This window comes from Glycine soja, chromosome 1 (genome assembly GCF_004193775.1).
Source record: "Glycine soja cultivar W05 chromosome 1, ASM419377v2, whole genome shotgun sequence".
Taxonomy (NCBI): domain Eukaryota; kingdom Viridiplantae; phylum Streptophyta; class Magnoliopsida; order Fabales; family Fabaceae; genus Glycine; species Glycine soja.
In genome coordinates, this window is record NC_041002.1 from 31265253 (window position 1) to 31337341 (window position 72089).

The window sequence follows — 72089 nt, forward strand, 5'->3', positions numbered from 1 at the left end:
GTGATGTTTAGTATGTGAACTATGGCACCCTCTATAATAGTCGCTAAGTTCTTCACTTAAACTCTTGAGAGAGTCATGACTACTATAGGAGGCATGTTTTTCTCTTTTCATTTCTTTCATTATTTTTCTTCTTTCTTCCTCTCTTATTTTCTCTCTTTCATCTTGACTTATTTCTTCCACTCTTTTTTTACCCTTTTTCTTTTCTCTCTTGTTTTTCTTTCCACAGCTTAAGGGATCTCAACTCATCTAATATCTTATACAAGGGGTCCTTAGGAGTAGAACCCTCACCATTAACACTAGATGAAGAATGAAGACTCATGTTGGTTCCTAAGTTATGGTTCTTTCTTGTTGGGGGTTTGAAAACAAAAGGTAAAAGAAACTATGGTTGAAACTAGCCAAAATAAACACTAAAAGAGGTGTGAAAGATAAAGTAAAAACTAATTGGTAAAAGGCAAGCTATCTAGGCGGTTTGACAATGGAGGGTAAAGGAAATAAGCTATGAAAGTAAGCAAGAAATTAAAGTGCAAGAAATGCAAACTAGGCGGATCCTAAGAGTGTTTGGAAGACCTCATTTAAGGTTCCCAACAAAACACTCACTATCCTAAGGGAAAATTGCCTAAAATTATTACACACAAATGGAAGTAGGGTGACCTATTGGAGGCTCCCAACTTACTTCCAATGAAAGGCCTTTTTGTTACAAAGTTTGAAAGCAAAGAAAATTGCCAATTACAAATTACAAAAAAAGAAGTCCTCAATTTTGGTGGCTATTCTCTCTTTTGTGTTTCACTCAATTTGGAGTGCTTCTTATTCCAATAGCTCTTAAGGCGGTTGGTCCCTTGCTTCTTGACTCAAATTCTTCAAGGGATGACACCAATCCTCCTTTCCAATTCCCTATATGGCAACTCACAAACAAGGAAACAAAGAGACAAGCAATAACCAATGACCAAAAAATGAGATGAAAGCTAAACCAAAAGAGTTTTAACAAGACAAATTTTCAAGGATGATTCAACAATTAAAGCAATGAAAAGCACATAAAAGCAAGCTAGGACTCAAAGAGAAACTTAGAATGGCTCTAGAGTAGAGTAAAAATAACAAAAAAGAAGACTCAAGAAACCTCTAGTTTTGGCACTTATTTTCACACTAATTTTCAATTGAAATTTCAGAACTATGATTGGTATAAAATAGGTTCAGTAAAAAATTCAGATGACTATGTTCTTTTTATATAATTTTTTTTATATAATTTTTTTTCAGATGTCTAGAAAATTCAGTAAAAATTTCAGCTCAAAACACAAAGTGACCAATTCCCAGTAATTTATACAAGTTCGTATGTTCAAGCTGCCAGCACCAATGATTTCAACATAGAAATCAAGAGTAGTGTTTATGTTGCTTAAGGCTTGGATAGTTACAATTTGTGTTTGCTTATGCTCAATTATCTTGAATAACACAATTCAAGAGAGCTTAAGACTCATTTTGATTCACAAATCCAGCCACAACTCAGCACCACAACTCAACTTCATCATAGGCATCATGTAGGAAACTTAGAAAATAAAAAAAATAATAAAAAAAAGAGTTCAACAACAAGACTACTTCTAGGAATTGATTTAGAACATGTTATGAACTAAATAACATGCATGAATTAGACTCAAAATTCAAATGATAGGCTAATAATGACAAGAATTCATGAACAAATGTATCTAGAATTCAATCAACAAAATAAAAATTCAACACAAACTTAGAACATAATGTGACAATTACTATGACTAAACATGACTCTAAGACAACATGGATTAAGTGATTTACACTTAGATTTTTGTGTTTTTTTTTCTAATCAATATTTTGGAAGAAAATTTAGATCTAAGGTTCAGCACAAGAATATTATGAATGAAAAATGATAGAACCTAAAATCAACACAAAAATATGATTCAAGAGTAGATCTACAAAATTTGAACCATAGAAATGCAAGAACAAGTGTAGATCTAAGATTTAATCGGTTTATTTTTTTGAATCTACTCTAAACAGCACCAAACCACAAGATAATAGAGGATATACATGGAAAATAAGATGAAGAACAAGGAATTAAAGAGAATTCACCAAACAAAAATATAGAGGAAGCAAAAGAACATCACCTAGATGAAGATGCTCTTGATACCACATGATGTAAGCTCCATTGGAGCTTGTAGGCCTAGGATCTTCTTCATCAATGGATTCCTTTGCTTCTTGGAAGATGAATGGCAACGGAATGGAGATGGAAGAGAGAGAGGAGACACCACTTCAAGGATAAGATGAGTCTAGAAGAAGCTCACCACCATAGGAGGCCATGGATAAGAGCTTGGAGGAAGAAGGAGATGAATGAAGGGAGAGGAAGAGAAGAGCACGAAATTTTGTGCTCTAAAAGAGCTTTGAAATCTGAAGTTTAATTTTCAAATGATCAAAGTTGGAAAAAAAATCACACACATGACCTCTATTTATAGCCTAAGTGTCACAAAATTGGAGGGAAATTTGAAATTCTATTCAAATTTAACTTGAATTTGAAATTGAATTTATGGAGCCAAATTTTGGAGCCAAAATTTCACTAATTGTGATTAGTGAATTTTAGCTATGGTTCAGCCCACTAATCCAAGATCAAGTCCAAGATTCTCCACTAAGTGTGCTTAGGTGTCATGAGGCATGTAAAGCATGAAGGACATTCACAAAGTGTGACTATATGATGTGGCAATGGGGTGTAGCAAGCAAATGCTCACCTCCCCCTCTAAAATTTAATTGGATTGGGCTTCTCCCAATTCAATTAAATTTATTTCTCAACACAAACATCAAATATTCACTTAATGCATGTGAAATTACAAAACTACCCCTAATACAAAAACTAGTCTAGGTGCCCTAAAATACAAGGACTGAAAAATCCTACATTTCTAGGGTACCTTGCCTACATTATGGAGCCCTAAATACAAGACCCAAAAAATAATGTAATCCTAATCTAATATGTACAAAGATAAGTGGGCTCATACTTAGCACATGGGCCCAAAATCTACCCTAATGCTCATGAGAACCTCAGCGCCTTCTCTTGCATCTCTGGCTCAATCTTCTTGGAGTCTTCTATCCAATGCCCTTGGGGGGTAGGATTACATCAACAACCTTTAAGTGACTAGTTTTCAAAACAGTCACAACTTTTAAAGTGACTAGTTTTCAAAAGAGTCACAACTTTTAAAAAGTGACTAGTTTTGAAGAAATTGCCAAGAGTCACAACTTTTAACTTGTTTTTTCAAGAGCCATCAAATGGCTATAAATATGTGACCATGGCACGAATTTTTAAAAGAGAGAACTTTTAGATTTCTTTTGCTCATTCAAAGCATTCTTCTAAGATTTTTTGTTCAAAACTTTCTTTATTCAAGAAAAGTTCATTGTCCAAAAACTTGTGCTATGGAGAGACAGGGAGATCGAAGGGTGGAGAGCCAACAAATGAGCAATTTGAGGACTTTTGTGTGTATGGGATTCAGCTGGAAAACGTGGAAGCAATGTCTTCCAAGGTTATTTTGATGATGCCAAAGAATCAAGAGTTAAGCAAAGTTTCAAGCAAAGATTCAAGAATCAAGTTCCAAGATTCAAGATTCAAGATTCAAGAATAATCAAGATCAAGATTCAAGAATCAAGAGAAGACTCAATCAAGATAAGTATTAAAAAGTTTTTCAAAACATTGAGTAGCACATGAAGTTTTCACAAAATCTTTTACCAAAGAGTTTTACTCTCTGGTAATCGATTACCAGAAGGTAGTAATCGATTACCAATAGTCAGCATTGTTTTCAAACTGATTTACAAATCTGTAATCGATTACCATAATCATGTAATCGATTACCAGTGTTTTAAAACGTTAAGATTTTCAAAATTCAAAATGAAGAGTCACATCTGTTGATGTGTAATCGATTACACCTTAATGGTAATCGATTACCAGTGACTATTTTCGAAAAATTCATTTCCAAAAGTCACAATTCTTCAAGTGACTTGTTTCTGAAGACTCTTTCAAAAGTCACAACTTTTCTAAGTGACTAGTTTTAAAAGAAATTACCAAGAGTCACAAACTTTGACTTGAGTCATCAAGAGATTATAAATATGTGACATGGCATGAATTTAAAAATGATCCATCATCTCTTTCAATCATTCTATCTTTCAATCTATCTTTCAACATCTTTTTTCATTTCTTTCATCAGAACTTTCTGGTTTCATTTCTCTTCATCTTTCTAAAAGTTTTTGTTCAAAACTTTCTCTTCCAAGAAAATTTCTTTGTTCAAAAACTTGTGCTATTCATCTTTTTCATTCTCTTCTCCCTTTGCCAAAAGAACGAAGGACTAACCACCTGAATTCTTTTGTGTCTCTCTTCCCCCTTTTCCAAAAGAACGAAGGACTAACCACCTGAATTCTTTTATGTCTCTCTTCTCCCTTTGCCAAAAAGAATTCGCTAAGGACTAACCGCTTGAATTCTTTTTGTGTCTCTCTTCTTCCTTTTCCAAAAGAACGAAGGACTAAGCGCCTGAATTCTTTTGTGTCTCCCTTCTCCCTTGTCAAAGAATTCAAAACGACACAGTCTGAGAATTCTTTTGATTCTTCCCTTTCCCATAAACAAAAGATTTCAAAGGACTAACCGCCTGAGAATTCTTTTGTTTCCCCATTCACAAAGTTTCAAAGGAATAACCGCCTGAGAACTTTGTCTTAACACATTGGAGGGTACATCCTTTGTGGTACAAGTAGAGGGTACATCTACTTGGGTTGTTGTGATTGAGAACAAGAGAGGGTACATCTCTTGTGGATCAATTCTAGTGGAGGGTACATCCACTAGGTTGTTCAAAGAAAACAAGGGTGGGTACATCCCTTGTGGATCTTTGCTTGTAAAGGTTTTTACAAGGTTGAAAGAAATCTCAAGGACCGCAGGTCGCTTGGGGACTGGATGTAGGCACGGGTTGTTGCCGAACCAGTATAAAACTCTTGTGTTTGTCTTCTTCTTCCCTACACTTTTAATTTCCGTTGTGCACTTTAATTATCGCTTTTACTTTTGGTTAAGTTTTTATTACTATTCTTTACTTTCTTAACAACATAGTAAAAGCCTAAGAAGGGTAGATTTTTAATTAGTAAAGGTTCAGTAATAATTAATTCACCCCCCCCCTTCTTAATTATTCCGAGGCCACTTGATCGAACAGAAAATGTTGTTCAAGTTAATGCTTCTTAGGTATGAAGGGAGTGTGTTTGGGTGGTAGGAATCATTACAAAACTTCAAGAGAAACAATACCGATGATATTTAGGGTGTGGTAGAGGCCTTCAATTCTCTTAGAAAGCGAAAATAACATAGAGGAGCCAATGACATGGTTACATAAGGGTTGAAGGTTGAGGAGTTTACTAGTTTCATCATGAATATGTGTTTGAAAGACATTCATATAGTGGGGGGAAATATGCATGGTTTAGGCCTAATGGGAGGGCGAAGAGAAAATTAGATAGGTTCCTTGTATCTAAGGAATGGATCAATAAATGGCCAGCAAGTATACAACCTGTTCTAGATATAAATATTTCCGATCATTGTCCACTCCTATTGAAGACTTTATACTCTAATTAGGGTCCCAACCCTTTTAGAGTGTTTGATTATTGTTTCACACACGATGCTTTCTCAAACTTTATGGATGAAGAATGAGGAAAAACGACAGTTGAAAGTTGGGCCTCCTATGTTCACAAGAAGAAATTGAAGATTCTTAGAGGGAAACTTAAGGAGTGGAATAAGGATGTCTTTGGTAATATTCAATGGCAAAATTTTGAAATCAAGAAAGCAACAAATGAGATTGATAAGAAGGATGAAATGGGGGTGATGAATGAAGAGGATGTTAAGAGTATAAGAGATCTTTTTGTGGACTTCAAGAAGGTGGTAAGAAGGGAGGAGTCCCTCATGTATCGAAATCAAGAAATCAATGGCTTAAGGAGGGGGACACAAATTCTAGATATTTCAAACAATCTTCAATTGGAGAAGGATGGAGAGTTCAATAAATGGTTTATTAGTACATGGTGACTGGGTGGATGATCCAATATTGGTTAAAAAGAATGTGAAAAGCTTTTTTCTGGAAAGATTTCAAGATGGGGAGAGGATGAGACCAAGGCTTGATGGGGTGGCATTTAAACAACTAATTGCTTTGGAGAATCAAATGTTGGTGTGGAGGTTTGAGGATGTAGCATGAGGTAGAGATAGCAATAAAAGCCTGGGCTTGGATGGCTTTAATTTTAAGTCCATTAGAAAAAGTGGCCAATCCTTAAGGAAGATATTTTGAAGGTATTTGCTACTTTTACGATCATGGTGTCATCACAAGGGGAGCTAATCCATCTTTTATTATACTTGATGAATTTAGGCCTATTTGTATCATTGGTTGCCTATATAAGATCTTAGCAAAGGTCTTGTCTAGAAGGATTAGGAGAGTGCTTAGTGGGGCCATTGATGGAAGGCAAGGTACATTTATAGGAGGAAAGAATTTACTTGACGAGGTGGTGGTTGCAAATGAGGTGGTATAGGGGGTGAAGAGGGACAAGAAAGAATGCTTGATTTTCAAATCGAATATGAAAAAACATATGATATGGTCTCCAAGTCTTTCCTATTTTACATGATGCATAGACTTGAATTTTGTGGAAAATGGGTGGGGTGGATGAAGAGTTGTTTGGAGTCAGTTAGTTTCTCTATTCTTCTTAATGGTAGCCCAACTTTGGAGTTTAAGCCACAAAGAGGCCTAAGGGAAGGTGAACGTTTTTCGTCGTTCCTTTTCCTCGTTATAGTTGAAGCCTTAAGTGGGCTTATGAGGAGAGTTATGGAGAAAATATGTTTGAAAGCTATAGGGTGGGAACTTCTAAGGTGGAGATTAATCTCTTGCAGTTTGCAAATGATACTCTTTTTGTGGGAAAGGCTAGTATGTGTTAGTCAGTGAATACGACTAACTTTTGTGTATAAAACTTGTGTAAATTGTATCAAACTCCTCCAATTTATGGGTATTTTGTAGTGTTGTAATTAGTTTTTGCTAAAGATAGGTAATAAATACTTAGTACTTCCATTTTGTGTGTTTAATAATCATTTTTCTCTCAATTTCAGGTTAATTAGGCAAGTTTTGAAGTGCTGATTTTCACCCTCTCGCTAAGCCAATCTTCTGGCTTAGCGAGCCATCCGCTGTGGGCAACACATCTCGGCTGAGCGCGAGGAAGAATCTGGAAGAAGGATGAGTTGTGCATATTCGCTGAGCGAAGGGTCATTCCGCTAAGCACACCTCTTCAGTCCATCCGCTGAGCGAGAAAAGCCGCGCTAAGCCGAAATTCACTAATGCGTGCTAAGCGGTTCAGAATTGCGCTAAGCGCACGGGCACGAACAAAGCCACCTATTTAAGCCTGAAATTAGATTTCTGAGAAGAGTTTGGCCTTTTCTTGAAGCTTCTGCATAATCGAAGAGTTCTAGAGAGAGAAAGGTCCAAGTTCCAGAGAGTTTGAGAGAATATGTTGTGTGAAGATCTGCAGAGATCAGAGCTGGAAGAGGAAGCCGTCCTGAGAGCTTGAGATGAATTTGTGAGTGATTGTGAGGTCCTAGAGGTGGAGGAGACATCCCCACTACTTGTATTTCTGCAATCTTTCATCTTTCTCTTCTCTTAGTTGTAAAGGAAGCTTCCCGGTTATGGAAAGTTAAATCCTCTGTTGAATCTTCTGTGTAGGTACTTGATGTAAATATCTTTTTATCTATTTAATGATGTTTTGTGTGTTCACTGTGCTATCAGAACTTCATTCTACCATGCTTTTGCCTTGATCACGTAGATGCATGTGTTTTTAGGATCATTCAACAGTGGAAACTGGTCTGATTCTTAGAACTTGATAGGACAGGGCTAGTTTGTCGTATTTTCACGAGGAATCGGGGTACGGTAACCTAGTTGTTGTATGTTTGTCTTAATGCGGTCCTGGCCGAGTTTAGTCCAACATGAGGAATCTGTGGATGATGCTTGATCAGGATTAGGCTAGACTATCATGAGGAATCGGGGTTTAGCATTCCAAGATACACCATAGAACGCATGAGCATTGTTAAGTAGAGAATACCCTTCTAACATCAGGCACCTATTAGGAAGACCAACGTGTTGTCTACTTGTTTTTACGCATCATTTCTCACGTGATTTTCCCTTTTAATAGTTAGTTTACACACCTGTTCATAACAAACACATCTCTTTTCACACTAGATACCTATTCACTGAAATAGCTTTACCAGGTAACACAAGTTTCCCGAGAGTTCGATACTCGGTTCTTACCGTTTTATACTACTTGCGCGATCCGGTGCACTTGCTGGAAGCGAATAGTATGCATAATGTCTTTGTGTTGAAAGAAATGCTTTGGTGTTTTGAGCTTGTGTCAGGTTTAAAGGTGAATTGTCCTAAGAGAGTAGGGGGTTGTTGTTGGAAGTGGTACACAATAGAGATATGCATTAGTCTTGCATTGCAAAACTATGAACATACCTTTTAGGATGGAGGTAGGAGGTAATTCAAGGAAAAAAGATATGAGGGAGGGGTTCTTGAAGAAGGTAGGGAGGAAACTAGCTAGCTGAAAAAGTAAAAGCCTATTACTTGGGGGTAGGTCATGCCTTACTAGATCAGTTTTTACATCTATGCATTTATATATGTTGTCTCTTTTTTAAAATGCCTGGGAAGGTGGTGAAGAATTTTAGAAGGCTAGAGAGTCTTTCTTGTGGGGAGGGTTGGATGGTGAGAGCAAGTTTTCATCGGTTAAGTGGAATATCGTGTGTCTTTCAAAGAAAAAAAAGAAAAAGGTCTGAGGGGTAAAGGATATCTCTCTTTTTAACGATGCCAAGCTGGCAAAGTGGAAATGGAGAATGATGAGTGGTGATGGAGGACTATGATGCAATGTAATATCAATAAAGTCAAAATATGGAGGTTGGCAAAATTTGGTTAGGAGAGGTGGGGGACAAAAAGCTTTTGTATGGTGGAAAGGTTTTTTTTCGGCGGTGATGGTGTGGAGGAGGTGTGGTGTGTATGAAGAAAAGGGGTGGTTTGATTCTAATATTGTTTGGTAGCTAGGAGATGGAAGTGAGATAAAGTTTTGGTTAGCCCTAACCATATGGTTGTTTAGGGATTTGGTGATTATATGACATAACATTGTAATTCTCATGGTTCCATCTTGCAACATATTTTGTGTTTGGGCTTGTTCCTTAATAAAGTTTTTCTTTGGTTATTAAAAAAGTAACACACTTTCATAAATCGAGTTGAGCACTTAAAGTTTTGGTTTAGCTTGTGAAAATAATTGATTCCTCAAGTTTGACTCATTTATTTAAATGAGACTAAATAAAAACTTGAACTTGATTAGGTTTGTTTAAATTTTTTATGTACAATTGCGATGAGGTTTGAATCTAAAATCTTATGAAAAATATCCAAATCCTCTTCACCACCGAGATGATCCTAGTGGTTTATTTCAAACACAACTATTTTTGCTTTTATGAAAATGTTAAATAAAATTTTAATTTTATCAATTTATATTTAATTATCATTTTAATAATATATGATAATCTACAAATAAAAACATGTAATTAACATATGACATGTAAAAAATCAAATATTTTACACTACCTCATATGGTGGTAGTAGTAGTGGTGGTGTAGATGGTGGTAGTGAGAGTGACGACGAAGGTGGAGGTTGAATAATATCGACAACGACCATTGAGGTTGTGACAATAACTATGGTAACGATAATAGTGTGGTGATAATGGAGGTGTTGACAATTAGGGAGGTGATGGTGATGGAATGGTGGTATTAGAATGGTTAGAATGGTAACAGTGATGAAAATTTCTTTTAAGACCAAAAAAGAAATTCAAAAAGATTTTTTTTCTTATTGTTAAAAAAGAATTAAATTTATTTTAAAATAAAAATAAAAATCATTTAATGATTCTTTTCTACCTATCGCATTTAATTTTAAAAATTATATTTAAAAGTCATAAGCTCACCACCATCCCGGCATTAATGAATAACTTAACTCGATTACAACCCTCTTAAAAATTAATGTTAACTATCTCATTTCTTCTAGTTATAATACATCTACTGTATCTTGTAAACATAAGAGCACCTTCCAACATTCACATAGTCAAACTATTAAAAGATGAAATATATAATGAGCAACCTGCATGCAGCTATTTCTCAGTTCTCACGCCAGTGAAGACAGTTTTCCAGAGAATCCAATCAGAAACTGCCACGTGTCCCAATGTGCCACCACTTCTCTGTTTCCTTGGCTCAGGTTAAGAATAGAAGGCATCTTTTTACAGCCTCTCCCATTCAGCGATTTAATCGGCGTGTACCTTTCCTGGAAACCTCGCACTTTTCACAGTTTTCACTCAAATGAAACCCAAATACACTCCACATAAATACCAAACCCAAATCCACCCCCACTCACTCAGTCACTAACCTTATCTCTCTCCTCAGATAGATACACACACTCTCTCTTTTCCACTCCCTCTTTCGCCGCCAAAACAAACCAAACCCACACTTCACTCTCACTCTCATCCAATTCCAAATTCTCGTTGTTGGTGCACTGAATGACCGAGTACCGGATGAACCTGTGGACCGACGACAACTCCTCCGTCATGGAGGCCTTCATGAGCTCCTCCGACCTCTCCTCCCTCTGGCTCCCCACGCCGCAATCCGCCGCCTCTACTACCACTCCTGGACTGGAAACCACCCGAGCACCGCCGCCTCAGTCCCACTCCCTCCTCAACCAGGAGACCCTCCAGCAGCGCCTCCAGACACTTATCGAAGGCGCCCGAGAGAGCTGGACCTACGCAATCTTCTGGCAGTCTTCCTACGACTATTCCTCCGGCACCTCCCTTCTCGGCTGGGGAGACGGTTATTACAAGGGTGAGGAGGACAAAGTCAAAGCCAAAGGCAAAACCCCCAAAACGACGTCGTCCGCGGAGCAGGACCACCGCAAAAAAGTCCTCCGCGAACTCAATTCCTTAATCTCTGGCCCCTCCGCTTCCGTTGACGACGTCGACGAAGAAGTCACCGACACCGAGTGGTTCTTCCTCGTGTCGATGACTCAGTCCTTCGTCAACGGAAGCGGCCTCCCGGGTCAGGCTTTTTTTAACTCGAGCCCGGTCTGGGTTGCCGGGCCGGACCGGCTGTCCGAGTCGGTCTGCGAACGGGCCCACCAGGGGCAGATGTTCGGGCTCCAGACTCTGGTCTGCATACCGTCCGCAAATGGCGTCGTTGAGCTCGCCTCCACGGAGGTGATTTTCCAGAACCCTGATCTGATGAACAAGGTGCGCGATTTGTTCAACTTCAACAACAACCCTGAAACTGGTTCCTGGGCGTTGAATTGCGTTGCCACCACCGATCAGGGGGAGAACGACCCTTCCTCACTCTGGCTCAACCCTGAAATCAGAGACTCCTCTACCGTTGCGCCGCCGAATTCAACGGTTAACAAGACTCTGCAGTTCGAAACCCCTGGTTCCAGTACCTTAACCGATACCCCTAGTGCTGCTGCTGTTCATGTACCTAAATCTAATGGCCAGGGTTTCTTCTCGAGGGAATTGAACTTTTCGAATTCATTGAAGCCTGAATCTGGTGAAATTCTGAGCTTTGGAGAGAGCAAGAAGAGCTCTTACAACGGGAGTTTCTTTCCCGGTGTTGTTGCAATTGAGGAGAACAACAAGAAGAGGTCTCCCGTTTCTCGGAGCAGCATTGACGATGGGATGCTGTCCTTCACATCCCTGCCGGCTGCAAATATAAAATCTGGTAGTGGTGGTGCCGGTGCCGGTGGTGGTGATTCGGATCACTCGGATCTGGAAGCTTCCATGGTGAAACAGGCAGACAGCAGAGTGATGGAGCCGGAGAAACGGCCTCGGAAGAGGGGGCGAAAGCCGGCCAACGGCAGAGAGGAGCCGCTGAATCACGTGGAAGCCGAGAGACAAAGGAGAGAAAAGCTGAATCAAAGATTCTATGCTCTACGAGCTGTAGTTCCAAATGTATCCAAGATGGACAAGGCATCGTTGTTAGGTGACGCCATATCGTACATAAATGAGCTGAAATTGAAGCTCAACGGGCTGGATTCAGAGAAAGGGGAATTGGAGAAGCAATTGGATTCAGCCAAGAAGGAACTTGAGCTCGCGACCAAAAACCCTCCTCCTCCTCCACCACCACCACCTGGACTACCTCCATCTAATAACGAAGAAGCAAAGAAGACAACGACCAAGCTCGCTGATTTGGAGATAGAGGTGAAGATAATTGGTTGGGATGCGATGATAAGAATCCAATGCAGCAAGAAGAACCACCCTGCAGCAAGGTTGATGGCAGCATTGAAGGACCTGGACTTGGAAGTGCATCACGCAAGCGTGTCCGTGGTGAATGATTTAATGATCCAACAAGCCACGGTGAACATGGGAAACAAGTTTTACACGCAGGAGCAGCTTCTGTCGGCACTCTCGTCCAAAGTTGGCGATGAACAACGATAGTTCGTTCTGTAGCTGTAGCTGTCTATGTAAAATAGTGTTCTTGTAATTTTGGTTTGTCCTTTTTGGTAGCTTAGAGTAAATTTAAATTTATTGAGGTAATTTGATTTGGGAGGCTGAATGAACCAGGGATGGTATCTCTCCAAATCTGCGGGGAAAGATAGGTAGCAGCAGCTCTGATGAAGTCGAAGTGTATTATTTTTGTGTTAATATTATCTTTTAGATTGTATATACATGTTTATGAATTATCATAAAATCTGAACTGAACTTAGTGAATTTTCTTAAGGTTGTTATTTATTATCATTGATGGCTTTGCTAGTATTGTGAGATCATGTTCTTTATTCATTTATGGTTAATCTCTAGTTTGGTTTTGTGTGTGCTGCTGCTTCTTGTGGTATATCTGGCTTATCTGCTACAGAATGGGGGCATATTTTTGAAGTATAAATCTTGTGATTGAGTTGTCAATAATGTGTATTGGTTTGTCTGATCTATTTATGATGGGAAGGCTTTGATTTTTGTGTGGTGAAATTGAGCCAAAGCAAAAGGACAAAGAAAACGTGCTGGGGAACAGTGGGGTATTTTATCTTCTGTCCTTGTTTACAACGGAATCATGTACCTGCTCGAATGGGTGGCCCATTTTCAACCATGTGAAAAATGCATACCCTTGCAAAATTCTTGGCCACCCTACCTCTTTGTTGGTGGTTAAGTCTCCTTTTGAACATATAAAGTTATGACATTATTATTATTATTATTATTATTATTATTATTATTATTATTATTATTATTATTATTATTATTTATGTTTTTTTCCTTATTTGGTTCATAGTTTAATTACTGTTTAACTATTATTGAACTATTAAACTTAAATTAATGTTTTTACTGATTTAATGATGGATTTAATTGGTTTTAAAAGTATTACTTGAGTGTTTACTTTTACTCATTTATTACGTTGAAGTTTTTGAGTTAATTTATTTTGGTAAATAAGTTTTTGACTTACTAGCACTATTAGATCTCTAGTTTATTTTTCCCACCAGCTAAAGGCAGTTTCCTGTTTTGACACTACCAACTTTAACACTGAAAATATAAATCCTCGACATGCATGGTGGATTAAGGCAAAAAAAAGGTGTTCAATTCTCCTTTGCCCCAAAGAGGGGCTGTGTACTAGGCTCTTGGCATGTGCGTGTTTGTGGAATCAGAATCACTCCAAATGCACCAACATGAATAACTATAGTAAACAAGTCCTCCATTAGAAAAGGAACTAAAAGTGAGGTGCTTTCTCTTAAAGCTATATTGGAAAAACACACGGAATCGGAAGCTGACTTTGAAGTTCACTGTTCACCTATGCGAACCACTTTTGCTATGTATAGTGTGCATAAAAAAAAAAAAAAACAAACAAAAATCTAGCGTTTCTACAATTTTAATCTAAATTGATTTCGGTTAATATTAATTTCAAAGTGAAGGGATTTATGTTTTTAATATTATTATTTTAAAAGTTAGTTAGTAATAATTTTTTTTATTAAATACAAAAAGCAGCTAAAGTTGCTTTAATCAATTTTGAACTCAATTAATTCTTCATTGTAAGACTAAACATATAAATATTCACCTAAAATTATGTTAATTGATATTTTAATGTGATTTTAGATTATTTAATGTGAATTTAAACATGCACTTAATGTTATAATAGGATGAAATCTCACAAAATTAATTTTAAATAAAATTAATTTTAAACTAAGTAATTTATGTTCGGATGTTTTTATTTTAATAACTAGTAAGTAAAAATCGATAGATTTTTTATCTACTTCAAAAATTAATTGAAGTTGTTTTAACTCAATTAATTTTGGAGACATAACTAAACATATAAGAATTTACTTAAAATTAATCTCATTTATTTGATTGTGATTCTGAATAATCTAATACGCAACTAGTGGATGTACTTTCCGAGATAGTTTTCATGCCTTTTGTGGTTACTTCTCAGTTTATACTAGGATTTCTACCGCTTTGCATGCAGAGCTCTTTGCGGTCATGGTAGCTGTGGAACATGCGTCCTTAATTGGATGGACCAAATTATGGTTAGAATGTGATTCAACTTTTTAGCAACTTTTGATAATGTGAATTTGGTCGTCAATGTAGAAGCTGGTGGAAGCAATGTAACAAGTTATGTTCCCAAATGCATTTTCAATGCTATCATTCTTGAAATTTTAAGGGATCCTTATAAAATATCAATAACTACCAGGAACACATTACGTTAGATTATCGAGAAAAATTTTAGGAATATCTGAATCCATAATGATTGATCAAACAAACGCAACAGAATCTGAATCCGTAAGTGATTTATGATATATGCACTCTTCTTATGATCTATTACGGGATGTTATAGAGACAATGGATAACCGGCTAACAGTATAATCGATGACTTCATGATTCTTCCTTGACTGAAGACTCTTTAATCCTCAATAGGACCCTCTTTAATCTTTAGTAGGACCTTCGTAACTCTTCCGATAGGAAGAAGAGAAACTATGTGTGACGGTTGGGGACCATAGTCTTCTTATAGTGTGTTAACCTAATAGGGTTTTCATTATCCCTTAATGAGCCAACACTGACATTTTCTCATTTAAGTTCATATAATCTGATTTGGTTGTCTAACGGATTCACTTAATTTGATCACATAAAATAAAACTCACTAATGATAAATATTTAATATAATTGTCTTATAATATTAGTTCAGATTAATTATTGGAATACAAAATTTCAACACTCATCTCTACAAGAAGGGTGATCAGGGTGCTGATAAATTGACAAATTTTGGAGTAGACCATCAATTAGATATCATTTGGTGGGAGTCTCTCCCATAGTTTATTAGTCGCTATTTTTCTCGCAATTATTGTGTTTTTAATGCGTTTTGGTGTAGTCCCCCATGTTTCCTTGTTCATTCTCTTTTTGCCCTTTTAGCGGGTGCCAACATAGTTTTAATATCCTTGTTTTGTCAAAGTGGTTCATCCTGCAACCTTTACATAAAAAAAATTCTGAATAATCTAATATAAATTCAAAGATGTACTAACTAGAGTTTATCAATTGCACCACTTTACTACTTTGGTAGCTTCATAGTAATTGGACTCATCGCTATTCATATGGATCTGACTTCTAAATAGAGAACTTTGATGCCCTGCATTTTAGGTCATTTATAGGTGTCAATTTATTTAGGAATTTCTTCTTAGTTTGTCATTTAGGACTTAGTCTTTACATTTGTATGTGTCTTTTTTGTATTTAACTAGGTACGCCTTTGGTATTTTTGTGTTATAGGAGGGGATTCTATCATGATTGGAAGCGCTCCATGGATGATTTGATGAATTACGGATCATGTGAGTTGAAGTTGGAAGCTTTAGAGGAAAAAAGAAGCTCATCAGAAGCCCTAGAAGACTTGCTCAATCGTGCAAGAGATTGGCATGGTTGTGCTAGTTTTTTATTCTGAGTTGAATCGGGAGGAAGCAGGGTGCATGATTGTGCGACGGACTTTGCAACGGATTTTTACATTTTTATTTTATTTTATTTGGGCTTGAACCCTTTTTAGCCATGTTCTTTAAATAGGTTTTTAGGCATTGTTCTAGAGTTTTGAACTTTGCACTAATTGGCAACTTACAGCAAGAGCGAGAATATCTGTTTTCCTTTCTCTCTTTTTCGGTTGGATCTTTTTCTTTTCTTATTTCTATTTTTCTATTGGATTTGATGGCTACCTATGAGTAATTCTCTTTTCTTCTAGGAATGGACATTATCTCTATAATTTATTAATGAAGTAGTTTAAATTTATCTTTGTGTGAATGTTTTTGTCGATTTCTTCCTATTGTGTTTATCATGTTAAGCAAATTTGACCTGCATTTGACATTTTTAGGGATTTGGGGAAGTACTGAAAGGAGAACCCAATACATAGGGAAAAATTTAGGTGTAAAACCATGATAGTAGGTTAAACCCTAAGAGGAACAAATGAATTAACAAAGAATTTAAAGGATCTAACTAAATAGAACCACCAGGAAAGTATGAGTGAATTTAATTAGATACACCTTCATAACTTTAGAAAGAATAGGGGTTACCTTTGGTTGATTTGCCTTCAATAGTAATTTGTAAAAGTACATGGATGGTTAAATTATTTTATTGATTTTCATTCTGTGAAATCTGATCTTTGAAGGTTTTAATTATTGGATTTTAGTCATTATAAATTGCCTTCTTGTTTCTACAATTAATTTCCAAATTCCATTTTTATTAAAATAAATTCTCATTATCAAATATTTTTTATTCCATTTTAATTCTATTGAAATTTGTGATTTCACATGGCCAAATACGCGATCCTTGTGGAAAGAACGATATTATTACTTGACGATACCGTGCACTTGCAAATTTTCTACATCAAACTTATACTTGGAAATTAACTTTGGTAATTTATAACAAATAAGAGAGGTAAGAAAAATAGGTAAAAGAAATATGGAACAAGAGGAATTATGTAACCAAGAGAAAAGAAAGAAAGACTAAAATGTTAGAAATAATGGCACATAGAAATACAAACCAAGAGGAGGTGAACTGGTTTCAACTTGATTTTAGACCTAATTGAAAACTTTTCACAATTTGCTTCCTTTAATCTAGTTGAAACAAGAGATTTAGGTGTGTTGCAAATACCCTTTGATTTCTTGATCACAGATAAACAATTACACAATAATACAAAACAAATATCAACACATAAATGTTAAGAAACTTAAGCAAGAAGCAATATAAGAGTTGAAGGGTTAGAGACAAAATGCAAACACAATTTATACTAGTTTGATTTCAAAGAAATCTACATCCAGTTGGTCCATAGTAACTCACTAGGATCTTTCCATTGTAATCTTTGAGTTACAACCAAACTCACAAGCAAATACACTTACAAATGTACTAACCCTTGAAAAACTATCAAGAATTAAAATCCACATGTAGAAAACCCACTACATGAACACAATTGAGTAACCCACTCAATAAAAATGAAAATCAAAACACAAACTAAGGAAATATTTCACCTGATAAGTGAAAGATGTGAAAGTTTGAAAATATTTCCTATGTAGTATCAACTTTTCTTCATGATCTAATGCATACATCCATTGATTCCATGTAAAAATGAGTTTCCAATCAAAGGATCAAAATGGTGATGACACTTAGGAGTTCTAAAGCTCTCTCAATGAAAATCACAATGGCGTCACAATCGAGCTCCTTCGAAAAAATCATTTTTATAGCCTTGGAACATAAATAGTCGACTAAGTCATAGAGATAGTCAACTATATTGTTCTTCCCATCACCTAAGTTTCTTGAAGAACAAATAGTCAATTATATTCTCATATAGTCAACTATTTGCAAAATTAAAAAACTCTTGAGTCTCAATATAGTTGATTAGATCTTTAAGATAGTCGACTATTTCGCACCTATCTCAATTCTAAGATATAGGGTCACGATTTAGTCTACTATGTTAGCATATAATCGATTTTATTGATGTAGAATTGAAACTTAGAGATTTTAAAAACCAATTTATGAAAGTTTCAATTCTCAAAGGCTAACCATCATGGATCAATGCAATGCTAATCAATTACAGCATGTTGAATTACATATCCTAGTCTAGGATGTACATATGCATGACTTTACACACAATCAAACATTAAAGCATTAACAATCATCCTAATCAAGACTAGTGTTTATCAATTACAACTCATCATCAACAACATAAAAGAATATACATAATGACATCTTCATGTTTACATAAAATGCACTTTTGGTCCAAATTGTTTACGCTTATGTAGGCTGCTGGGATGACACTTATGTAACAAGGAGTTAAATAAAGTAAAAAATACAAAATATTTGGATGGGACTTGAATCCCTAACCTTTTAGACAATAACAAAGAAATAAATCATTTTTTCATTTGTTTACTAGGTTGACATTGTAAACAATATTTCTTACTTATGATCACATCACAAGTTATTATCTTTTTTTTTTATCTAATTATAAAAATTTATAAATTAATTTTTTTATTGAATATATATATATTTTTTATTTTTATACAATTTTACATTTTAATTTTTAATAATTTACATATTTTTATTTTAATTATATAAATTTATTTTAATATGAAAACATTGTTCTTATTTTATCCTAGTTATATAAATTAATTAAATTTAATAAATTAATATGCAAATTATTTACATAAATTATTTTATATAATTTATACAAATCATGTAAAGTTATTTTAATATATAAAATATTCTTATTCTAATTATATATAAATCAATATAATTACATGAATAACATGTAAACTATTTGTATACTTTATTTTATTTAATTATTTAATATGTAGATTATTTTTATTCTAATGATAAAAATTAATAAATCTTTAATTTTTAATTTTTTAGAGTACTTACATAATATTTTCACTTTAACTATAAAAATTTATTTAACAAATAAATTTTTTATTCTAATTATATAAATCAATAAAGTTATATAAATTAATATGTTAATTATTTATATAAATTATTTTGTATAATTTATACAAATTACATAAAAAGTTTAATATGTAAATTATTTTAGTGTAATTATTTAAATTCATAAAATTTTAATATTTAATTTTTTAGATAATTTACATGTTAATATAAATTTATGCAATTTGTATAAATTACGTTGACTTAAATATATTTTTAGTCTTTGTAAGTTAATATTTTTTCTTTTTTGGTCCCTATAAATTCAATTTCTAATTTTAGTCTCTATAAGTTTGCACTTTTTTAATTTTGATTCTTGTAAGTCTTTTTGTTCATTTTTAGTCCATTTAAGTTTACATTTTTCAAATTTTGGTCCTTGTAAGTGTAAACTTAATAGGATTATAAATGAGAAAAAAAATAGAATCTTAATGGGACTAAAATTGAAAAAACAAAAATTTAAAAGGATTAAAAATGAAGAAAAAAAGCTTATAGGGACCAAAATTGAAAAAATACAAACTTACGGAAACTAAAATTGAAAAAATGAACTTACATGGACCAAAAATAAAAAATACTAACTTACAGGAACCAAAAACATATTTTAACTAATTACATTAAATAATTTATGTACTAATTAATGTAATTTAATTTTTAATTACTCATAATTTTTTTAATTAGATAAATATGCTAATGATAACTCGTGATGTGATAACACATATGAAATAATGTCTACAATATTAATTAAGGAAGTAAATGATACAATGATTTATTCTTTTCTTATATTGTCTAAAAGGTCTAGGTTCAAGTCTGACTCAAGTAATTTATTTTCACTTTTTTTTAAATTTCTTTTCATATAAGCAACCTACATAAGTGTTGTCACCACTAATATGCTATACCAATCGTCAGTCAACATTTGATCATAAATGATTAACAAATGGAATAACTAAAATTATTAATTTTAAAAAATAAGAAGATTAAATATCTTAATTTAAAAATAAAAGACTAACATTATAAATTAAATATTATAGAGAGATCAAAATTATATTTTAACATAAAAGAAAAAATGAATTGTAAAAAGTATTGAAAGAATGTATTGTATGAATGATATTTGTCTTCTAAATATATCTAAAACATTAGACCATGTATCAACTAAGGTTCCTTTTCAGATCTTTTAGTATTTTCACCTTGTATCATCCACCAGCTGTGTTGCATGTATGGAGCCGTCCAGTTAAATATATAATAATTAGAAGGTATTTATAGGAAAAAAAATATCACATTCCCGGTGTTTGTTAAGGTTTTCCATGTGAATCACGCGGATGATACTGTGTTCGGGGTTCAATAATGCTGATTTGCTGCCATAGGTGTTCAATTTCTATTGGTCTTTCTCTTTGTTGCCGATAAATAGTAAACTTATATTTTAATTTAACTAGCCTTAACCCGTGCCTACTCAACTCACGGGTCGATTTGATGTTAGTTTCGAGGGCAATTTACATAATTTTATAAGTTATTTGTTATGTTTAACATAAATATATATTTTAGTGGAATGAGCAAAAGAATAAGAATGTACATATTTTTTAACAATAATTTTATTATTTATTTTGAATAAGATGTTTTTAATAAAAGAATAGAATTATCTCAAATATAGTTGCATATAAGTTAAAGTTAATTTTTTTTTAAAAAGTGTAGAGTATTAGACACATATGAAATAAAATTTTAGCAAAGTGATCACTGGTAACCTGTGTGTACGTACCGATTGATTCATTACAAGAAAAAGTGACGTATGCTTATAAATACTTTTACCTATAGACATAAATTATTATAGTAAAAGTTAAAAAATATTTATACTTATAACTATATAACTATTTGATGTACATAAAAATTTAAAAGATTTATACCTATTATTATTTGGTATAAGTAAAACTCAAAATGAGTTTTACCTATAAATATTCAATGTTGATAAAGTTTCAAAAATCTTATGGTAAAATCTTATAAAACTTACATTAAAATTGACTGCTGTAGATAAAGTTTAAAAAGTTTCTATATATATATATATATATATTATATATAATATAGGCAAAATTCCCAAAAATAAATACATATTAAAATAATTATTTTTAAAATAGTTCCTCTGAAACTCAACACCACAAGGTCTTCTCACTTTTTTTCTTTGATGCAAGGTTTCCATGTATCCTTCCACTGCAAGAAAATCTTAAGTTTCCTACTATTTTTAGCTATTATTTTAATTAGTAGCAAATTTCAAGGAATTTAACTATATATTAGCTACCAAAAAAAATTTCCTAGCTAAATTTAAAATTAAATATTATATACTAACATCTCAGTCTCACTTCCCAATTTTTTCTGACGGTGAAAACTCAAAAGAAACCACGTCATTCATTCCTCTCTTACGTTCTCTCAGTCTCGCGATTTCTCGTGAGTCCTCTCTCAGTCTAGCGATTCCTTTCTCGTTGTGGCACTTTCACCCTCATGTTCCTTGACATCTCTATCAATTTCTCTTCGTGAGTTTCTCTCAGCTTCTTACTCTCATTGATTCATCAATGCTTTTGATTTCTCTTTTTTATTTCATCAACTCTTTGCAATGCTCTAACCATTCATTTTTTCTCAAATCTTTGTAGGATTTGATGTTGAATTCATCACTCTATCCAATGTGATTGTAGAGTTCAAGTTGAAGACTACTATGCAAAGGTTTTATTTGTGATAGAACTTTTTTTCTTTAATTAATATTTGATTTAATTGCTCTGTAATGGTGAAGTACCTATATGACTAATTCTATTTTTCCTGTTATGAGGAATTGAGCAATTCATCATATACAGACTCATTGTGACAGGGAGTAAACTTAAACCTATGTTTCTGAATCCTGTATTTGATTAATTCTGAATTTTGAATGATTACATTTAAGACTTTGAAGCTTTGTAGCCATAATACCTTTCAAATAGAACTTGTATGTCATTTCCTGATTGGTCTACGCCATTGATTTAATAATGATTTTACTCACAAAAGCAGTACTCTACAACTTAAACAAGCATTAAGATTTCCAATTTATTCTGAATGACTATACTAATAACTATTGATACCAATTATTTTTTATGAATTGGAGCACATATCAATTCTCACAAAGGAAATGTTGATGATTTGTTAATCATGAGATGTGATGGTGATACGATGTTTAAAATGTGTAGTAGTTATTGCCACTGTACCTATTATGTCTAGAACCTGGTTTTGTCTAGCACAATTACTAAGTTGATGTTAAAAGAAATAGAATGGATACTAGGGGATTAGTAGCTCGTACTAGTGATAAGGTAAGATGCAAGGAGAGAGTATCTTAGGTTTTTGAATGGTAAGTTGTAACCAATCACACTCATGGTAGGTGTGTAGGATTAGGAAGGCAAGGGAGGGAATTCGGTGGAATATAATAGGATATGAAACTGGAATTCACTTGTTTTTTTTTATATTGCTACCTATTTCTTATTTCTCACTTAAATTTCACTTTATTTTGGCTTTTGCTCTTTTTTGTTCTTCCAAATTCCAATTGTCATTTCTCATTCAAATTTTAATCATCTTACCATTTCAATTTGTTCTGTTTTATTCTAGGCTTTGTAATCCTTTGAATAATCAAATTATTTGATCATGTGAGTGCCTTGATTGATGTTTTTTTTTATAAAAAAAATGCTATGTTGTTTCCTCTCTGAATGTTAGCTAGCTCATGTAAAAATCTCTTGAGTTAACAGGTGAGAAAATGGAACAAGCGATATTGACCTAGGACCGTACAATAGGGAAAATGGAATACAAGTATGAGTATGCATATTGGTCTCTCTTTGTGATGGGAAATCACTTTGGCTACTAATCTTTGTGTTGTATTTTTGTGCAAGGTCAGATTTAGAGCAGGTTCAAAATGATAAAAACTCTATTACAAGTTCAGAATCCACCTAATTTATATGTGCAACTGTGAAGTTATTCCTTAGCAGTTAAAAGATGATAGAGCTCAAAAGCTTGCTCTACAGCCCTAGCTTGAGGTGGTTAGTCAAACATGATTTCTCTAGTTCTTATTAGTTTTTTAGATTGGTCCACACATCTAAGGCACTTAACAGGACTCAGTTTTTTATTTCTCCAGGACTTTCTTGCAAAAGTCAATTTTAAGGAATGCCTCTTCTGCATTCTATTTTTTTTTATTAACTAACAAAGCACTGAGAAATTGCAAAGTGCATTAGAAGAACTTGTTTCGGTTTTGAAATTTAGTGTATCAAACTCTCTAATAATTACTTAACAACATTGCTACTTGATGATTCTCTCCTATATCATTTTGTTTATCAACCAAATTTTCTTCTAGTGTTCAGTCATATTTTGTTGCATGTAGATAATGATATGGTTAGGTCATTTCACCTGAAAAATTCAAGCTTCATTGACTTGAGAGAACTTGAGCACACAAGAAAGCTAGCTGTGGAACTTGAGCTTACAATCTTTTGCTTTCTAGTGGAGGAACTTTCAGAGGAACTAGTGTGCTAATGTGGGCAAATTTTGAAGCAGCTGAAGAACTTAGTATGAGTTATTATCTTTATTCGTTTGCTTCCTACTTTCATTTAATAATGTTGGAAACAAGCAGATTCAGTGGTAGAATTCTTGGTATATGCCTTGTGGCCCTACCACTCACAGACCAAAATTGGAAGAGAGAGAGAGATTATGTGAGGGATGCGTTCACTCACTAAAATAAGGGACATTTTTTCAAACACCTATTGCATTAAGCATCATGTTTTCTTCAAAGTTAGTTTGATGAAGTGTATTTAATTGCTCTACCAAATACTAGTACTATCATTTAGATTTATATATGTAATTAGAGTTATGGATGTGCATTCTATGACAAACAAATTAAATGTTGGCAATGATTAATTTTGCAGCTATCAGGAAGCAATTGTGGACATTATCAAAAAGAATGGGTGTTGGAATGACAAAATTTATTTGCCAGGTTTGTCACACATGGCTTTTGTTCTGCACCTTTTTTTTTACTAGTTATACTTAATCATTTGGAAGACTGATGCTCGTAATTAGGGGTGGAAATGAGTCGAGCAGCTTGTCGAGGGCCTTCGGCTCGGCCTATGTAAGGCTCGGCTCGGCTTGACTTATTTACTATAAAGGGCAAGCTCAAGCTTTTTAAAAAGTCTTTTTAGATAAAAAGGCCAAGCTCAAATCATAAAAAAAGCTTGTTAAGCTTGACAAGCCGGCTTGTTTAACTAATAATAATAATAATAATAATAATAATAATAATAATAATAATAACTTTATTTTATCAAATCTTATCTTATCCAGATTTTATTCTATCTAGATTTTATTTTATTCAGATTTTATTTCATCCCATCTTATCTTATCTTGTCCAGATTTTATTTTATTTCGTTTATGGGTTTAGACTTAAAATAGATTTGTAAGCTTTGGGGCTGAGGACCTATATAACAGCACCAAGGTTTTAGTTTAGGGAGTTTTTTTTCGGAGAGGAGAATAATTCTAGGATTTTAGAATTTCAGTTTTTATTACTGTTCATGCACACTGTTCACGTAGAATAAAATTCATTTTTTGCAAATCATCTCTAATCCATACATTTTTTAATATTATGCTCTTTTTATTTTCTTTTGATATACTTTGTGCTTTAACGACTTGAATTCAATATGATTTTGTTTATCAATTATTTTTGGATTTGTACATTACTTATACGAAATTTTATAAGTTTCTTTTTTTAGTTAGTATTTCACTAGGTTTTAAAATAATTAATTAATCAAAGACGTCTTTAAATAGACTTTTAAATAGGCTCGTGGGCCAAGCCAGGCTTTTATATAAGCCGAGCCGAGCCTTAAAAAAAAACCTATGACAGGTAATGAGTCAAGCTCAAGCCTTACGTATTCAACTCGGGTCGAGCTCAAGCCTAGTAAGGCTTGGCTTGGCTCATTTCCACCCCTACTCGTAATGATGTGTCTTGCTATATTTCATAGAAGAAAAACTTATAGTGATCCCTAGTAGATTTGAACCCCGTGGTCTAGTTCAGTTGCATGTCATGCCATATGGAACGATATAGACTATGCTTTTTTTTTTTGTCTGTTTCCTTCTCATCTACACCTTGGTGTTCCCTGACAATTTTTTCTACTCTTTAAACATTAAATTTTTTCTACAGGTACCCATAATTTTTTCCACTTGTGGACTTGTTGACACCGTTCAAGAAGGGTATACTGGATTCCACATGGGAGCATTCAACGTAGAAGTAAGTGGAGTAGAAAAATAGTCTTGTATAATTTTGTTAAAGGAGTGAATCTGATAGAAATAGAATATAATTGGGGTCTTGTTTTTTATGCGGTGTGAAGTTGTTGATCCAGCTGATGTGGAAAAGTTAGTAACTACGGATCTTACTACCATCACTCAATTTAATGTTGGTTAGATCTTGTAGTTGTTAACATTTTAGTTTTTATTTGAATGCACACTCTTATTAAAATATGTTTTGGTTGCATTCTTATGTTTTATTTTTTCAGCTCTTGTTGCTAGTTGGTCAATTAAAATAATTTTCCCTTTTCACTGCTTCACCTCTTTATAAATTTTGTTAAATTTTAAATCTTGTAACACCTCCTTTTAAAAAATGTTGTATAAAAAATTAAACATCGTATGCTAAAATTTAAAGATAGGGGGAGGGAGCCTCAGCTATATAAGGTATGTTGTTTAATTAAGAGGTTGTGAAAGTGAAAATTTATGTATCCCTAGAAGCTAAAGCCAGCCTAGGAAAGACAAACATGTAGATACGAGGGATTACAATCTTATCAAATCTGAAACTAAATTATTCATTTTCAAATTGCTGGTATGTACGTATTTCAGCACACAAGGAAACAAATTATTCAGTTATTATCAAGCAAAAGGGACACAGTAGTGCACCTTAGCTCTAAGTAGTCTAATTTAGAAATTAAATATTGAAATCAGATTGGAGTAGTTGTAGCATCTAAGTAGTCTAATTTTTAAGCTTCAAGATAGGCCAAGTTAGTTGATTTGATTCACATACCTATGCAACTATAATTGAAAAGCTATCACATCTATTTGCATAAGATATTCATTTGTATATGTTAATATGTATTCCTTTATGTCATTGTAATGACTTACAACAATGAAGATAACCAAGTAATGGTTTTGAGGTAAAGACATTTTTTTCTTGTATATATGCTTGATCATTTTAAAAATTTGTTGCTAACTTAGTTTATGAATGTGCAGATCAGTGATTACTTGAATGTGACTATTTTGTTGGTTATTGTGAGTGCTGGATATCATCTCAGCTTGGCTAGGTGTTTTGGGACATAAATACTTTAGTTTATTTTTGTGATTATGTGATTTTACTTAGATGTGGTTATTGTAGATGCTAGATATCATCTCATCTTTGTTAGGTGTTTTGGGATACATAAATACTCTTATTTGTTTTTGTGATTAATGTGACTTCCCCGGGAAATGGACCTTTGTCCCCTTCATCCCTCAGAGAAAGAGGAGTTTTATTAGTCCATGTTTGTGAATTTTCAATGTTTGCTTTGACGTTTCAAAACTATTAGAACTTTTTTTAAAGTAAGACAATTACTTTATTGCATAGATTAGTTCCTTGAACTTTTAAAAAGCTTAGACGATTAACTTAGATACAATTGATTTTTGTGACTCCCTCTACTCCACACATATATGTACTAATAATAAAAGGAATAGAAATACAGAATTAAATAAAAGTTTTAAAACACATTTAAATAAAAACATTTCAAAAAGGTAAAAGGTTCACATTTATTTTTCTAACATCATAATAGAATTTGTCCAAATAAATAATAAAATCATCTCGGCTCAAAACAATGTCGTCCATTCTAAATGAAAAGAAGTCAAACTAATAACTAAAAACATAAAACAACTATACTATTCATGGAATTGTAACATATGAAATAAAATCTCATGTCCTGATGTCCCATTTATCAGAGCATTTCCCTGAAAAAGGCTAAGCCTCTCCATCTCCAGCATGTAACTCGTCATTTGTTGACTCACATGAAATAAAATGACATTCAGTCCAAACACAAACACACATAGAGAATGAGTTATCATATTCATATATAATAAAGCACTAGGACATGTTAAACATATAATACTCAAAGCTGAATTTACATAAACAACATCATTCCACAAAATCTCACACATTATTCACACTTATTCAAGTTCACACACTCCAGAAAACAACACCAAAACCTCAATCATTAACTTAATAAAAGTCAAACACAAGCGTTATGCAACGGATATACTAGACACAAGCCTACATGTAATGTGATACCATTTTCAGTGAAAACCCTCGTCGGGTGCCTAGGAGCACATGACAAGACATGCCTCACAATGGGTAAGTTAGGTTACTCTCACTAAGTGAAATCATAAGGAGACCAGTCAAGGTCACTTTATTTTGTGAGAATGCTCCAATCATGTGGGATTGACACATGCTTAAAGAAACACTAAAACCGAGTGTATTTACTCCCAAGGCCTAGACTTCGAAGAGTCCATCAGAGCCTCTCCCTTCTGATTCAAGTCCAACCCAGAAAATATTTTAACACATAGACTCTACCTATGAACTATGCAATACGCACAACTACTCAATTATTTTCTAAATCATTTTAACTCATCACACCTCAAGTGATTAAATTTGTCAGGTTCCCACGGTGGAGCCCATCACAGACTCATCGCCCTTAAATGATCTTGCAGTTGTGTGGTTGCAAAGTTCATAACTCACAATTTAATACATACAATATCTCAATACACATGTATCTCACAATTTATTACATACCCAATTTATCACTTACACACATTCTCAATCACCATTTCATAATCCCAATATAACAACTTATCATACATCATGAATCATACACACATCACACAATAGTAATATTTACATGATACAAAACTTATATATATTAAATCAAATTATACTATTTTCAATTAAAAAGAGCCTCTACAACAATTAAATTGAAGTGTAGCAGAAATAATTATTATTAAGCAATAATTTCAATGAATTTATTTAATTTATTCTTTTTTTATTATTTTACTTTTTTTTCATATGTTTTTAGAGAATATATATATATATATATATATATATATATATATATATATATATATATATATATATATATATATATATATATATATATATATATAAAAGAACTTATACAATGGTATATAGAATTCATTTGTGCCAAACATTTACTTCGAGTGATAACAATTGAGTGACAATTAGAAAACAATGGTCAATACACAAGAACTCATTTAGAAATATGCTACAACTCAGAAATAAAAAAATTGTGATAACACCACGCCGCTTCAGTAAAAATTATTATGTCAATACACAGTAAAACATAATCATAAACGTTTACGGTGGTAGATATTAAACTCAATTTAGCGTATGAAATTTTCGATTAGAAAGGGTTCGTGAATTGAAATTCGTAAAACAACCCAAAATAACCTAAAATTTATCATCTAGGGATCCCTACATATGTTCATTCTAATCCCTAAGTGTGAGTAACTCATCCTTTACCTCGATGTAGTTGCTCAAGCATTCTCCGTTAGCAATAGTGGCGTCTTTGGTGTTTTCTAGAGCTCCTCCGCCGGTTTTTTTGTTAGGATTCTTGAGCATTAAAGAAAAAATGAACAGAAAAATGTTTTGTAAATTAAAGCTACTTTGGGGTTAAAAGTTTCTTTATATAGTGAAAAATCTGATGACTTAATTCTTATTCCTATTTTTCTAGTTTATTTTATTAATTATAAAAACACTCTTTTAATTAATTAATTTTTTACCAAAGAAAACGCGGTGTTACAATATTTATTTTATCTAGATAACTCAATAATAATAATAATAATAATAATAATAATAATAATAATAATAATAATAAATAATAATAATAATAATAATAATAATAATAATAATAATAATAATAATAATAATAATAATAATAATAATAATAATAATAATAATAATAATAATTTGGAAACATAAAGCATCCTAATAGACAATGAGCAATGTGATTTTTTTATTATGTGACTTTTACCTATGATTAAAGCCTATAAGTTCAAGTTAATGGTTTGTATCTACAATCTTTCAATAGTAGGCATAAGTTAATGACTTTTACCTACAGTTGGAGGTTGTAGGTACAAGTTAATATTTTTACCTACAATTAGAAGTTGTAGATATAAGTTAATGACTTTTACCTATGCATATTGTGAATTATAGGAATCACATATAGTGACAATCAAATATAATTATATGTGAAAGTAAATCCGTAGATAAAACCTCTACTGACAGACTATAATTTGTCATTGTATGACCCCTCGAAGTTGATAGCCAAAATGTCCGTAGGACAAAATCTTTAATACATTTACCAACGTATTTTTAACATCTAATGATGATTTTTGTCTGTAGGCATATACCATTTTTCTTGTAGTGATTGCATGTTAATTTGGGTTGATTGCATGTTAATTTAGTGAGCAAGTCACATAATTTTATAAGTTATTGTTAAGTTTAACATAAATATATATTACAATGAAATACAGTTTTTAGGTTAGTAAAAGAATAAATAAATAAGAGTGTACATATTTTTAATAAAAGTCTTTTTATTTGTTTTAATAACATGTTTTTAATAAAAATATAAAATTATCCCAAATGTAGTTGCATATAAGCTAAAGTAAAATATTTTTAAAAAAGTGTAGAGTATTAGATACAAATGTGATAAAATTTTAGTAAAAGAAAGTGATTGGTTAGAATCAATATTTTGATTTACAAACTCTATAATTGAAATGCGCCTTAAATTGTTATTGTATATATGAGGAATTTATAGTAATGATTTAACCTTAGTGATAGTTGAAAATTATATACTTAAAATTAAGCAAAATGGTCAATCTCATTCGAAGCTCATAATCTATTACTAATTCATTGACTTTTTTTAAAAAAAGATTCATATGAACAAAATACAGGAATAGATCAGTAAAATGATCTTTGTTAACTTTAGTTTTGTAAAAAAATCTATATTTTTTTCGAAATTGATTAGAGCTAGAAGGCTGAGAACTTTTTTTAATGGCGAGAGATGAAAGTTGTTCTCACTATGATTTTTAAATGCTGAAGATATCATTTGGTAGAGGAAATAGAATTTGAAGTAACATGCTGATATCAATATCAAGTTGGAGAGTAACCATACAAAATGTTGATTACATATTCATATTAGTTTGGTGTCTATCATCCACAAAACATCAACAAAGCATGTACATCGAGATATATCATGAGTAAATATGTATGATCACACCTAAATACACACACACACACATATTCAGAATATAGTATCAATCATAGGAAAAACTAAAATGTTGAAGACCTTCTCATTAGGTCTAAGTCGATCCATTATAAGTTTCATCAATTGCTGATCATCATACATTTCCATGACACCAGAATTATTAAGCTTTGGTTGAGCTCTAACTCTGAAGGCAAAAGTATATCCTAACATCCTATCCAACGGTTCTGGAATTTCTTTGGGTTGTCTTCTCCAAGCTCCTTTAAAAATGATATAAGAGTTAACCAATAATTATTAAGTTTTGGAATTAAAGCCAACCATTATGCACATTAAAAAATAATGACAAAAGAAGCAAACATGTACCTTGATCATTAGGAGCCTAAGATTTAGCAGATTTTTCACTGTCTGAATCACAAAAGATAGATTTTGAATTAAATTTGTTGTGATAAACTTCAACCTCAACTTTGTTTCTGGTTGATTAAATTGTAGAAGAAAATAAAGCAAATACTACCATATTTAACATATTACAAAGATATAGTTGTTTCTGGACGATACAATTTATTTTTTGAGATTATAATATTACATCAACCATAGAGAAAAATATATTAGTTATAAAAAGATATCAAATAAGATACAACATAATATTTAAAAACATCAGATAAAATTCTCCATATATATATATCAATGGTTCTTGCTACTCTAGCCTGAACAGCCCGCGTCATCCAGGAAAGTTTACACATTACTACAAAATATAGATTCAACATCGCTAGTTTAACATCGATTACAAGAAAAATCGATGTTAATCTACTCACGGTGACATTTACGTAAATAAAGATATATGGTTAACATTGATTTCTTGAAAAACCGATGTTAATATCAGAAACTCAACATTGACTTTTAGAAAACTGGTGTTCCTAGCTTAATGTTAACATTTGTTTCCTATAAACCAATGTTGTTAGTTTCTAGTTAACATCGGTTTTACAAAAAAATGATGTTGTGAATTTATAGTTAACATAGGTTTTCTAAAACCAATGTTGTGGAATGGTTCTTGCTAGTCTAGCATGAACAGCCTGCGTCATCCTATAAAAAAGGAAAATTTACACACTATTACAAAATATAGATTCAACATCCCCAGATTAACATCGATTTTCTAAAATTGATGTTGTGTGGACAACATCGATTTTATGTAAAAACTGATGTTGTTGGGTCTATTCTATATAATAGATTCTGGCGCCCAAATGACCCTAACCATTGCTTACTCCCTTACTCACTCTCGCAGCGCTTCAGTCCTCATTCTCGGTCTCCCTCTAACTCTTACGGTGCTTCCGTCCTCGTTCTTAGTATCACTCTCACTCTCACGGTGGTTCCACTTGTTGCTCTCGGTCTCACTCTGACAGTGCTTCATCTCCTCACACTATCGGTCTCACTCTAATCCTCACGATGCTTCATCTCGTCGTCCTCATTCTTTTCGTCGTTCTCTTGGCATCACTCTCACTCTTGGTTCACTCGCACTGTCGATCTCACTCTGACGGACATTGTCGGTGTTTTGTTGGTCTTGCTCTCAGTTGCAACTCTCCATGGCAGCGACGAGGTTAGCTGATTTTGGAAGTTGCTGGTGTGGTATTTTTCATGTGACAGTTTTGGGTTTTTTAATAAGGTTCCATTTGGTTTAGTTTCTGTGTTGGTAATGTTGTGTTGTTCATGTCACGTTGCTGGGATTTTGTTGACGTTGCTTATGATGTTGTGTTTCATTGAAGAGTGTAGTGTGCCTTGCGTAAGGATAATATAATTCATTGAAGACACAAATAGTTGCTGGAAGGGGATGATGGTGAGACAAATAGATGCTGGGATTTTTTTTCACATTGCTGGAATTTCTTAACAAAAACTGGGAGTGTGAGATAAAGGAAGGGGATGAGTGTGTTTTAGGAAGAAAACATTATTACAAAATTATGTGCCACTGATATGTACAGGGGGTTTTATGTAGGTTGGAAAAGAAGAGAAATACATAACATTCATATAAGGAATTGCTAGAGATAATTAGAAATAATACAGCATTATTCATAGGATAGAGTAACACGGCACAACAACTCTACCATAAAATATATAACCTTTGATTAAATTGCTGTGGTGATTGAGCCTTTTGTACATTGTGAAGTTTTAAAAATAAACACGTGTGCATATATATATGTGTGTGTGTGTGTGTTAGCTATAAAAACATTTGGTCCTAGTGAAGCCAAACTTGTGCATCAATTCTTGTCCATACATGTTGTGTTTTATATATGTCAACTATTAATTAAAATCCATGTTTATTCATTTTGCTTGAATTTTAACAAGAATTTCATAGTTATATATATATTTCGTGAGTCCTTTTATTTGGTTAGGTTTGGTTAGTCTCAGCCCAATAATGTGGTGGACAAAAATGTGCTTCTAATTCATGTTATTTGCCATTTTTTCAACAAGGAATGAATTTTATATACCATACATGCAATCATTTGCTGCTTTGTTTGACATGTTGTCGGTGTGAAGAACTAAAGAGTAAAACAGATACTATAAACAATTTACTTCCAACTTGTTAATTAACATTATACTCATAATATCTATACACATAATTATAATATGCAAGAGGAATAAAAATTAGTTTACTATCGACATATTCCATAATCTTCTCTTTATTACCCTCCATTAATTTTCATGAAGAAGTTCTTGCCTCACCCATATTTAAATCTTCGTTTGCTACTTAGTTTTAATTACACTATAGAATAAAACAAATAAATATTAATGATATAATAATAATGAATAATAATTATAATAATGATTTTTTTTTTCAAAACTGATTCTATCCTTTATACTTGTATAATGAATTCATTTTGCTGATAAAAATATAGATTTAAATATTAATAATATAATAAAAAAATAATTATAATAATAATGAATAATAATAATATATTTTTATTTGATATTATATTTTGTTTTTTCTAAGCTAGCATTATTTTAATTCAAATATTTTATTGTTTTTCAATCAGATAACTTATATTTTCACTATCCTTTTACTCTATTTTACTTCTTTTCATTTGTCTTAATTTTATTCTTTTTCATCCCTCGTAGCAACATACTAAATAAATAAATATCAGTTATCAATTGTCCTTATCTTAAATTGAAAACAATAAATGCATGAAGAAATGTAATTAATAAAGGTCTCCTCTGTCGTTTATCATTTATTATTTGTTCTTATATTAAATTGTAAATAAAGTGTAAAACTTATCTACACTTATTTTGTTAATCATATAAATAAATATGTACATTTTAATAATATTATTACTTGTAAAAGTCATTGTGCATATGATAAGGACTAATTATGAGTATATTTTGGGGTTAAATTATATAAGAATTTATATTTTTTCTCTCTTAATTCTTTCTTTTTGAATAAATAATTGTTAAATTAAAATCATTTAAGTTTTTGTGCAGAAAATATTAAAAGTGATGAATTTATGATGCTTAGTATGTAAAATAAAGCTCAACAAGCAAGGATAATTAAAGAAAACATGACTAATTAAGGAAATGATGCCAATTAAGGAAAGGAGACTAATTAAGGAATTGAGGCTAATTAAGGAAAGTGAGACTAATTAAGGAAATGAAGCTAATTAAGAAAAGTAGACTAATTAAGAAAAACAAGACTAATTAAGAAAAGCAGACTAATTGAGAAATCCGCTAATCTGCACCTATAAAAGAAGAGAGAAAAAGGAAAATACACATAAAAATCCCAAGAGAATACAATTCCTTATATAAGGCAAAGGCTAGAAGAAGGAGAAACAAACATTGAGAGTCATTCCTTCCCTCCATTCCCTTTCTTATCTTCTTCCCCTTTACTAAATATTTCCCTCTTTCAATTGTAAAGCCTCCATGACAATAAGAAGCTAAACTCTCTTTGAGTTCTTAATGTAATTTCTCTTCGTATCTATTTATGAATATTACATTTGCATTATCTTTTCCTGTGCTTAATATTATTGCTTGTGGCTTGATCATCACTAGGGATAGGTTGATATTTGTTTACCCATTTATACATCTCTATTCTTAATGCAATTTACTATTTTAGCTCTGCAAAGAGATTTGGAAGAGAAAATAGATAAATTGGGCTCTTTCATGCGGGGGACCAAAGTTAGAATATACTAGTAGATGTAGGTGTAAATTGGAATAATTATAAATAGAGAAAAATCATTAATATTACATCAAAGAGTAGATCTGGTAGGCTATGTTTCCAACATTTTCATCATCTTCTAAATTTCCTTCTACAATAACATTGGATTTCCTTATCTTTTATGTCTTTAATTAATTAATTAATTTAAATTCTTGTTTAATTTTTCCTCTTATTTGATTTAATTTTATGCCATTTTAAATTACTGATTTTCTCATAACCTTTTCAAGTCAATTTTCTTTAATTTCTTTTATCAATAAAATATTCATCTACCTAAGTACAAATAAAGTCCCTGTGGATTCGACACTCAGACTTCCATTTTAACTTTACTACTTGGATGCATTGATGCACTTGCCAATCCATCACCAATATCCTTAAATGGGTTTTGATATTTTTGTCTACACTGTTGGTGTTTATCCATACTGCTTTTCTATTTTAATCTATCATACCATGTTATGTTTATGGTCCTAATTGTGTTGTATAACTATGTAAAAGCTTTTGGCTACAAAGTAATTGATGTGGGTTTTAATGGTTGCAATTTGTAGGCACATTTTCTTTTTCTATTTGCATTGTGATCACAACATTCATTGTTGGAGATTCTTAGTGACCATCATCACAGGTACGATGCTTTTCATCACACGTACAAAAATTTATTTTTTTGTTTTGTGTTTCTTGAAAAAGGCAAATTATTTATTACCTGATTCACTTGCAAAGGCACATATCTAATATTGGGTTTGTCAAGGAGAGCGGATCCAAATAAACTGTTTAAAAATAATTTAAGTTTTTATGGAATTGAAATAATTTTAATTACTTGTATCTTATTGTAGGCCACTCATCTAGTTGGGGTTGAAATGAATCATTGTTGTATTCTCAATTGTTTCAACAGTAGCATCGCCTTCCACAATGAGAGGAAAATTAGTGATAGAAAAGGAAAAAAATTAATCATTAATTTAAAATAGGAATAAGGAAAAAATTAAAGTTTGGTATATGGGTTTTCTAACCATATAATAATGGAGAAGCTTGGATTATTTTAGCAAATTGGATTGCAACTGTGAGTATTGGGGTTGTGATATGGATCAACCAATTTAGTCATTCTTCAGCATAGTTATCATGTAAGACAAATTTGAGTTTTCCCCTATCCATTTTTAACAGAACTTAAAATTGTGATATATTGCTATTAATTTAAAATGACAAATTGGAAATAAGTAAAACCATACATATGGTCTGAAATTTCGAAGATGAATTTTGTGATCTTGTTTGTGTTCTGCAAATCTCGCTTTGGTTCAGACCTTGCTGTAACAACACCAACTATATCTATGAAAAATCCAATGTTAGGATAATACAATAGATATAAAAAGTTAAGATGAATAATATATGATACCTATTAGGAAGTCTGCCTGTTGCTTTAGATTAGGAACTTCATTGAAGTGGACTGGTGTTAGCCCAAAGTTAGTATATATAGCATATTTAGCTCTTCTAATATGGATTTTTTTCGTAAACAACATAATATGATGATGATTAGTCATACAATTGATCCCAAAATTATCTAATAATTTAACATTAGCAAATGTGTAAAGTTTTTGAGGATTTATCTCATCCTTTAAAATTTTGTCATAAATTTTCTCTTTCATTAGACCTTCAATTTTTGAACCTTATATATTGATACAGAAATGTGCATAAATGTAATTAGTTTTATTGTATTGTCACCTGAATATTGGAAATATTTAAAATGAGAAACTGCAAATACTAAGAATGAAAATATGGTTCATGTTATAACATACCTCTGAATCTATGAGAATGAACTGAATTAAAGATACATGTTTTCCATTGATTATTTGACAGACTTTCAAATAGCTTATAATCTGACATTTGATAAACCATTTTCCTTGATCTAGTTTGATATCTTTAATTTTGATTTCTCTTGAAGTGTTTGAAGACATAACTGGATAGGAATGAGAGGAGGCATAATAATGATGAATGACATAGAATGAAGTATGCCTATGTTTCTTAAATAGAATGAATATACAATTGTTGCTTATGACCAGTTTGATAGCACATGTCTATTAAGGGTCGTTATTTGATTTGTATTTTGTACTTTTGTGCTTGTTTTATTATTTTTATAGCATCAATTGATTTATGAAAGTACTATTACTTTTACTGAAAAAGCAAAAGCATTTATTCTAAAAGTACTATTATTTTTAGAATGAAAGTACTATTACTTCATTTAACAATCAAGCCACACTAAACATTAGAGAACAACAAAAGCTAAACAACAGAGCAACTATAGATATTTTAAACCCAAGCTTAACACCCGAACGCTTAAGCTTTGTCATTTTTAACCCAAGCAAATGGAAAGGACATTGAAAAGATGGGCTTAGAGATTGAGAGCAGAAAATAGATATTTAGAGATTGAGAGCAGAAAATAGATATTCAGAGATTGAGAGCGGAGAACAAAAAGAAGAAAAAATATTTTTTTTAGGAACAACACACAACGCACAACAAACAACAACACGGGGGAAAAGCAAAGCAAATAAACATAAGAAGAAAAATAAAAGAGTAGAGAAAAGAGGTACTCTGGATGGAGGATGAAGATGAAAATGATACAAAAAAAATGAGATAGGAAAAATGACAAAATGTGAGAATAGATTAAAGGGGAGCAATAATCACATTATCAAACAAAGCAAAAGCTGAATGACAACATACCTGTCATACCCTAATTTTGTCCAGGGACTATCATTCGTTAATCTTTTGATCCTCGCTAGCCGAAATGAGTTGTTCAACACCAGTTACCATGCAAGACGAAATATCATTCGATGTTTTGGTCAAGGGTGCGAAAGATAGGGGCAAAAGGATTTTTTTTTCTGGACCCCAGCTCACCTAGGCTAGCCTCTAGCTAGCCTGGGCCCCCAAATGGCTTAGGGCTGAAGTAATCAGCTTGCTTGGGCGAGTTGTAGCTCACCTGGGCGAGCAATGTTACTTCAAAGTGAAGCATCAGCTCACTTGGGCAAGCTGCAAGTCCACCAAGTGCCCTGTTTTGCTATAAATAGGTGTGAGGGAGGATGAGTAAAGGGTTGGACATTCAGTATTAAGAGAATTTGGAGAGAAATCAGAGGGAAGAAGAAGAAAGAAGAGAAAAACAAGGTCGAGGTGCTACCGAATCGCGACCGTAATCAACTTCTACTGAATCGGTAGGTTGAAAACCCGAAGGGGCGGCCTAGGCAAAAATTAGGGTAATAAAAAAGGAAGAAAGAATCAAGAGCGTGATTATCGGGGGTTTGGTCCCAAAATCCAAACTACAAAAGTATCTTGTCAAGATTTGAAATGACACATGTCCGTGTTTCAATATCCCAAACACTAATTTATCCCTTGCTACCCTCTCCGAGCCAAAGCTTTTTTTTTTCTTTCTAAAAACAACACACAAGAAAAACAACAACAAAAACAAAATAGGAACCCTGAGTAGGAACCACTGCTAAACCGACGGGAAGAGCAATGCAAACAACACATGCATGAAGTTTGGCAACAATGAAAGGAAAAAGAAAATAAAATACACCAAAGGCGAGTGAAGAAAAAGAGAGACAAAAGATCCCCCAATTTTACAGGGAAGGCACAAAAGTGCAATAAGGATTAATGTATAAGACAAAAGGAGTAGAGCCCGACCCAAGAGTTGAAAGGAACCAAAGTACAAGCAAGACTCTCAAGGTTCTTACTCAATATAACCCTCAAACACTCTTTGAGCCTCTCTAATCCTTTCTTTCATAGCCCTCTTACCCCTGACCACGTTACAAGTCCAATAAAGCCCATGTGGATCAAGGAATGACTAATTTTGTTTTTAAGCTGGGATTCTGGAATGAAACCCGTACACGCTTGTGATTGTTGAAAAATATATATATAAAAAAGGGGGAGAATCCTTGAGGTTTCGCACTTGCACATTTGAGAAGAAAACTCATTCGACCAGAAGCTCGTGGAAAATGCCCAAAGACAATTATGATAGTAGGGTACATTTGATGTTAGTCGCTCATGCAAACTCCTTAGGATTCCTTTTGAATCCAAGGGTGGCCTTTATTGTATAAGTTCTTTCGAGATCAGCCCATTTCATCAAGTTTCAGCAGGATTGACAGACCCTTGGCATCACTCTACGATCTTAAATCGGGAAAGTTTCACTTGGTCACATACCAAAAGTGTGACAATCCATTGCCATCCTTCCATGGGGTGCATGATTGATCCCAAAGCCTTATGTTTTCTTGCTGTGCAGAATAATCAAAGTTTTTAAAAAGAAAGGGGAAAACCCTAGGATCGATATTTCGGTTGATTGATTAAATGTCAAATGACTCCATTACCGTCACTCAAAAATTGTCAAGTGACTAAATCAAACAAAACATACACTCCGAGGGAGTCCCCGAAGAGATTCACAAAAAGATAGGATGAGGTCTCATGAGTCATCACGTCTTTTAGAAAGAGACAGTCAATCTGTGTTTTCCACAAAATGAAAAAAAAAGCAAAAAATCAAATCAAAATCAAAATCACAAAAAATAGGAAAGAATGTCATGAGCATTACACAAATTTTCATGATTCAAAACCTTTTGCATTACTAGCATTTCAAGATGAAGTTTGCATGCATTTGCATCCCAAAAATCATGTTCATATTAGGCTATAAGTGCATAGATTTCTCTTTATATATCAATTTCCTAAATATAATGCCCTATCTTTTGAGTTTGGGATGATAGGCCCTCTCAAAGAGTCAACCACTTGCTTGCTAATAAGGTTAGGCCCTTTGGTACTAGTACTTATTGGCTTGTTTCATAGGACTCAACGTCCTTTGCTTTATGATTTCATAGGACTCAAAGTCCTCGCCTTTATCTTTCATAGGACTCAAAGTCCTCTGTCTTTATGCTTTCATAGGACTCAAAGTCCTCTGTCATTTACATTTCAAAGACTTCAATGTCTTCAGTCATTTACGCTTTCAAAAGACTACAATGTCTTCATTTACATTTCAAAGACTTCAATGTCTTCAGTCATTTACGCTTTCAAAAGACTACAATGTCTTCATTTACATTTCAAAGACTTCAATGCCTTCAGTCATTTACGCTTTCAAAAGACTACAATGTCTTCATTTACATTTCAAAGACTTCAATGTCTTCAATCATTTATGCTTTCAAAAGACTACAATGTCTTCATTTAAATTTCAAAGACTTCAATGTCTTCAGTCATTTACTCTTTCAAAAGACTACAATATCTTCATTTACATTTCAAAGACTTCAATGTATTCAGTCATTTACGCTTTCAAAAGACTACAATGTCTTCAGTCATTTACGCTTTCAAAAGACTACAATGTCTTCATTTACATTTCAAAGACTTCAATGTCTTCAGTCATTTACGCTTTCAAAAGACTACAATATCTTCATTTACATTTATAAGACTTAAATGTCTTCTAACTTTTACACTTTATAAGACTTCAACATCTTCTGCCTTTTATAGGACTCAATGTCCTTGTCTTGGTGCTTCTTAGGACTCAACATCCTCTGTTTCTATGCTTAAAAAAAACTTCAAATGTCTTCTACTCTACAGGACTTCAATGTCCTCCATTTTATGTTTTTATAAGACTTCAATGTCCTATTGTGTTTTTGGTTTCACTTCCTTAGTTTTCGCCAGTTGCCCCGTCGAATAGCAAGGTCGCTCGAATGAAATTAGTGTCCTTATATTTACTTCCCTTTTATTTCCAATAAAAGATAAGTAAAGAGAGGCAACTGTCATACCCTAATTTTGTCCGGGGACTATCATTTGCTGATCTTTTGATCCTCACTAGCCGAAATGAGCTATTCGACACCAGTTACCGTGTAAGACGAAAGATCATTTGATGTTTTGGTCAAGGGTGCGAAAGATAGGGGCAAAAGGGTCTTTTCAGGTTTTTTTTTTCTGGACCCCAGCTTGCCCAGGCTAGCCTCTGGCTCGCTTGGGCCACCAAATGACTTAGGGCTGAAGTATCCAACTTGCCTGGGTGAGCTACAACTCGCCTAGGCGAGCAAGGTTACTTCAGAGTGAAGCATCAGCTCGCATGGGCGAGCTACAAGTCCACCAAGTGCCCTTTTTTGCTATAAATAGGCGTGAGGGAGGCTGAGTAAAGGGTTGGACATTCAGTATTAAGAGAATTTGGAGAGAAATTAGAGAGAAGAAGAAGAAGAAGAGAAAAATGAGGCCGAGGTGCTATCGAATCGCGACTGTAATCGACTTCTACATCGTTCTTCGTTTGGTGTTCTTCGGTCGTCATCCGGTTAGTTTTTGTTTTAAGGATTTGGATACGATGTATGCACCCTTAGGGGTCCTCTTTTGTTTTGTTCATCTACATCTCCTTCTTCTGTCATCAATACTCTCTTTTCTTCTTGTAAAACAAATTTCAACCAATCGTTTGTGCCATAAATCATATTTTTAAAGAGATTGAAAGTTAACAAACAAAACCAAGATAAAACCAACACATAACTAACTTTTTTTTTTATATCAAATATCACTTGAGATCGTTTCAAGGTCCAATGCCTTAACGATTCTCTCCACTTTTCAAGTTTAAAAGATCATTTCAAGGTCCAACGGCTTAACGATTCTCTCCACTTTTCAAATTTAAAAGATCGTTTCAAGGTCCAACACCTTAACGATTATCTTCGCTTTTCAAAATTTAAAATATCATTTCAAGGTCCAACGCATTAAACAACTTTTTGTTCGCAATTAAAATGAATCTTTCAAAAACATAAAAATCAATTTAACACATAAACATTTAGACTTAAAGAATTACGTAGATCTGAATTCCTCATCGCACCTGAGGATACATAGGAGCAAGGGCAGCCCTCTTGTCAACCCAAAAAAAGAAAAAATATAAAAAATGAAAATAAATAATTTTGAAGTCACCTTATGCACACTCAATTAAAGGCTATCGTCCCTTGTGATGGGTGTGAGGGGTGCTATTACCTTCCCTATGCGTAAACAACTCCCGAACCCTTATTTTCAAAGTTCGCAGACCTTATTTTGGTTTTTTTTTTTCTAACGTTTCTCTCAAATAAATGTTGGTGGTGACTCCCACATGTTTTCCTTTTCGGAAGACGTTCCTTTGGCTTTTCGCTTGCACTCCCATCGAAGGGTAGGTTGCGACAATACCTTTCCACCATCAGCACCATTTTAGGGTTGCTAGACTTTTGATGCACCTAGTCAAACCATAGGTCCACAATCCGAACTCCAAGCTTGAATGTTTCTTTGCTATCATCAATAGCTCCAATCATATCAAAACTCTGAGACATGTCCCATAACAAAACTTTAATAATGAATAAGCATAATAAGGAATGCAAACAATATGATCACAAAATGTCACCTTAAACACAACAACAGTAACAAACCTTCTTCATTCAACATGTCATATGGACCAAGAAAGAAAAACAAATTCATTTAACAATCAAGTCACACTAAACATTATAGAACAACAAAAACTAACCTAAAATCCTAGAAAGAAAACGTAAAACCAAGTCTATGAATTGACTAACCAAATCCCCATAAATTACAACTCAATACAGGGGATCAAAACACCTAAACAACAAAATAGAGCATAAACCCTGTCATGTAGATAAACAAACCAAAAGCTAAATCACAACATACCTTTGCATCCATCAAGATCAATTCATGGTGCCTAGAATCCGAACTCAAAGCTTGAATGTTTGTTTGAATCATCAATAACTCCAATCATATCAAAACTCTGAGACATGTCCCACAACAAAACTTTAATGAATAAGCATAATAAGGAATGCAAACCATATGATCGCAAAATGCCACCTCAAACACAACAACATTAACAAACATTCTTCATTCAACATGTCATATGGACTAGGAAAGAAAAACAAATTCATTTAACAATGAAGTCACACTAAACATTATAAGACAACAAAAGCCAACCTAAAATCCCATAATGCAAAGCTGAAAACCAGTCTTTGAATTGAGCAAACCTAAACCCTAAACATCTAACTTCCAACTTCAGAATCCCGAGACCAAACTTCCAAAATATCAAAGCTGAAACCCAACCTTAGAACCCAGAAACGTATTTCCAGCTACATTGTAGACAGAGCATAACGTAAAACCTGAAAAACAAAACATAACAACTAATGCCCAACGTCAAAAACCCTAACCCACCACACTGACAAAATTGAAGCCCAACACCTGACATAAAAAAGGAACAAACGAAAAACCAACCTAAAAAACCCTAACCCACCCCCCATTGGTGAAATCGAAGCCCAACACACAACATCAAAGAAGAAAAAAAGAAAAACCAACATCAAAAACCCTAACACACCCCACTAGTGAAATCGAAGACCAACACCTAACATTAAACAAGAACAAACTAAAAGAACGAAAGGTAAAAACAAATAAATCTGAACACACCTTCATCATCGGTTTCATTTGAACAACAACAACAGGTCAACAATAGACAATTTTAACCAAGCACTAGCGAAATTGAAGGCTAGCATCCAACATCAAAGAAGAACAAAAGAAAAACCAACGTAAAAAACCTAACCCACCCACTGCCAAAATGGAAGCTGTGAAAAACACAACACACAACAACAACACAACACCGGCACAAAACAAAGAAACCCTAAACCCCAAAAGAAAAACCAACGTCAAAAAGCCTAACCCACCCACTGCCAAAATCGAATCCATGAAAAACACAACGAACAAGAACAACACAACACCGACATAAAACAAAGAAATGCAGAGGAGAAGAAAGGAAATATTCAAAGATTGAGAGCATAAAGGAGATTTGAGAGTAGAGCCAGCACATAAACAACACACAACACACAACACATAACAACATGGGTAACAAAGAAAACAAAAGAAGTGCATGGGGCAAGCTAATACAGAGGACCAAGCCACCTGTTGGCATTGGAGGCAAAGGGAATTTGGACATTTCAACAGCCCATTCCATTATTAAATAGATAATATATTAACTCTTTCTTTCCTTATTCTTGTGAATTTGTTAAGACTGTTTATTATTCATTTTCCTTTTCTTACCCTTTGATCATTTCATTATGAAACCAATTGAGTTTCCTGAATTAGCCGATAAATTCAAACCAAGCCCAAATGAAGACTCTACGGAGGCATGTGGAGATGGACCTTTAAACTCCAATAGGGCCAAATAACCAAGGCCCATTCGCATCAAGAGAGCTCCATAGTGGTTGGATAATTACAAGAGGAAGTGAAAATGAGTGATTTAGGAATTTATTATTTTAGATATTTTTCCTATTATTAACATTGCCATTACCTACTTTATGATGGAAGATTATCTTATCTGTTAGCTATTAAGAATAGATCTTGTGCCACCTAACAATCGATTCGTAAATCTTGGGATGTATCCATCTATAAAGTTTCATTGATTGAATAAACAAGTAGAGAATTGAAAACCCAAATTTAGCTTATTGTAATTTATCCTCTCTAAAGTTCCTCCTACTCTAGAGGATATTCTAACCTTTATCATTTGGTGCTTTCTTTGGTCACTATGCCTCCTTCTAAAATCAAAAACCCTGACAAAGTTCCTAATGAAGTCATGTATCAGATGAAGGATATGCAAGCCCACATGGATCAACAATATGCCTTAGTGTCCACTAAACTACCCCTTTTCTTAAGCAATTTTAGCTTGCCACCCTGCAATCCTCGTCCAATCAACCTCGGGTGGGTCCAAACAGCTAAAGTATTGCTACAACCATTCAATGGTACCAATCCTGATGTAGCTCCACGTGGAGCTTGTAGACCATGGATCTTGTTCATCAATGGAGTCTTTTGCTTTATGAAGATCAATGGCAGCGGAATGGAGAAGGAAGAAAGATGATTGGAGACACCACTTCAAGGAGAAGATGAGTCAAGAACAAGCTAACCACCATAAGAAGCCATGGATAAGAGCTTGAAGGTAGGAGAAGATGAGTGGAGGGAGAAGGAGAGAAGGAGCACAAAATTTTATGCCTCAAATGAGGTTTGAACTTTGAAGTGTGTTAGTCGCCTTATACGACTAACTTTTGTATAGAAATCATTTTCCAAAACTTGTATAGTTCCCCAATTTATGGTTATTTTGCAGTAATCTTGTAAATAAATCTTGTTTTATGATTAAAGCTGTCTCCAAAACATTTCCATTGGATTTAATGATGAAATCTGTGCATTTTTAGCTGAAAAGAGGTGAAGTTTGAAGTGCAAAAAGTAGCAGTTGGGCTAAGCGCGCATCCACTGTTAAGCGCAGCTTCAACATGCTTAGCGCGAAGGAGATCTGTGCACTAAGCGCAGCTGGTGTCTTCAGCCAGGCTCAGCGCAAGACTGGCACTAAGCCCAAACCCACTTACTCGCGCTAAGCACGAGGGTGGCGCTAAGCGCAACGTCACGATTTCAGAGCCTATTTAAAGCCTGTTCTGTACAGAATTAGGGCACACACTTTTGACATTCTTTTGCTCAGACTTGTGCACACTATTCCAGAGTGCCTATTTCGAGAAAAGAGCCCTAGAAGCAGCAAGAGGAGCAGCTTGTGCATTGAAGCCTAGGTTAGGATTTCTTTGTAATGGCTGGCTAAACACCATAGTTGGGGAATTCTAATGAACAACTGATGTAAATACTTAATATCTAATTGATTACGTTTTTTGTGTTCAATGCTTAATGTTTGTATGCTTTTGGTCTGATCATCCATTTGTGTACATAGTTAGGTGACTTTAGCATTGGGAAATGTACTGTTGCCTTAGAGCTTGATTGAAGCAGGATCAAAACTTAGTCTTACAAGAGGGATCTGCGGATTAAGTTTTGGTTTTAATTATGTTGTTACAATAATGCTGTTTAGTCTAGGTCTAGTCTTACAAGAGGGATCTGTGGACGAAGCTTTGGCTAAATTAGGCTAAACTTTTGTAAGCTGCTTGAGTTGAGTCTAGTCTTACAAGAGGGATCTGCGGATGAAACTTAGTTTAAGTTAGTCTAAACCCAAGAGGGCCATCTAAATTGAGCTTAGTCCAACAAGAGGGATTTGAGGACGAAGCTTGGATTGATTTGGTCTGACGAGGATCGAGGTTTAGTAATTTAGGCTACAACATAGAACACAAAGCATGATTGATTAGAGAAATATATTTATATGCATTAGCTTGTTTGTTAGAAAGACCCAACATTTCTACCTACTGCTCTCACTTTTACTTACCTTGCATTTTATAGTTTTTAGCATAAAGGTTTAGTTTAAATTCTGTTTGAAATTATCAATCATACATGTTCTCTCAACAATGCTTCATTTATGAACTTAACTCAGGCTAACATTAGTTCCCTGTGTTCAATACTCAGATTCATCCGTTTTAATTTTTAAATACTTGATGATCCGGTGTGCTTTCCGGCAAACCGGGTTTCCCATGAATATATGTGTACGAAGAAAAAGTGGAACAAAAAGTAACCGCAGGGGAAATCCAACAAAGTGTAATTCTCAAATGATCAAAGTTCAAAAAATGAGCACACAAGGCCTCTATTTATAGCCTAAGTGTCACACAAAATTGGAGGAAAATTTGAATTTCTATTCAAATTTCACTTGAATTTGAATTTGAATTTGTGGAGCCAAATTTGGAGCCAAAATTTCACTAATTATGATTAGTGAATTGTAGCTATGGTTCAGCCCACTAATCCAAGATCAAGTCCAAGATTCTCCACTAAGTGTGCTTAGGTGTCATGAGGCATGTAAAGCATGAAGGACATGCACAAAGTGTGACTATATGATGTGACAATGAGGTGTAGTAAGCAAATTCTCACCTCCCCTTAGGAAGGTCCAAAATTTAATTGGATTGGGCTTCTACCAATTCAATTAAACTTCTCTCCCAACACACACACATCAAATAGTGCACTTAATGCATGTGAAATTATGAAACTACACCTAGTACAAAAACTAGTCTAGGTGCCCTAAAATACAAGGGCTGGAAAATCCTACATTACTAGGGTACCCTCCCTTCACTATGGAGCCCTAAATACAAGGCTAAAAAATAATGAAACCTTAATCTAATATGTAAAGATAAGTGGGCGCATGCTTAGCCCATGGCCCCAAAGTCTACCCTAAGGCTCATGAGAACCCTAGGACTTTCTCCTGCATCTTTGGCCCAATCTTCTTGGAGTCTTCTATCCAATGCCCTTGGGGGGTAGGATTGCATAATTCCTTCCCCCTTGAAAAGGATTTGACCTCAAATCTAGAGGTTCTTGAAACTCCAGGCTTCTTCCCTCAACACCTGTAAAAAGAATAAAAATATATATATTAGTGGTGTTTGGTATGTTGGAGTAGGGTAAGGTCTGAAAACCCCTTTCTTGGGCGTCTTCCCATGAGGGAACATGGTTCCTCACCAATTCAATGAGTCGTGCTACAAATATATAAAAATATGGGACAAACCTTTGGTAAAAGTTTGTTAAGTCATGGAAGCCCTAAATTTTTCTTATACTTGGTGGAGTGAGTCACTCAGGAATGACTTTTATTCTCTTAGGGTTGGTGAGAACCCCTTGATCACTATTTAAAAAGTTAAGCAAAGTAATACAATAAAAGAAACCTTTTTCTATATTTTCATGTTGATTATTCCTACCAAAAAGTACGGAAAACCTAAGGTATCCCATATAAGCACCTAAGTTTGTATTGAAACTAAAAATAAGAACAAACCTTCCTAAAAAGTTCCTATGTACACAAATCATGAAGATGTTGGGTGCATGAGTGATTTTACAAAAGAGGGTTGCACCACTCAACACATTCATCATACCACATATTTTAGGGATTTGGTGCCTAATAATACCTATTTTGGGCACCAACAAAGTACAAGGATTTAAGCTCTTAGGAACCAAACCCTCATCCAACAACTTCTTTACTTGAGGAATAACCTCCAGCCCATGAGGTGTGGCAGTGCTAACAAGTGTCTTTTTACAAAGGAGAAAATTTGGAGGTTGTCTAAGAGGGAAAGTTTCTTTAATGGTTGTCTTTATTGCAAAATGACTTTCCTTCTTAGCTAACCTCTTGGAGGAGACACTTACCTCCTTAACCATTAAAAGTTGTCCTTCTTCTTGGGGATAGATTTCTTCACTAGATTCTTCTCCTTTTGCTTCTTCACTTTCACTAGAGGAAGGTGCAGTAGTAGCCTCATCTTGGCTACTATAAATGTCTTGGCCCCTCATAATCATGGTTTTCTTGGTGGGGCATTGAGAAGTAATGTGTCCTCTTCCAAGACATTTAAAACACTTTATAGAGCTAGTCTTCTCCTGCATACTAGCCTTAGGGGGTTGCTTTTCTATTGTCTTCCCCTTATCATCTTTAGGCTTAGAAGGTGCCACTCCGAAGATTCCTTGACCTTTTTCTTTCTTACGATAGGAGTGAGAGCCATAAGATTTTTAAGTAGACTTTCTTTTAAGTTGTTGCTCTACCCTTATTTCTCAATCTAGGTAAGCCTCTACATTGTCTTTCTCGTGGAAGTATGAGAGGTTAATGTTAGCCTCTTGAGGCTTTCTTTCCTTTTCTCTCCTTTGGGAGTGAGGTCTAAGATGTGACCTATGCCTTCCTTCACAATAGTCACGAAGTTCTTGACTTAGGCTCTTGCAAGAGTCATGACTACTATAGGAGGCATGTTTTTCTTTTCTTAATTCTTTTAGTATTTTCCGTCTTTCTTCCTCTCTTATTTGTTCTCTCTCATCTTAATTTATTTCTACCCTCTCTTTTCCTTTTTTTTTCTTTCTAGTTTTTCTTTCCATAACTTGAGGGAACTCAATTCATCTAAAGATTCTAGATAGAGGGTCCTTATGACTAGTACCCTCACCATTAACACTAAATGAATGATGACTCATGTTGGTTCCTAAGTTGTGGTTCTTTCTTGTTGGGGGTTTGCAAAAGGTAAAAGCTAGGGTTCAAAAGAACTCAAGATAAGCGTGATAAGCAAGAAGAAAGTATTATGCAATAACAAGATAAACTAGGCATGACTAGTAAAGAAGATAAGCTAAGAAAGTAAGCAAGAAATTAAAGTGCAAGAAATGTAAACTAGGCGGATCCTAAGAGTGTTTGGATGACCACATTTAAGGTTCCCAAAAAAACACTCACTATCCTAAGGGAAAATTGCCTAAAATTATTACACACAAATGGAAGTTTGGTAACCTATTGGAGGCTCCCAACACACTTCGAATGAAAGGCCTTTTTGTTACAAAACTTGGAAGCAATAAAGGTAAGTAAATTGCCAATTACAAAATTACAAAACGGTCCTCAATTTTGGTGGTTGTTCTCTCTTGGTGATTCACTCAATTTGAAGTGATTCTTAGTCCAATAACTCTTAAGGTGGTTGGCCCCTTGCTACTTGACTCAAGTTCTCCAATTGATGGCACCAATCCTCCTTTCCAATTCCTTATATGGCAACTCACAAACAAGGAAACAAAGAGACAAATAATAACCAAAGACCAAAAATGAAATGAAAGATAAACCAATAGATTTTTAAAAATACAAAATTTCAAGGATTATTCAACAATTAAAGCAATGAAAAGCACACAAAAGCAAGCTAGGACTCCAAGAGAAACCGAGAATGGCTCTATAGTAGAGTAAAAAAAACTAAAAAAAAAACTGAAGAAACCTCTAGTTTTTGCACTTTTTTTCACACTACTTTTCAATTGAAATTTCAGAACTAATATTGGTATAAAATAGGCACCAATTATAGAAAAAATTTCGAGCCAAAACAACAAGCACACTTCCCTTTCACTTTTTTTTCCTGGACACTGATTTTCCTGCCAACTTGTGTGATTTTTAGTATTTTTTCTTTTATCCAAATCACTTGGTTCTTTTTTCCTAATTTTGTTCCAGATTTATAGAAAATTAAGTAAAGATTTACGCTCAAAATTATCAGTGACCAAGTCCTAGTAATTTTTTCAAATTCGTATGTTCAAGCTGCCAGCACCAGCGATTTCAACCTAGAAATCAAGAGTAGTGTTTATGTTGCTTAAGGCTTGGATAATTACAATTTGTGTTTGATTATGCTCAAATGTCTTGAATAACACAATTCAATAGAGCTTAAGACTTATTTTGATTCACAAATCCAGCCACAACTCAGCACCACAACGCAATTTCTTCATAGGCATCATATAGGAAACTTAGAAAACAAAATAAAGTTCAACAAGACTACTTCTAGGAATTGATTTAGAACATGTTATGAACTAAATAACATGCATGAATTAGACTCAAAATTAAAAAAATAGGCTAAGAATGACAAGAATACATGAATAAATGTATCTAAAATTCGATCAACAAAATCAAAATTCAACGCAAACTTAGAACATAATGTGACAATTATTATGACTAAACATGACTCTAAGACAACATGGATTAAGTGATTTACACTTAGATTTTTTTTGTTTGTTTTCTAATCAATATTTTGGAATAAAATTTTGATCTAAAGGTTCAGCACAAGAAGATTATGACTGAAAAATGATAGAACCTAAAATCAACACAAAAACATGATTCAAGAGTAGATCTATAAAATTTGAAACATAGAAATGCAAGAACAAGTGTAGATCTAAGATTTAATCGGTTTATTTTTTTGAATCTACTCTAAACAGAACCAAACCACAAGACAATGGAGGATATACATGGAGAATAAGATGAAGAACAAGGAATTAAAGTGGATTGACCGAACAAAAAGATAGAGTAAGCAAAATAATATCACTTAGATGAAGATGCTCTTGATACCACATGATGTAGCTCTTATGTGGAGCTTGTAGGCCTTGGATCTTCTTCATCAATGGAGTCATTTGATTCTTGAAGATGAATGCAAGTAGAATGGAGAAGGAAGAGAGATGATTGGAGACACCACTACAAGGAGAAAATGAGTCAAGAAGAAGCTCACCACCATAGGAAGCCATGGGTAAGAGCTTGAAGGTAGGAGAAGATGAGTGGAGGGAGAGGGAGAGAAGGAACACGAAATTTTGTGCCTCAAATGAGGTCTAAAATTTGAAGTGTAATTCTAAAATGTTCAGAGTTAAAAAAAATGCACAACATGGCCTCTATTTATAGCCTTAGTGTCACACAAAATTGGAGGGAAATTTGAATTTCTATTCAAATTTCACTTGAATTTGTGGAGCCAAATTTAGGAGCCAAAATTTCACTAATTATGATTAGTGAATTTTAGCTATGGTTTAGCCCACTAATCCAAGATCAAGTCCAAGATTCTCCACTAAGTGTGCTTAGGTGTCATGAGGCATGTAAAGCATGAAGGACATGCACAAAATGTGACTATATGATGTGGCAATGGGGTGTGTCAAGCAAATGCTCACCTCCCCCTCTAAAATTTAATTGGATTGGACTTCTCCCAATTCAATTAAATTTATTTCCCAACACACACATCAAATATTCACTTAATGCATGTGAAATTACAAAACTACCCCTAATACAAAAACTAGTCTAGGTGCCCTAAAATACAAGGGCTCAAAAATCTTACATTTCTAGGATACCCTACCTACATTATGGAGCCCTAAATACAAGGCCCAAAAATAATGAAAACTTAATCTAATATGTACAAAGATAAGTGGGCTCATACTTAGCCCATGGGCCCGAAATCTACCCTAAGGCTCATGAGAACCCTAGGGCCTTCTCTTGCAACTCTGGCCCAATCTTCTTGGAGTCTTCTATCCAATGCCCTTGGCGGTAGGATTGCATCAATTGGATCTTCAAGTCGGACAATATTTTGATTTTACTTAGACTCCACCGTATCAATGTCTCAAACTCATTTTGTTCTACATGAAGTCTTCTTACGTGTCCTGGAGATGCGATTTGGTCTGTCATGTAGAAGCATATATGCTATGAAGTTTTGATGATGCCAAAGATAATCACTTCTCAAGTTTAATCCAAGTCAAGAACTCAAAAATTCAAGAAAAATGATGAACTTAGTCCCTAGAATCTTAGAAAGCATTCCTTAATTGATGATGCACAGGTTTGGCCAAAGGATATTTTACAAAAACATTTTGTGATTTCAAATATATGGTATTTTCTCTCTGGTAATCGATTACCAGAGGACGTAATTGATTACCAGTGGCCAAATTCATTTCTGAAACAAATTTGCAAATTTTGAATTTAAAATTTAAAGCCTGTAATCAATTACACAAGGCTTGTAATCGATTACCAGAAGTTTTAAATGTTTTATAATAGCCTTTAGAAATTTGAATTTAAATTTTAAAGCCTGTAATCGATTACAACTTGTGTGTGGTCGATTACCAGACATAAAAATTTTAATTTCAAGTCTGAAGAGTCACAACTCTTCAGAAACTAATTGTGTAATCTATTACAACAATTATGTAATCGATTACCAGTAAGGAATTTTTGAAAATAACTCCCAAGAGTCACAACTGTTCAAGAAGTTTTTGAATGGCCTATAAATAGGTGACTTGGGACACGAAAGTCCTTAGAGTTTTTCTGAACAACATTGTCTTATCCTCTTAAAACAAAATTGTCTTATAACTCTCAAAATATTCCTTGGCCAAAACACTTGCAAATTCAACAAGGAATCTTGATTGATCTTCAATTATAATATCCTTCTCTTAAAGAGAAAATCCTTCTCCTTCTTATTCTAAGAGATCTATTTAAGAGACTGAGGGTCTCTTAAGTTGTAAGGTTATCTGAACACAAGGGAAGGGTTGTCCTTGTGTGGTTTAGACTTTGTAAAAGGCTTTTTACAAGATAGTGGAAATCTCAAGCGGGTTGCTTGGGGACTGGACGTAAGCACAGGGCGTGGCCGAACCAGTATAAAAATGGAGTTTGCATTCTCTCTTCCCTTAAACTTCTTTTATTTATTGCAGTTTATATTTCACTTTAAAGAAGTTTATTTTGAATTTTTCTTGAAATAATTCATAATTAGGGTTTCATTATTAATTAAAAAGAGAGTTAAATTTTACAGTTTCATGTGGACTAGCACCTCAACCACTCCCTCTATTTGGATTTGTCTTTTACAGTTTCATGTGGTAATCCTCTATCAATGGTAGTTAATGGTGGTTAAAGAATAGAATTGTGAGTTTGAGGCTCCGCCTTTGACTTTATGAAATAGAAATAACCCCCCGTAGGTGATTATTCTAACCCCATCTCTCATGATTCAATTTCTTCTTGCTGATGGAATTCCCCACCTGGTCCTTTAAATCTCATACTTTTCGTATCTCATCACATACTTGTGCTTCCATGCATGCCTTTTAATATCGTACTAATATTGTTTGAACAAAGTTCTAATTGTCACAAGTTCTCACACTCAAATCCATGTAAAACTACCACAAAACCAATCATCATAACAATTACAATTTCGTTAAGTTTTATGTACATCTCCCTCTCTCTAGTCTTATGTCTGCCTTACCCTCTCAAGTATTATAAATACCTATATGTACCCAATTCTAATTGTAGAACTACCCTAATTCAAAATTTTGATTTTTTCTAACCTTCCCAAAACCAATTTCAGCTGTACATTTTCCAGATTGAAGCTAAAAAAAATATAGATTCATGAGGGTAAAATTTGCACCAAAAATCATTTTTTACAACTCCCATCAAATTTTCTTTAAAGCCTTTTTTCTGACTTGAAAATATTTTTCCTACAATCAGTTATGTTTTATCATGCCTTCTTTAAAGCCTTTTGTTTTGTCTTGTTCAAGGATTGGTAATCACATTTTAAAGTATGTAAACACTAAATTACAAAATTGAAAAAAAATATAGCACTCTTGGTTTGAAAATAAAAAAACAAAGAGGTTAACTTCTCTAGGCCACAGATGAACTCAAATTTTAGCTTATCTTATCTCGACCTCAACAAAAAGTTATAGAGTTTTGTGTCTAGCTTAATTCAATATAAACTTTACAAACATCTAATGGTTAGATATTGAGAAAACTTGGAGACAGTGGGGCCTATTCCATCAAAAACAAAATTCCAGCCACTACATTACCTATTTTACTTTGGCTTCGAATTTTCATAGAAAAACTTAGTTTAAATTTTTTTAAAAAATTGGAAAAATTATTCCTTGTATTTGGAGCTTTCCAAAAGAATTTACATAGCCAAAGGATGAAGAAAAGCATATATGAACTCACAACCTCATATTTCAACCCAAACAAAATTTTCATCCATTCAAAACTTCTAGGGAAAAAATTCTGCTAATTAAGGCAAGTATACAATACCATGGTTGTCTCCTCCTAAAGAGAACCATGGGGTTTTAGTTTACATAGAAGAATTCTCCTTTCCTAGGGTCCAAGCACTAGAAAAAAAGATCAAGAGATAGGGATGGCAAAGGTTGGCTTGAGTTGGTGTTGATGGATTCTCCTAGCTTGCACGAAATGGAAAACTCCTCCCTAGTTCCTCCTTGAGCTTCTTGGCCAGCATGCTCAAAAGGGAGAGAATTTCTACAAATTTTCTTCTAATTGTGACGGAGAATGAGTGAATGAGATTGGGTGAGGGTGTTGTGGTTTGGACATGAATGGGATTTTGGTGGGTGAGTTAGTGGAGTTTTGGTGTCAATAGTTGGTCATGCAAGGGCTTAGGAGGAGGGTAGGTGTTAACCCTAGGTCGAGCATGAAAATGAGGTGTTAGTTAATTATGGATTAGGTTTTAGTAACCCTGAGTTTAGTGTACACAATGCCATTGTTTGACAAAAGAGGTGTTTAGATGACACTTCTTGCCCTGCCTAGCCTAGTTATCTTCTTTATTGTTGTCCAATGTCTATTTGGTGGAGTTCATCCAGTTTCCCAGTAGGAGGAAAGTGTTGTCCTCTTGGTTAGTTTTTAGATGGTTTAGATAACATGTTATGTTTAGTTTTGTTTTTTTACCCATTTTCAGTTAGTTTCTACGAGTTAGTTAGAAACATTGAGAGAGTTTTTGAACCCATTCATTGTATTACATTTTTTGTCAGTAATAACATGCACATTGTGTGTTACTCTCTTCTTCTTCTTCTTCTTCTTCTTCTTCTTCTTCTTCTTCTTCTTCTCTGATAATCTTCTTCCCTATTTTGAACTTATTTTTCTCAGTCTTAATCCTAACAAATTGGTATCAAAGCTTTGATTCAAATTATTTCACATTCATTCTATGTTGGGTCTTCAACATTCAAGATCAACCATTTTGTTTATGTTTTTGTTGAGTCTTAAAGATTCGATCAAGAAGATGGTTAACACAATCAAGATTTAGATATTCACAAGGAAGGATAGCTTCAACCATTGACACATCGAGATGCATGCCATGTTGAAAGACCAAGGGATATGGGCACCTTTCTCTAGCCAATCGACAAATACCGATAAATCATTTCTTGAAAAACAGAAGAGAAAGCTCATTTGCTAATTCTCTTATAGTTTTATTTATTTTCTAAAGAAAAAATCACTTTTGTGTTTGGCTCAAGCTGGAGAAACTCTTCATGACATTCAATCTACAACAAGTTGTTGTTGAAATGATGTTTACTTGGCCTCTGCATGAAGGAAGGTACAACTTTGAAGGATCGCCTGGATGAGTTAAATTATATCTTGTTAGAGCTCCATGACATTTATGTCAAATTACAAGATGAAGATCATACAATGATTTTGTTAGCCTCTCTCCTTCCTTCTCTCCTTCCTTCATACAATAATTTTGTGAGTTGTTGCTTCATTGTGGGAGACATCCTTTTATAGACTTCAATGAAGTATCCATTGTGGGATCCACATCATTATCTTGAAAGAACCATTGTCTCACATAGAGGAATTGGCGACATGTCAAGCTCTAAATGTCAAGGATTTTATACAAAGTATAGACAGTGCCATGTGCTTTTTGACCTTTGTGAAAGCGACCTTCCAGGGGATATTCCACGGAGGTCTTCTAGTCTCTTCTATGTTGTTCTTTTCTTGAATTCAAATGTTAGCTATTCAAACATTATAGAGACAAATGGAATTTGAATAAAATAGTACATTTGTGCTTCCCTTTTTCTTGATAGTCAGTCCTTCAGACTGGACGCATGAATTTACCTTATGATAGTGTGTTATACTATTATGCACAAGATTGGATGCTCACTAAATATAGCATGTTGGATGCTAGGTTAAAACAAAGCATACTCTCTATAGTTGTGGACGATATTCCATTAATAGAATAATGATGTCTAGTTGTCAAAATGTCATTAGAATATCAATAATTTATACTTATGTTATACATCAAAATCTATGGTGGATGAGACATATGTTTGCCTAGACCTAACAATCTCCCCCTTTTTTATGATGACAAACAATATAAATTTTGATTTAAAGAACAAAGTTATAAGAGAAAATGTAGTGCAGTAAAACTCCCCTTGAGTTCAAGCATGGCAAGAAAATGACATGTGTGTGTGTGTGTGTGTAAACACTTCAAGACTGCTTTCATTAAAAAGATGATTTTTATGACAATCAAAATTCCTATTTCTCCCCATTTTTTCATAAGGCAAGTATGGAGGCTGGTTGAGGAACAAGTAGAAGTGCAAGTGCAACAACTCAAAGCATTGATATCTAAGCTTGTTGGATGTTCTATAAAAGGACGGCACCAACATTGGAGAACTACGTGTAATGGCATTTAGCATAGATAGGCGAAATTGCTCATTCTCTTGTCATTGACATTCTACAAAGGACTTCATTGCTTGTCCTGTCATATCTTGATCCAATCCTACCCCCCAACAACATTGGATAGAAGACTCCAAAAAGATTGGGCCAGAGATATAGGAGAATTTAGAAGCAAAGCTTCATGGTGAATCAAAGGTGATTCAAAGGTGTTTTGATGATAACAATGATGACAATGATGATAACAAAAAATGATGACAAAGGAGATGACAAAAAGCTCAAAGATCAATCAAAGAACAACTCAAGTGAATCAAGAACAATTCAAGAGTTCAAGATAAGCATCAAGAAGAATTCAAGACTCAAGAAGAAAGTTTAGAGTCAAGAATAAAGATTCAAGGTCCAAGATCTCAAGAATCAAGATCAAGATTCAAGACTCGAGATTCAAGAATCAAGAGAAGGCTTAATCAAGATAAGTATGAAATTTTTTTCTCAAAAATTGAGTAGCACATGATTTTTCTCAAAACATGTTTACCAAAGAGTTTTTACTCTCTGGTAATCGATTACCAGTAGCAAAATTGTTTTGAAAAAGTTTTCAAATTGAATTTACAACGTTCCAATTAATTTCAAAAAGTTGTAATCAATTACAATGTTTTGGTAATCGATTACCAGTGCCTTTGAACGTTGAAATTCAAATTCAAAAGTGAAGAGTCACATCCTTTCACATAAAAGCTTTGTGTAATCGATTACACTAATTTGGTAATCGATTACCAGTGACTGTTTCTGAATAAATCAAAAGATGTAACTCTTCAAAAGTTTTTTGACTTTTTCAAATTGGTTTTAAGTTTTTCTAAAAGTTATAACTCTTCTAAAAGGTCTTCTTGACCAGACATGAAGAGTTTATAAAAGCAAGGCTTTGTTTTGCATTTTTATTCATTCATTCAATCTTGAACACTTATTCAATCAATCTTTTACAAGCACTGAATCTCTTTGAACTTCTTCTTCTTCTTTGTGCCAAAAGCTTTCCAAAGTTTTCTGGTTTTCTAAACCTTGAAAACTTGTGCTATTCATTCTTTTCATCCCTTCTCCCTTTGCCAAAAAGAATTTGCCAAGGACTAACCGCCTGAATTCTTTTTGTGTCTCTCTTCTCCTTTTTCCAAAAGAACGAAGGACTAACCGCATGAATTCTTTTGTGTCTCCCTTCTACCTTGTCAAAGAATTCAAAACGGCACAGTCTGAGAATTCTTTTGATTCTTCCCATTCCCTTATACAAAAGTGTTCAAAGGACTAACCGCCTAAGAATTCTTTTGTATCCCCATTCACAAAGTATCAAAGGTTTAACAGCCTGAGATCTTTGTCTTAACACATTGGAGGGTACATCCTTTGTGGTACAAGTAGAGGGTACATCTACTTGGGTTTGACTGAGAATAAGAGAGGGTTCATCTCTTGTGGATCAGTTCTAGTGGAGGGTACATCCACTAGGGTTTCAAAGAGAACAAGGGAGGGTACATCCCTTGTGGATCTTTGTTTGTAAAAGGTTTTTTACAAGGTTGAAAGAAATCTCAAGGACCGCAAGTCGCTTGGGGACTGGATGTAGGCACGGGTTGTTGTCGAACCAGTATAAAAACTCTTGTGTGTTTGTTTCCTTCTTCCCTACTCTTTTACTTTCCGCTGTGCATTTAATTTCCGCTTTTACTTTCTGTTAAGTTTCTCTTCTACTCCTCATTCTCTTAACAATTTAGTAAAAGCCTTAGAAGAGTAATCTTATAATTAGTAAAGGTTTAGGAATAATTAATTCAACCCCCCCTTCTTAATTATTTTGAGGCCACTCGATCCAACAAATGGTATCAGAGCAGGTATCTTGTAGAAAGTCTAACCACTTCAAGATAAATGGCCTCCTCAAATCCCTTGTTTCCTGAAGGAAATTCCATTCACAGACCAGGCATTTTCAATGGTGAGGGTTACCATTATTGGAAAACCCGCATGCAGATATTCATTGAAGCCATAGATCTAAATATTTGGGAAACAATAGAATTAGGACCACATATACCCACTATAGTAGATGTAAGCACAAGCACTACAACCCAAAAACCTAGAGATAAGTGGACAGAAGAAGATAGGAGAAAAATCCAGTATGATCTCAAAGCCAAAAACATCATCACTTCAACCCTAGGAATAGATGAGTACTTTAGAGTGTCAAATTGTACTAATGCCAAGGATATGTGGGATACTCTCCAGTTAACCCATGAAGGAACCATAGATGTAAAAAGGTCTAGAATAAATACTCTTACCCATGAATATGAATTATTTAGGATGAACCCAAATGAAAATATCCATAGTTTGCAAAAAAGATTTACACATATAGTAACCCATCTTGCATCTTCAGGAAAAATCTTTCCTAATGAGAATTTAATTAATAAAGTCTTAAGATGTTTAAGTAGGGAATGGCAGCCCAAGGTAACTGCTATTTCTAAAAGTAAAGATCTTTCTTCCATGTCTCTTGCCACTTTATTTGGTAAATTGCAGGAACATGAGATGGAACTTCAACGCCTCAATCAGAATGAAGAAAATGATAAAAAGAAGAGAAGCATAGCCCTTAAAGCCTCATCTTCAATACAAGAAGAAAATGAAGAAGGAGATTCAGATGATGAAGAAGATTTTTCCTTCTTTGTTAAGAAATTTCAGAAATACATCAAGAAAAGAAGAATTGACAGGCGCCAGAATTTCAATAATGGAAGAAAATCACAAGATGATTCTCAAGTCCTTAGGTGTTACAAATGCAACCAAATTGGTGACATCAAGGCCAATTGTCCGTCAAATGAAGAATGGTCGGAGAAAAGTGAAAAGAAAATATTTGACGAAAGAAGAACTAAGAAAGCATACATTGCATGGATGACAATGATTCATCCGATGGTTCAGAAAAGGAGATTAATCTTCTAACCAAAGATTATGAAAGTGACGAGAACATCTCTCAAGGATGAAAAACAAGGAGAAAAAGCATGATCCTCATCTTTGAAGGTCTAGACACTTCAATCCTGAAAAAGGTAATATCAAAACCATTATCTAATTAAAATTTCTCTTAAAGTTGAAATTTTTATTCAAACAATTTGATTATGATAACTAACAATTCTTTATTTGTTTGTCTTTTGATTGTTTGAAATCATGAGTATATTTTCTTGATTGATTTCATCTTATTTGCATAAAATGTTTAAGTAAAATCAATATTCTTCATACTTATGTTTTGATTGTTTATGATAAAATTGATTATCTTCATGTTTTAATGTTTTTGCATGATATGATATGTGAATTACATGATTGAGAATTATTCATAAAGTATTTTCAAATGTATTTTTCATAAATAATAATAATAAAATATTTCGATAGTAACTCAAAACTTCTTCTCTCCTAGAAAGCCTTTTGTTTTTGTTTTCTGGCTAAAAAACCACTGGTAATCGATTACCATAATAGTGTAATCGATTACAAGCAGTTATTTCTGGCAATGTTGCTCTCTGGTAATCGATTACCATTTTTGTGTAATCGATTACAACGCCTCCCTGCACCTATATATTCAGATTTCAAATTCTGAAACCTGCAACTCTTCTCTCTCTCGAAAACCCTCGCCCCCAAATTTTCTTCCAGCCATATCTCACTTAATTCTTGTCCAAATCACTCCCCACAAAGCCCAAACTTTATCTTTTTTCACTCATTTTCATTTGAACTGATTGAAATCTTGAAAAAACTCCTCAAATGGCGGAACCATCGAAGAAGCGGAAAGGCACTTCAAGTCGAAGTCAGCGGCATTCCGGGTCACAGGAAACCCCAATTCCTCCCTTCGTTCCCTCTGGACCTTTGTTCTCATCAGAGGAACAGCGTGAACAGTACACAAACCTCTTTTCCTCTCGTTCCATTATAGACCCAAAATTCATAGATATGGAGTTCTTCTCAAATGAGAATTTTGAATGCTTTCAAGCATTTGAAAACTCCAATCTCATTCCATTCATGTCTCTGAAATTACCTGTTTATTCTGAGCTAGTCAATGCTTTCTATTCTAATTTAGAAATCCATGAAGGTACCCTAATGTCGGAGGTTTATGGGATTAAGATGGTCATTGACTAATCCCTATTTTATGATTTAACAAAATTGCCTAGTGAAGGTGTACCTTTTGAGGGTGCACTGATTGATGAATGGAAATTTGATTTTTCTGTGCATGATGCCTGCCAGTTGGTTTGCACCAACCAAGCGGATATGACCGGAAGGCTTCTTGCCGGTTCATTGGCTTTTGAAAGCTGCATCCTCCATTACCTTATTGTTTGCATTGTAGATGCAATTGGCTTTGATGTTTTGATGATGATCATGATAATGTGTTGCAATTGATGCAAATGGGCTTTTCAAGATTAAAATTCAAGACAATACTTCAAGATTACAAGGCACAACATCAAGATGATCACTAGAATATTAGGAAGGGAATTCCTAATTGAATTAGCAAAGGTTTGGCCAAGTGATTTAAAATAAAAAGTGTTTTTCAAAGGTTTTACTCTCTGGTAATCGATTACCAGTGGCCAAATACGTTTTATAACAGCTATAAAAATTTGAATTCGAAATTTTAGACTGTGTAATCGATTACACAATTTTGGTAATCGATTACCAGCAGTTAGTAAACGTTTTAATTCAAATTTTAAAAGCTGTAATCGATTACACAATTACTGTAATCGATTACCAGACAGGAATTTCAGAAAAATAGTTTCAAGAGTCACAACTTTTCAAAGGCTTTACTCATGACCACCAATGGTCTATATATATGTGACTTAAACACGAAATTGCGAAGAGATTTTCAGAACAACAAAGTGTTTATCCTCTCAAAAAGCAATTTCATTTTATCCTCTTAAAGAATTCCTTGGCCAATTCAATTGCAATTCATTAAGGAATTAATTGAGTGCTCAATCTGTAAAATCCATCTCTTTCTAGAGAGATTTGTTCCTCTTCTTCTTCTCATTCTCTAAGGGATTAAGAGACTGTGAGTCTCTTGTTGTAAAGGATATCTAAACACAAAGGAAGGATTGTCCTTGTGTGTTTAGAACTTGTAAAAGGAATTTACAAGATAGTGGAACTCTCAAGCGGGTTGCTTGGGGACTGGACGTAGGCACAAGGGTGTGGCCGAACCAGTATAAAACTGAGTTTGCATTTTCTCTTCCCTTAATCTCCTTTATTTATTATTGCTTTATATTCATATTCAAGTTGCTTCGTTTGAATTAATATTTAAGAAGATTGTCATTAAGGGAATTCATAACTTGAGTAAAAAGTGAAATAGATTTTTAATTAGGGGAAACAGTTTGGAATATCTTAATTCAACCCCCCCCTTCTTAAGATATCTGAGGCCACTTGTCTAACAAGTGGTATCAGAGCTTCATTCTTGTACAAAGTTTAGAAGCTTCAAGAAAAAGATGGCCTCAGCAAATTCCTTATTTCCAGAAGGGAATTCTATCAATAGACCTCCAATCTTTAATGGAGAGGGTTACCACTACTGGAAAACCCGAATGCAAATTTTTATCGAGGCAATAGATTTAAATATCTGGGAAGCCATTGAAATAGGGCCTTATATACCCACCACAGTAGAAAGAGTTTCAATAGATGGTAGTTCATCAAGTGAAAGCATAACCATAGAAAAATCTAGAGATAGATGGTCTGAAGAGGATAGAAAACGAGTACAATACAACCTAAAAGCCAAAAACATAATAACATCTGCCCTAGGAATGGATGAATATTTCAGAGTTTCAAATTGCAAGAGTGCTAAGGAAATGTGGGACACTCTTCGATTAACACATGAAGGAACTACAGATGTTAAAAGATCTAGGATAAATGCACTAACTCATGAGTATGAATTATTTAGAATGAATACAAATGAAAATATTCAGAGTATGCAAAAGAAATTTACACATATAGTAAATCATCTAGCAGCCTTAGGTAAAGAATTTCAAAATGAAGATCTTATAAACAAGGTGCTAAGATGTTTGAATAGAGAATGGCAACCCAAAGTAACGACTATTTCTGAATCAAGAGATTTGTCTAACATGTCTCTTGCCACTTTATTTGGTAAGTTGCAGGAACACGAGATGGAACTATTGAGATTGCACCAAAATGAAGAAAATGACAAGAAAAAGAAAGGAATTGCTCTTAAAGCATCATCCTCAATTCAAGAAGAAAGTGATCAGGATAATGATGCAGATGATGATGATGATCTAAGTTTCTTTGTAAAAAGATTCAACAAATTTCTTAAAGTAAGAGGAAATCAGAGGCGACCAAATTTTAAATCAAAGAGAAGGACAGAAAATTCATCCTCTACTCTAAAATGCTTTGAATGCAATCAACCTGGACATCTGAGGGTTGATTGTCCCATCTTCAAGAAAAAGATGGAAAAATCTGAAAAGAAAAATCATAGTGAGAAGAAACTAAAGAAAGCATACATCACATGGGATGAAAATGATTTGGAATCCTCTGATGATTCTGAAAATGAAGAGATAAATCTTTGCCTTATGGCAAAAAGTTACGAAAGTGATGAAGAGTCAAAAACTTGATTATGCAGGTATCTTTGAGAAAGAAGTGGTACATAGATAGCGGATGCTCAAAACATATGACTGGAGATGCATCAAATTTTACACACATATCTCCAAAGAAAAGCGGGCATGTAACATATGGTGACAACAACAAAGGTAGAATTCTTGGAGTGGGTAAAATAGGTACAAATTCTTCAAACTCCATTGAAAATGTTCTACTTGTTGAAGGTCTTAAGCATAGCCTGCTTAGCGTTAGTCAACTATGTGACAAAGGCTATCTAGTATCATTTGATTCTCAGAAATGTCTTATAGAACATAAGCATGACATTAATATAAAGCATGTAGGACATAGAGTCAATAATGTTTACATGATAGACTTAAGCATAAAACAAGAAAACAATCATTGCTTTCTTAGTAAAGATGATGATCCATGGTTATGGCATAAAAGAATTGCTCACATAAACATGGATCACTTAAATAAATTAATTTCAAAAGATTTAGTAGTTGGTTTGCCTAAATTGAAATTTGAAAAAGATAAATTATGCGATGCATGTCAAAAGGGCAAACAAACAAGAGTCTCATTCAAATCTAAAAATGTTGTTTCAACCACTCGACCATTACAGTTATTGCATATGGATCTATTTGGTCCATCTAGAACCATGAGTTTTGGAGGAAATTACTATGCTTTAGTTATAGTTGATGATTTCTCTAGATATACTTGGACATTATTTATTACACATAAAAGTGATTCATTCCATGCATTTAGGAAACTTGCTAAAGTCATACAAAACAAGAAAAATCTCAAAATTGCATCCATTAGAAGTGATCATGGGGGTGAATTTGAAAATAAAGATTTTGAATTATTTTGTGATGAACATGGTATTGAACATAATTTTTCTGCACCAAGAACTCCTCAACAAAATGGAGTTGTTGAGAGGAAAAATAGGTCATTGGAAGAAATTGCAAGAACTTTATTAAATGATACTTCTCTTCCAAAGTATTTTTGGGCTGAAGCTGTCAATACTGCATGTTACATCATGAATAGAGCCTTGATAAGACCTATTTTAAAGAAAACCCCATATGAGTTATTTAACGGTAGAAAACCTAATATTTCTCATCTACATGTTTTTGGTTGCAAGTGCTTTGTACTTAATAATGGTAAAGATAATCTAGGAAAATTCGATGCAAAATCTGATGAAGGCATTTTTCTTGGATATTCTTTACAAAGCAAAGCATATAGAATATATAATAAGAGAACTATGAATATAGAGGAATCCATTCATGTTACCTTTGATGAATCTAATGCTATATTGTCAACAAAGAATATGCTAGATGACATTGCAGATTCTTTAGAACATATGAACATTCATGAACAAGATTCCAAAGGAAATGACAAAGGAAACAATGAAGATCCTCCAGAAGAAGGCAAATCCAATGATGCACTCCCAAGAGAATGGAAAACTTCAAGAGATCATCCCCTCGACAACATTATTGGTGATATCTCAAAAGGGGTAACAACTAGACATTCTCTTAAAGATTTATGCAATAATATGGCTTTTGTATCTATGATTGAACCTAAAAATATAAAAGAAGCCATAGTAGATGATAATTGGATCATTGCCATGCAAGAAGAACTAAACCAATTTGAAAGAAACAATGTATGGAAATTAGTAGAAAAACCTGAAAATTATCCTGTCATTGGAACAAAATGGGTTTTTAGAAATAAATTAGATGAACATGGTATAATTATTAGAAATAAAGCCAGGTTAGTAGCAAAAGGGTATAATCAAGAAGAGGGGATAGACTATGAAGAAACATATGCTCCTGTTGCAAGATTAGAAGCCATTAGAATGCTTTTGGCATATGCATCCATAATGAACTTTAAACTTTATCAAATGGATGTTAAGAGTGCCTTTCTAAATGGATTAATTCAAGAAGAGGTATATGTTGAACAACCCCCTGGTTTTGAAATTGCTGATAAACCAAACCATGTTTATAAATTACAAAAGGCTCTTTATGGTTTGAAACAAGCCCCTAGGGCATGGTATGAAAGATTAAGTAATTTTCTTCTTGAAAAAGAATTCTCCAGAGGTAAAGTGGATACCACATTATTCATAAAGAGAAGGCATAATGATATTTTGTTGGTTCAAATATATGTTGATGATATAATTTTTGGATCCACTAATGATTCATTGTGCAAGGAGTTTTCCCTTGATATGCAAAGTGAATTTGAAATGTCAATGATGGGAGAACTAAAGTACTTTCTGGGATTACAAATCAAGCAAACTCAAGAAGGTATATTCATCAATCAATCCAAATACTGCAAGGAATTGATCAAAAGATTTGGGATGGATAGTGCAAAACACATGTCTACACCGATGAGCACTAATTGTTACTTAGATAAAGATGAATCTGGTCAGTCTATAGACATAAAACAATATCGAGGTATGATCGGATCTCTTCTTTATTTATCTGCTAGTAGACCTGATATTATGTTTAGTGTATGCATGTGTGCTAGGTTTCAATCCAACCCCAAACAATCACATCTAAGTGCAGTAAAGAGAATCATGAGATATCTATTAGGAACAATCAATTTAGGATTATGGTATCCTAAGAATTCAACATGTAACTTAATAGGATATTCTGATTCTGATTTTGCCGGATCTAAAACTGATAGAAAAAGTACAAGTGGAACTTGTCAATTTATTGGATCGGCTCTTGTCTCATGGCATAGTAAGAAACAAAACAGTGTTGCTTTATCTACTGCTGAAGCGGAGTATATCTCTGCCGGTAGTTGTTGTGCACAAATTTTATGGATGAAGCAACAATTATCTGACTATGGCATCATTCTTGACCGCATACCTATTAAGTGTGATAATACTAGTGCCATAAATCTATCCAAAAACCCAGTTCAACATTCAAGAACTAAACATATAGAGATTAGACACCACTTTCTTAGAGATCATGTCTTAAAGGGAGATTGTGTATTAGAATTTGTTGATACTAAGAATCAACTTGCTGATATTTTCACTAAACCTCTCCCCAAGGAAGTGTTTTTCTCTATTAGAAGAGAATTAGGTCTCTTAGATGTAAGAGATTTAGAAAAATAGGAATTGATTGGTTGATTGATTGGTTGATTTACTTTTTACCTTTTGATTGTAGATTATTTTGTTTGATCTTGTTTGAATTCTTGTTTTTATGATAGAATTTATGATTTCTTGTGTATATAGTAATTGAATGATTGAATTTAGTGTATTAGTAGTGAAAATTAGTCATATAGGATGTATTTGAGCATAAATATAGATATTCTCTTAGAAACTAGCCTAGGATAGGCTCTGGTAATCGATTACCATCCAATGTAATCGATTACACATGAACAGGCAGTCTGTAATCGATTACAACATCCTGTAATCGATTACCAGAAGGCTTATTGGGCATGTAATCGATTACCAATACCTGTAATCGATTACAATGCGTCATCTTCTATAAATACTCACGAAATCAGAGCTCGTGCGCAGCCAAAGCTTCCTCCACGTTTTCCTCCATACCTAGAACTTCAAACCTTCGATTCTCACTCGATTCTTCACCAAATCACGTCCCGTAAAGCCCAATCTTCCTCTTTTTCACTCCTCTTTCACTTCCACCGATCAAAATCCAGAAAAACTTCATCATATGGCAGAGCCATCAAAGAAGAGAAAGGGATCATCTTCCACCGCTACCGCTGCTGCCCATCGCCGTCACGGCCCATCCGGAGCACCCACAGCACCTATTCCTCCTTCTTTGTCATCTCCAAGATCATCAACATTGTTTTCATCCGATGATCAACGTCTACGGTACCTTTCTCAGTTTTCTTCTAGAATAATCTTAGACCCTAAGTACCTAGACGTAGAGTTCTTTAATGATGAAACGTTTGATTGCTATCAAGTGTTTCAAAATTCTGGTCTTGTTGATTTCATGTCATTTAAATTGCCATATTATCCTGAACTTGTAAAGGTCTTCTACTGCAATTTAAAAATTCAGGATGGTATTATTATGTCTGAGGTGCATGGTACTTCTATGGTCATTGATCAGTCACTTTTCTTTTCTTTGACTCATTTACCCAGTCAAGGGGCACCTTTTGAGGTAACCATTGTTGATGACTGGAAATTCGATTATTCGAGTCATGATGCTCGTCGCATGGTCTGCAATGATCAAGCTGACATGACCGGTAGATTGTTGGCCGGGTCATTAACTTTTGATAATCGCATCATGCATTATATCATTGTTAGAATTTTGCTTCCTCGGTCTTCAAATTTAGCACAAGCCTCTGAGGAGGATTTGATTCTTATGTGGGCTTTTCTAACCGGTCGTCAGATCGACTGGGCCCATTTGGTTCGGTACCGAATGCATAAGGCATTACGGGCCAATGCACCTCTTCCTTATCCACATTTGATTACTCTGTTTTTGCGTCATTTTCAAATTCCGCTTGATGATGAACCCTTTGTTCAAGTCAAGCGTTCCTTTGCAATTGGTGCTGGTGCAGTGACCTCCTTTGGGTATCGTAAAGATCGGAATGGACAATGGCTGAAGAAGGATGCACTCCCTCCTCAAGATGAACGTACTCCTTCACCTCCTCCTCAACGTGAGGATTCCGCACTCATGAATGAAGTCCTCTCCGAATTACGGGGTCTTCGTTCGTATGTTGGTGACCGCTTCGACTCGTTAGATTCACGCTTTGCCGGTATGGACATTCGTCTTACACAACTTGAAGAGGATGTCGGATACATTCGTCAGAGTTTCGATCTTCCACCACCACCTCCGTCTTCTTAGATTTTAGGTTATGATTATTTATCTTTTATAAGCCGTGTATTTTGGCTTTTAGTTTCTTAGAATTTACATTATTATGCTAAGTACTTTGCTTATTTATCTTGTGGTTTTTAAATTTCAGTCTTGGATGTTTTGTGGTTGTTGACATTTTCAGTTATTTGGATTCTGGTTTGATTATTTCTTGTTTGTGAGTTTGGCTTATTGTGTTTAATACTCTGATATTTATATCTTGCAACTCCACTGTTATATCTGTGTTGATTTCCGAGTTCTTTGGCTTTTTGATGTTGCCAAAGGGGGAGAAAAGGTTGCTTAACAAACTTAGAAATCAAGTGATCATGTATTCCGAAAAATAGGGGGAGTAAACGAATGCACATTTTATCTATATACAATTGTTTGTTGCTTGCTTGAATCTTGATTTCAGGTATTGTATTGTCATCATCAAAAAGGGGGAGATTGTAGATGCAATTGGCTTTGATGTTTTGATGATGATTATGATAATGTGTTGCAATTGATGCAAATGGGCTTTTCAAGATTAAAATTCAAGACAATACTTCAAGATTACAAGGCACAACATCAAGATGATCACTAGAATATTAGGAAGGGAATTCCTAATTGAATTAGCAAAGGTTTGGCCAAGTGATTTAAAATAAAAAGTGTTTTTCAAAGGTTTTACTCTCTGGTAATCGATTACCAGAGGATGTAATCGATTACCAGTGGCCAAATACGTTTTATAACAGCTATAAAAATTTGAATTCGAAATTTTAGACTGTGTAATCGATTACACAATTTTGGTAATCGATTACCAGCAGTTAGTAAACGTTTTAATTCAAATTTTAAAAGCTGTAATCGATTACACAATTACTGTAATCGATTACCAGACAGGAATTTCAGAAAAATAGTTTCAAGAGTCACAACTTTTCAAAGGCTTTACTCATGACCACCAATGGTCTATATATATGTGACTTAAACACGAAATTGCGAAGAGATTTTCAGAACAACAAAGTGTTTATCCTCTCAAAAAGCAATTTCATTTTATCCTCTTAAAGAATTCCTTGGCCAATTCAATTGCAATTCATTAAGGAATTAATTGAGTGCTCAATCTGTAAAATCCATCTCTTTCTAGAGAGATTTGTTCCTCTTCTTCTTCTCATTCTCTAAGGGATTAAGAGACTGTGAGTCTCTTGTTGTAAAGGATATCTAAACACAAAGGAAGGATTGTCCTTGTGTGTTTAGAACTTGTAAAAGGAATTTACAAGATAGTGGAATTCTCAAGCGGGTTGCTTGGGGACTGGACGTAGGCACAAGGGTGTGGCCGAACCAGTATAAAACTGAGTTTGCATTTTCTCTTCCCTTAATCTCCTTTATTTATTATTGCTTTATATTCATATTCAAGTTGCTTCGTTTGAATTAATATTTAAGAAGATTGTCATTAAGGGAATTCATAACTTGAGTAAAAAGTGAAATAGATTTTTAATTAGGGGAAACAGTTTGGAATATCTTAATTCAACCCCCCCTTCTTAAGATATCTGAGGCCACTTGTCTAACATGCATTTTGCTTCCTAGATCTTCAAACCTTGCCCAGGTTTCTGAAGAAGATCTCATTGTCATGTGGGCCTTTCATAAAGGTTTACAAATTGATTGGGCACACCTTGTTAGATATCGCATGCATAAGGCATTGCAATTGAATGCCCTATTGCCTTATCCTCATCTTGTTACCCTTTTCCTTCAACACTTCAACATCCCTCTTGATTCTGAACCCTATGTTCCAATCAAGAGATCATTCCTTATAGGCGCTTCAGTCATAGCATCCTTTGGTTATATTAAGGAGCATGATGGCTCTTGGATAAAGAAGGGTGCTAGAAATGTTGGTGAAGAAGGACATGAGGGAGAAGATTCATCTCTTCTTTCGAAGACTTTGGAAAAGTTTGACGGTCTTCAAACCTTTGTTGGTGAGAGGTTTGACACTTTGGAATTGCAAGTGGATATGCGCTTCAATGAAATGGAGTCAAGAATGACAAAGGTTGAAGAAGATGTATCTTAGATTCGTTGAAGCTTCGATCTTCCACCACCGCCGCCACCATCATCTTAGATTTCTATTTTAATATTATTAGTACTTTGATTTTCAGCCTTGTATTTTGGCTATATTATTATGGTATTTGAACAATTTACTATTTCCTTATTTGCATGGTATGGTTGAACAAGTATGTCATTTGGCTATGTGGATTTTATAGTTAATATATTTATGATTGTTGCTTCATGGTTCTTACTTCATGATTTGGTTGATGGTTCTTCATAAATGCTGTTTGAATGTTTAGTTATATTTGCATTCTTAAATTTTGATACGTACTTTGGCTTTTTGTTGATGCCAAAGGCGGAGAGAAATGGGATTAAATCAAGAACTCACATGAGTAATCAATTTAATTTTAAGATAAGCACAAATTCAAAAACAAAGGGGGAGAATTTATGTGAGTGATCGACTAGGAAAAAGTGTGTGTGTGTTTCTTGATTTCAGAAGTTGTCATCATCAAAAAGGGGGAGATTGTAGAAGCAAAGCTTCATGGAGAATCAAAGGTGATTCAAAGGTGTTTTGATGATAACAATGATGACAATGATGATAACAAAAGATGATGACAAAGGAGATGACAAAAAGCTCAAAGATCAATCAAAGAACAACTCAAGTGAATCAAGAACAATTCAAGAGTTCAAGATAAGCATCAAGAAGAATTCAAGACTCAAGAAGAAAGTTTAGAGTCAAGAATCAAGATTCAAGGTTCAAGATCTCAAGAATCAAGATCAAGATTCAAGACTCGAGATTCTAGAATCAAGAGAAGGCTTAATCAAGATAAGTATGAAAAGTTTTTCTCAAAAATTGAGTAGCACATGATTTTTCTCAAAACATGTTTACCAAAGAGTTTTTACTCTCTGGTAATCGATTACTAGATTGCTGTAATCGACTACCAGTAGCAAAATTGTTTTCAAAAAGTTTTCAAATTGAATTTACAACGTTCCAATTAATTTCAAAAAGCTGTAATCGATTACAATGTTTTGGTAATCGATTACCAGTGCCTTTGAACGTTGAAATTCAAATTCAAAAGTGAAGAGTCACATCCTTTCACATAAAAGCTTTGTGTAATTGATTACACTAATTTGGTAATCGATTACCAGTGACTGTTTCTGAATAAATCAAAAGATGTAACTCTTTAAAAGGTTTTTGACTTTTTCATATTGGTTTTAAGTTTTTCTAAAAGTTATAACTCTTCTAAAAGGTCTTCTTGACCAGACATGAAGAGTCTATAAAAGCAAGGCTTTGTTTTGCATTTTTATTCATTCATTCAATCTTGAACACTTATTCAATCAATCTTTTACAAGGTTGAAAGAAATCTCAAGGACCGCAGGTCGCTTGGGGACTGGATGTAGGCACGGGTTGTTGCCGAACCAGTATAAAAACTCTTGTGTGTTTGTTTCCTTCTTCCCTACTCTTTTACTTTCCGCTGTGCATTTAATTTCCGCTTTTACTTTCTGTTAAGTTTCTCTTCTACTCCTCATTCTCATAACAATTTAGTAAAAGCCTTAGAAGAGTAATCTTTTAATTAGTAAAGGTTAGGGAATAATTAATTCAACCCCCTCTTCTTAGTTATTCTGAGGCCACTCGATCCAACAGAGAAGGCCCTTGGGTTCTCATGGGCCTTAGGGTAGATTTTGGGCCTATGGGCTCAGTATAAGCCCACTTGCCTTTGTACATATTAGATTAGGATTTCATTATTTTGGGGCCTTGTATTTAGGGATCCATAATGTAGGTAGGGTGATGCAATCCTACCCCCCAAGGGCATTGGATAGAAGAGTCCAAGAAGATTGGGCCAGAGATGCAAGAGAAGGCCCTAGGGTTCTCATGAGCCTTAGGGTAGATTTTGGGCCCATGGGCTAAGTATGAGCCCACTTATCATTGTACATATTAGATTAAGCTTTCATTATTTTTGGGGCTTTTATTTAGGGCTCCATAATGTAGGTAGGGTACCCTAGAAATATAGGATTTTTCAAATTAGTGTAATTCTCAAATGATCAAAGTTAAAAAAATGCACACACATAGCCTCTATTTATAGCCTAAGTGTCACAAAAAATTAGATGGAAATTTGAATTTCTATTCAAATTTGACTTAAATTTGAAATTGAATTTGTGGATCCAAAATTTCACTAATTATGATTAGTGAATTTTAGCTATGGTTCAGCCCACTAATCCAAGATCAAGTTCAAGATTCTCCACTGAGTGTGCTTAGGTGTCATGAGGCATGTAAAGCATGAAGGACATGCACAAAGTGTGACTATTTGATGTGGCAATGGGGTGTAGCAAGAAAATGCTCACCTCACCCTCTAAAATTTAATTGGATTGGGCTTCTCCCAATTCAATTAAATTTATTTCTCAACACACACATCAAATGTTCACTTAATTCATGTGAAATTACAAAACTACCCTAAATACAAAAACTAGTCTAGGTGCCCTAAAATACAAGGACTGAAAAATCCTACATTTCTAGGGTACCCTACCTACATTATGGAGCCCTAAATACAAGGCCCAAAAATGATGAAATCCTAATCTAGTATGTACAAAGATAAGTTGGCTCATACTTAGTCCATGGACCCAAAATCTACCCTAAGGCTCATGAGAACCCTAGGGCCTTCTCTTGCATCTCTGGCCCGATCTTCTTGGAGTTTTCTATCCAATGCCCTTGGAGGGTAGGATTG

At 34.0% G+C, this 72089-nt stretch overlaps 2 protein-coding genes across 7 annotated transcripts; both read left to right on the forward strand.

The window, feature by feature from the left end:
* Window positions 1-10262: 10262 nt before the first annotated feature.
* LOC114414533 (transcription factor MYC2-like) lies at window positions 10263-12774 on the forward strand. The gene has a single exon (XM_028378826.1). The coding sequence runs from the start codon at window positions 10579-10581 to the stop codon at window positions 12490-12492; it is 1914 nt and encodes a 637-aa protein (XP_028234627.1). The 5' UTR covers window positions 10263-10578; the 3' UTR covers window positions 12493-12774.
* Window positions 12775-21324: 8550 nt separating this feature from the next.
* Window positions 21325-26519, forward strand: LOC114414542 (granule-bound starch synthase 1, chloroplastic/amyloplastic-like). 6 transcript variants are annotated; one of them, XR_003667226.1, is made up of 8 exons: window positions 21325-21482; window positions 21600-21669; window positions 22713-22773; window positions 22859-23000; window positions 23339-23520; window positions 23877-23944; window positions 25139-25225; window positions 26215-26519. XR_003667226.1 is itself a non-coding variant. In XM_028378837.1 (6 exons), the coding sequence occupies exons 3-6, from the start codon at window positions 23487-23489 to the stop codon at window positions 26299-26301; spliced, it is 282 nt and encodes a 93-aa protein (XP_028234638.1). In that variant the 5' UTR covers window positions 21325-21482; window positions 21600-21669; window positions 23339-23486; the 3' UTR covers window positions 26302-26519. The 6 variants fall into 6 exon arrangements, 1 of the variants encoding a protein (XP_028234638.1); XR_003667222.1 differs by having other exon boundaries at window positions 22859-22997; XR_003667227.1 differs by lacking the exon at window positions 23339-23520 and having other exon boundaries at window positions 22859-22997.
* The last annotated feature ends 45570 nt before the right edge of the window (window positions 26520-72089 follow it).

Excerpts from the sequence above, each read along its gene's own strand:
- LOC114414533 (XM_028378826.1), top strand. The coding sequence starts at position 10,579 with ATGACCGAGTACCGGATGAACCTGTGGACCGACGACAACTCCTCCGTC.
- LOC114414542 (XM_028378837.1), top strand. The coding sequence starts at position 23,487 with ATGTGGGCAAATTTTGAAGCAGCTGAAGAACTTAGTATGA. Across the intron at positions 23,527-23,876 it reads AGCTGAAGAACTTAGTATGA|CTATCAGGAAGCAATTGTGG; the intron begins GTTATTATCTTT and ends TTAATTTTGCAG. Across the intron at positions 23,945-25,138 it reads TGACAAAATTTATTTGCCAG|GTACCCATAATTTTTTCCAC; the intron begins GTTTGTCACACA and ends TTTTTTCTACAG.